We start from the raw sequence: 70,140 nt of genomic DNA, 5'->3' as shown, positions 1-70,140 counted from the left end.
AATTTTCATTAGCGAGGGAGAGTCGACCCGCGCGACATAAGGATCGCTCTCCACTACTAACCGCGAAACACCGATAGGTCGAGTCTCGCTTGCCATCGATCTGTCTCGCTCGCTCTCGGTGTATCCCGTTCGCTCTCCTTGTCGGGCGATACATGCGTGACTCGGTCTCGGTCCGAGGTAAAGGAGGTCGATGCCTGGAAAAATAACTCGCCACCTTCCCCGGATGTATGGAAACGAGCGGAACCGATTCGGGTACGTAGAAACGGGAGTTAGTGTGTTTAGAGGACGAAAAAATGATGAAAAAAAAGAAAAAGGACAGAAAGATGGAATTATCGATGTAAGAAGAAAGGTGTAGGAAGACAGGAAGGAAGGTTTTCTAGCTCGTCAGGTTCATGGATATCGACTTCGAGTCGGGGATAGGGGTAGCGGTTATTAATAACGCCGCGATAAACCTGGGGTTAAGCCCCGCGGGTATGATGGCCTTTGGCAAAAAGCGAAGAGTGCTCTCCTCCTTTTTCCTTCCATCTCGTCTCTCTTTACCTCTCGCCTCACCCTCTTCCACTCGTTTCCTCCTTTTCCTATTTCTGCGGTTCCACACTTATCCGAGCTCAGAGAGGCCGAGAGAAAGAGAGAAATAGAAAGAGAGAGAAAGAAAGGGGGAGAGAGAGAAAGAGAGAGAGAGAGACAAAGGGCTGGCTTCAAGCCGAGTTTGCAAGACACAGATCGAAATATTTATCAAAGATCGTATATCAATGAAAAAGGAGAACAGAGGGATGGAAGAATTTTCTCGAAATCTAATATCTCGAAATCTAAATCGATTAAAAAACAAGGCCAAGGAGGATTGCCATTCGTTCGAGAAATCCGTAACATTATTCGATTCGACGAATCTAAAATCCTCTCTGAAAAATATTCGCAAATCGATGGGAAGATATCGGATTTTCGTTATCCGTCTGGTCGCGAATTTTCGCGTCTCGCGTTCCCACGCAACGATGAAACGCGAAAGAGAGGGAACCGACGGAAATGTCAGACTCGGAAGGAAAAAAACTTAATATAAAAGTTCCATGCAAACAAGTCGAAAGAAAGGTTTCCCCATCGTTGGTCATTTCCGTGAAACGTAGCGTAGCGGCAAAAATATGAAGACGATCGACGGGCTAGGCGTCTCGTCTCGTCTCATCTCGTCTCGTCTCGTCTCGTCTCGTCTCGTCTCGTCTCGTCTCGTCTGGTCGCGTCGCGTCGCATCTCGTTGCGTCGCGTCGCGTTGTCGTGACGGAGAAACGGCGCGATCGAATTAAAATAAGTTCGATACGAACGGAAACGCAAGAATACAACGACGGGGGGATCGCACGCGTCGGAAGCGTCTAACGAGAATCGAGCGGCTCGAGTTGGCAGAGTGGTGGAGCAGAGCTGACCAACTAGATAGCCAACCGGCACGATGAAATAGGTCTGCGCGCACGTTCGCTCCCGCTATATTACAGGCGGAACAGCCAGGTACCCCGAGTACGTGTACGTGCCTAGGGGCCACTCGGCTCTGAAACTCGCCGCCTCCTCTTACCTCTCCGGTGGCATCGTTGCGAGGGCGTCGCGTTTACGGCGTCGACGTTCCCCGCTAGCCCGGCTTACCACGACACGGACGTAGCTGTCGCGGCCAACACAGACGATACCAGCACACGAGACCGAGACCGAGCCCGAGCTCCGAGCCCGAGGCCGCGATCGGTGTGCCACGAACTTGGCTGAGAAGAACAGGATGCGAAAGAGGCAAAGAGAAGTGGAGAGGGAGGGAAGAATTCGCAGGGCGTAATGCCGGGTCGATGGCGTGGCATCCAGAGCTACCGATGTGTGGTGGTAGTGGCATAGCACGGTCAACGCGATAGCGCGGCGTGGCGTGACGCGTGGCGGGAGGGGTGGAGGGATGAGGTAGCGAGCCTGGCGCGGCTCGCCTCGACGCGGTGCAGCGTGGTGCGGCTCGCCACCGTGCCACGGCACGGCGTGGCGTGGCGTACCGTGGCGTGGCGCGAGACGATGCGGTGCGGCGCGGCGCGGCGCGGCACGAGTCGGCGTGGTGAGGCGCGGCGTGGTGCGGCACGGCACGGCACGGCACGGCACGGCACGGCGCGGCGCGGCGCGGCACGGTACGGCGCGGCGCGGCGCGACAGCGCAGTACTACTCGACGCACGAGGGTAAACGGGGTACGGAGGTGGTAGGTAATCACCCGGCGGCTCGCGTTATAGCGTCGTTACGCCGCAGCGCCGCTATCGTACTCGTCTCCCTCCTCCTGCCAACACCCGCCGCGTTCTCTCCCGATCCCTCGTAACGTTTTCCACCCGTCTGTCCCTCCCGTCCTTCGCCCGCCCTTCGCCGCTCTCCCCCCCTCTCTATCTTTCACCGATTTAATGCTCGCCTAGCTGTCTTCTCTCCTCTTTCCTTCGCGTTCTCTCCGTCTTTCGACCGTTTCGACTCTTTCGCGTCTCAAGCCTTCACCTAAGCGGCCGAGGTGGCTTCCTTTCGCGCACTGCTACCACCGCGCGGAATATATATTTATGGATGGTGCCCCCTCTTTCACTGTCGCGATTTCTACGACCGATGGATAGGATCGAACGACGTCACCCGTTAATATCGATGCGTATTAATTTCCACGGTATCGCGTTAAGGTATCCCGGGGATATCGAAATAAATTCGGCGCCAGGGAAATGCACTTGTAGTCATTTTTCGCGGCACCGATGCGACTCGAACATTTGAGTGTCATCGGGACCGAGCACGTGACAACGATATAGACGATTTGTCATCGAAATTATCGATCGTACGAATAAACTTCGGAGAAATCTTCATCCGGATGATCGTTCGAATATTTTTAATTGTTTTTCACACCGGGCACGTTTGAACGTTTCATTTTATCATTTTTGCGAATCATTTTCTACGAATTCTTTCTCTCGATCGGAGCCGGTATCGTTATCGATATTTAAAAGACAAAGTCGACTCAACAACGGGAGAAATGATTTTTTCGAACAACCGTCGTAATCGTCGAAGACGAAATATAATACGATAGCTCGCAATACGATACCAGGAGGAATATTTTAAAAAGTATCAAATTATTTTTATTTAAAAATCGTTATTTCGGTACAAGTGTTATCGTCACCGTTGTATTCGATATTCTTGATTCTTTCGATTAAACTTGGAAGCTTGGCCACGATCGACCGTGGGAAATTCCTCAAATTCTAACTTTAAAACGTTATTTGTTATATCGATTGATCGTCGAACGTTGCCGTTGCTTTTTTCTCTCTCGATGGTATCGAAACGCGGCTCATCCCGTGACTATTGCTTTTCTAACTGTCGCATAGTTCTATCCCCACCGCGTCCTAGAACTGGTCGCACGAAACGAGCTTCCACGTTATCTATAACCGACGATCGACGATCGTTTAACTGCTAATAAATAGCATTTAACTGTGTCCCATTCGCTCTCGGTGTTTCTCACTCCCGTATTCGACGCATTCGGAACAGAGTCGAAGATGTGCCAGTAATTATGACAGCAACCCCTTAATAGAAAATTTAAGTAATGGATTTCTATCGATGATTTTATGCGCAAAAGACACGGCAGCAGAATCTTTCGTTACGATAAATCAACGATAAAATTTTCTTTCGCGTAAACTATACTTCGTCGCGACGCAATAGGTCGTTGATGTAAACCTTTTTTTTCGCCAATGATACGGTGACTATAAAATTATATCTTTGTCCGATACGGATAACATCGGTCAATTTCTGGGAACCACCTATCTGGCTAGCTGCGACAGTTAGAGAGGCAACATACTGTGCACACGTATACCCCTAAAATACGTATCTCTTCTTAGTGCTATTCAGATTGTGCGTTCTCGTAGAAAACAGTCCGATTCCCATCGTTCTCGTTATTAATGCGCGTTTTAATTGTTTTATAAGAACCAACGGCACACACCGTCTACCTAAAACGGTCTTCTACCCTTATAATTGGATTTTATCATTTACGTCCTCCGCGTTCGAAATCTCTGTAACGTCGTCTTCCGGCGGATACGGTTCTCGGCGCGACCCATGTCGCGTGTCTACTTGTACATTCAGGTGGACAGTCGAAGAAAAGTGCCACCATTCGGGAAATCGATGAAATTTTTCGATAATTTCGTCGACCGACTACTGCCCCCGCTTCTTTAAGGAATATTTTGTCCGGTGTGTTCCATAATTCTCTCGAACGTAAGAATCCGTTCTTTGCCTAAATTGAATCGCAAACGTGCCCCGATCGCGTCGAATAACAAATTACTAATTATCCACGCGGAATACGGTAACAGGGAACGGAACGTAGGATCGTCGAGAACTAAAAACTGGGAGAAATTGACCAGCGTGCCGACTGGGATGCATTAAAGAGGAAAGATCGATACGTCGCGAGACGCGTGAAGTACGAAGTCGCCGATAGAAGTCGATTAAAGTTTTTCGATTCGAAATGCTGTATTTGCAGATCGCGACCAACGTACCGGGGTAGCGGTACGAACGGATCGCAAGAATCCCGCTAATAAACGAACGCGATGCAACGCGTTCGGAAACGGTGAACGGTTAAACGACGTTTCGGAAACGCGTCACCATTTTGTTCGCGACGTATCCCGACCGAAGAGATTTCAAATTACAGGCAAAAAAAATTTACAAAATTTACCGACTGGCCACTTCGTCGCGAACAATGGATATTGGTTTACGAGACGAACGAATGGAAATTTTCAAGACGAATACGGGCGAACGTTATTAGTTTTTAGTTTGAATTTTTGTTAGGTCTTCTTATTCAATGGTACACGCGTGTCCGCTGAGATTTCCACTCGTACTCGCTATTGTACGCAAGCGTATATCTACCCGTACAGATGGGTATGGGTAGAAGGAGGCTGTCTAAATATCACCTTTGTTTTCGAAAACGTGAGAAACGTTTACAATTCGAATAACTTCGATAGAGAAATATCGCGCGGGGAAAGTTTTTTTCTCCAACGTTACCTCGATTCCGTTCGCGGTTCTTTCGAGATCTCTGATACGTTTTACCAGAAGAACGCGTATTTCTTTTCTACGAAAGGCCTCCATCGGCCGAGAACGCTCCGCGTACACGTATACACGCGGTTTAAGTATATTATATACATATGAACGTATATTCCGTTTGATTTATCGGCAAAGTTTGGATGGAAGATCGAACGCAGTCGAGTCGACGGAACGATCAGCGCGGCGCGACGCGATACGAGAGTCGCGCCGTTCCGTGGAGTGACGTTTAACAGCCTCGTAACTGGCTGGAATGATTACCTCGCCAACACGGACGCTTCTCCACCTACTGACTGGAAGGCTGACTGTGCGTTCCTTCTCGGCGTCGCGACACTCGTAAACAGACGCCCCACGGTGTGGTGCTCGACTTAAACCGTCGTCTGAATCTTCCTATTTCTTTCGCGAGTTCTCTCGCAAAAATATTCCCCGGAATAGAGGCGAATCTTTGCGTCTTTTTGCGTTACAGGGGGAAAAGAGACGAAGAGGAAGAAGAAGCAGAGGGAATAGAAAAAGAAGAAGAAGGAGAAGAACGAAAAAAAAAAAAAAATGAACGCGCAATCTCCTCTCGACCTTCGACCGTTCCAGCGTCACGCGGACGTCTCGTTATCGTCGCGACGGAAAGAAGGAAGAAAAAAGTGAAACGCTTCGTAACGCGAGTATAATGTAAATCGTACGGATCGTTCGAATCCCGATACGCGCGCGTACAGACCGTGGTGTACTTTATCGCGCAAACGTACCGCGCGTCGTGACGACTAACCGGCGCGCGTACGGTTTCTCGCGCGCCGTTTGGAAAATTGATGGTTCTCGCGGGTGGGCGCGAGACATAGACGGTGTCCGTGTCACGCACCGTGGAAAAAGTGCAGATCGGAACGAAAACGACGGAGGAAGACGACGATGACGGCGTAGTCTAGGAGGAAACTTGACAAACGAACGCGAAACGAGGCAAGAGGACGAAGCAGAAGCAGGCGGCAACAACGACGTAGGCGACGACTACGAGGACGGTGGCGGTGGCGGTGGCGGTGGCGGTGGCGGTGGTGGCGGTGGCGGTGGTGGTGGCGGTGGTGGCCGGGGGTTTCCGTCGAAAGAATACAGTGAACGAGCAAGGTCGGTGGAGTCCAAAGAGGAAAGACGCGGAGGTTTGTGGATGGCGCCGGGGCTAGGGAGAAAGATAGAGAGGTTTTACACGTCGCGGTGAAGCGAGCGAGCCACCCTTCCAGGTGTTCGTCTATAGAGGGTACCCTTCGACTCTCCGTGCCCTCGTAGATAGTACCACTGGCGGTTTCAGTCACGCGCGCGTGCGGCCGCGCGCGCACAGTCACAAAACTCCGTTCGTGGGGAGGCATACATACGGAGCCATAGTCACCCTCCTGCATCCCCGCGTTCACCGCCTCGCAGCTCGGCAACCCTCGCTCGACCGACGTGTTCCCGCCCTCTTCGTGTTTCCGCGGCCCGTTCCAACCACCCCGTTCCATGCCGTGTCCCGCAGGGCATGTCCCTATACACCACCGACTTACTATTGTCCGCCCCGTCGTTCGTGCCCGCGATTAATCCGACCGGTCGAACGGCCGTAAAAAAAATCGGTTTCTCTGATTCGTTCGCGAACGTAACGACCGACCGCGATAACGTACGCCCGGTACCCCGATCAACGTGCGCGACTTTTTTAACATATTTTACGTCGAATCGGTCGCGACAATAATTTCCCAGTCTGTGGAAAATTCTCATCCCCTTTGGTGGCACGCTCCGCGGCACGCCCGACCGTCTCTGTTATACTGCCGGCAGCGACCCAACTCCCCCCAACCCCCTACCTCCCCCTCCCCTTCTCCCGGCTCTTCGCTCGCCCATCCCGATGCTGTCTCGCTCTACCACGGTCTCCTGCTACCGCTTCTACCACTGCCACTGTTCCCGCTCACACACACCGTACACATACAACCGCACACAGACTCGCTCTCTCCTACTTTTTCTTCCTCTCGCTCTCACCACCTATCTATCCATCCATCCATCTATCTGTCTCACCCTCGACCTCCATCAACCCACCTACGACTTCGTGCGAGCTTTCCAACCCACCTTCTCTCTTCCCTTTCCTATCCATCTCTTTACCCTCCGTCGCGGCACTCTGCGAGCCGCTCGTTAACCTGCTAGCGCCCCTATAACCGCCGTTGCACGGCCGCTACCACCATCGACGCTACCGGAGCTGCTATATTTACATATCAATATTCCATGGTCGCGTAGCACCCAGGTACGCTGCTAAGCAGGCTGCACGCTTTTCCGCTTCCGATGGATGTATCGTGTTTCCGCGCGTGTTCCTCGCTTTCCCATCGGTCTGTTTAGGGCTACCCCGATAGCGATGCTGGTGGTGGTGGTGGTGGCGATACTGGTGGTGGTAGCGGTGTCGGTGCCGCCTCCTTCTGTTCGACGGTTTCGTAAAAGACCCCCTCACCCACCTCACCCCCTCACCCTCAACCTCACCCTACTCCACCTTCTCCACCTCCTCCTTCTCACCCTCTCCCACCCTGGAGAATTAAGCCGTTCCCTCATCTAAACGACGCGACCGCGACAGCGATCGGGAGAAATTTATCGCCCGACGCGGTGTCTGCACGTGGAACCTTTAAGGCCGTTCTCCCACCTAAAGCGACGCGACCAGCGACGCGGTCAAGAAGAATGTCGCGAATGAAAATAGCCCGGAGACCTGGCGATTCTCGCTTCTTCTTTTTTCTTTCCGTTTTTCTTTTCTTTTCTTTTGCTTTTTTCGCCCCCTCGTTTCTCTTTCTTTTTGAAATTTTAAACCAGTCGCCGAGAAAACGTGTCGCGAGACGAAGATGGCGGATCGACAGCGTTCGAACGGCGATACACGTATTCGCGACCGAGAAAAAGAGAAACGAGAAGAGAGCGAGACGACGCGACGGATCCTTTTATCGAGAACAACGAACAGCGAAATACAGTGTCCGTGGCCGATAACGAGCTGTTAAGAGACGACGAAAAAGATCGATGCATCTTGTTTGCAGGAAAACGGAGAAAAAACGGGGCCACGAAAGTACGAGGAAACGCCTAACGTTAACGAACGAGTATTCGCGCGCAACGCCGGAGTAAAATTTCATATTTTTTAATCATCGAGAACAACGTTTACGAATTTTTCACCGTTCAACTTGTGGACGATCGTTCGCGACCACCGTTGCCCGTTCTCTTCGGTGTTCACCTAGCGAACGATCGTCGGGGAATTTTTCCGATCGCCGCGTAGCTCGGGGTTGCGATCGAGCCGGTGGACCGTCCGAGGGAAATCTATGGGAGGAACGGTGTCGTGCTCGAGGGTAGCGCGTACCAACGTTCGCATCGCGTGGTCATTTCTCCCATAGTACGCGGTTGCAACTCGACGACCTTCGAGCGACTGATCGGTCGTCGATTGCTCGTGCCTCGTGTCAGTTGCTCCGTGGCGGTCGCTCGCGTACGCCGGCCACCTTTCATTTTTATCTCGGCTCGTAGTCGAGTTCGTGCCGCGGAACGACCTTAAAGCGTAGAGATATTGCCCCTTGACTCTCTCCCGTTCCGCGAATATTTAAGACGCGTGGTTGGAAACCACGAACCGGGGAACGGGAGACGCCCGGGGGCGGTCGACCGAGTCACCGCGTTACGCTCCATCGTCGAACGAACGAACGAACCAACGAACGAACGAAAAATGTCGCCGTTTTCGAAATCTGGTCACCTCGTTGCGTGCCGCGTACGAATCGATGCGCGTGCGCATACAATGTACCGCTGGATACTAATTTTAAACGTTTCCTTAACCTGTCTATTTATAGACGTCCGACTCTCGAGACTCTTTAAAACGTCTCACTGGTCCATTTGTCGCTCGAAAGCGCCACGAATAATTTAACGGCTCACTTTCAAACCGGGCCGCGCACGCCTGCACGCCCACACGACCGCACGACCGCACGCTCGCACGCCCCCGCGTTTCCACACCCGCCTACGCCGAGAGAATCCTTGTTCCTGAAAATGCCACCGAATTACGAATTCCCATACCGCCCGCGAAAGCTTACAGTTCTTCCTACGTCTTTTCCCGCTCGCCTGGGGGGAACGAGCGTTCCCGGTATTTCGAACTCCGCTTCCCCTGTCGCGTCGTTCCGTTCCTTCGTTCGTTCGTTTCTATAATTTCGTCGAAACTTCGCCACTTCGGTTCTCGCTATCGACCGAACTACCACGAACCTCGCGTATTGCGTTCCAACCGTCCCTCTACGGCTTGGAACGACGGGTCGTTCGTGACCCGTCTTGGAAACGCCTCTCGCCAAGAAGCCGTGTGTTTACATCGTGGTTCGAGCCACGGTACCACTCTTCCCCCACTTTCCCAGTACTCGTACGTTTAAAACGATCGGTGTACGTTTGCTGCGTCGAAGAAATCAAAGTTGGCTGTTTGTATCGAGACGAGCCGTGATGCAAATTCCTGTGCGAATTTTCCTAAGTAAGACTAAGAAGATTCTCCGATTTTTCAAAATCGGTGATACAGAATTCGAATATCGAATTTTAACGCGCACTGTATTTGTTGCGAATTCGATCGAATTTGTAAGCTAGATACCGCGGAGAACGAAAATAACGATCCCGAATCACGGGGAATGCGGTAGCACGAATAAGTAGAATATGGACAGTTTCGTAGAGTTTCTTCTCCGTCGTCGGACCTAAGGAAGTCTGACCAGAACGTCTGATCCAATACGAGTCGTAATTCCCTTAGGAACTGATCTTCCTCTCATCGATAATCGTTCGTAAATTACGAGTTGCATGATAGATTGACGGTGCAAAAGTTGCGTTGTTTCGAGAGCGGAATTACACGGCATACGTACCTTTTTCGTAGATCAAGTTGTTTAGGAGATTCGAAGGTCAATTTCATTTATCCAAATGGAACCTTCATTCGTGCAACGAAGCTTGGTCGGAGTATTATCCCATGTTCCTTAAATATCGACATAAAATTCGTTGAAACTTTTAGATTCTCTATATTTAATATATTTTCTAGTAAGATCGAGATTCGGAGATTCCAAAGGCCGTGTTACAAACTTCTCATACCTTACGTGTTTGAAAATTCTTTCATTCCGCGAGTGTAAAATCATTGGGGACTTGTGTAATCCAGTTGTCCTGCATTTGATAATTCGTAACCGAAGACAGAATCGTACTTAACGTACTTATGCACACATTGATCCATAATTCGATATATCGTACGAATAGGTTCATCATCTTCTACGTTCCTTCTCAAACTGGACCTCTCGCTAGATTTCTCACTTATGTTTCATCTTTGTACATATTCGTGCATATACTTCCATGAGTACGCTCCGAAAACAGTTAACAATAATGAATAAAAAATAATTCGAAGAATTTCGTGTCCGGATTTATTTTCATCCAGAGGATCTCGCCATTCCATTGACAGTACGTTCTCGCAAAGATACAACGACAGTTGTAAAGTTTTCAATTTTCATTAATGAACGAAATCTCTCGTCGCGGATCGACGCTCGTGCGGAGAAATAACATAAACGGTACTGGTGTTCCATAGTTCCATTTTATCCAGCGAAGGAAAAAATGGTTTCGGGGAAACCGAGAACTAGCGTATTTTTCCTTGTACCGAAACGGTGTCCGCTTGGCAAATAAACAAACGAATACCGATGCCTGTCAGAATCTAGACGTCTGGCCAAACGTCTGCGTCGATACGCGATCGTGTGTATACGTGTACACGTGCACGATGTAATTGTTCGGATGTACCGTTGACCAGTCGACTGACCGTCGAGCGAGCCACCTACTGTAATGAATCGTGGGCAGGCCGATGATTGTTAGGAAAATTACCTCGGTCGATCTAATCTCTGCGAGGAGAATTGAACCACGAGTACACGGATAAATAAGATCGGAAAGTGTTCAAGGATAGGTGTGCAACGTAAAATTAAAAATCTAGAAACGATAGGAAGACGATGATAGAGTGTGGATTAAAGAGTGCACTGTAACGAATCGTGGGCAGGTCGATAATTGTTAGGAAATTTCTAACTAAGATTCGACGTCGGTCGATCCGATCTATGCTACGAGAATTGAACCGCGAGTACACGGATAAATAAGATCGAAAAGTGTCCGAGGGTTGGTGTGTAACGTAAAACGAAAGATATAGAAACGATGGGAAGACGATGATAGAGGGGGAGGGGACAGGTAGGTCTGGATTAAGAAGTGTGGTGAAAAGCGACTCGAAGGTAATAGAGCGGTGCAACGAGTAGACACCTCGCAATTTGGCTAATGGCTTCCCACCGGTATCGCAGCGGCTCGGGACACACGGATACGCGACACGCGCTAGCTACTTTTCCCCTCCTATTCCCCGACTACGTACTCCCTTTTCATAGTTTGATATATCTCCCCTGGCGTCCGTCTGTTATATCTATTCTTTCGACGCGATCGAGAAACGTAAACGTCTCACCGCGAACACGCGGACCAAGTAGTCGGTCTCGTCTTGCGAACACTTTTCATCGCGCCATTTTCGAAGTTGGACCGCGTCGAGGATAACGATCGAATCTTGAGATCGTTCGATCGGAATCGAAACGCGCACTGCAACTTGGTACGCATCGATTATTTTCTACTTCGATTTGTACAAGATGAACGAGAACGGTACGAACGGACACGGTTCGCGATTTCTCGTATTACGACCGTAAATTGAGAACGTGGAACGAAATTAAGCGATGGGAGTCTTCGTTTTCGAGAAAATCGATTTTGGAAATTCCTCGGATGCGCTCGCGATTGAGTACAATTGAGCTGTCGTTATTTCTACTTGTGTCGATGTTACTAAAAAACAGTTGGTAGAGCGGTATTATCTATTTTAAAATCGCTTTAATTTTGTTTCGAAGAGTTTCCATTTTTATCGAGCAAGAAACAACATTCACGAATTGCGAACACAATTTGTATACTCCGTGTTTTTTATCGATGTAAAATACAATTTTTCGTATGGTATTTATAGATTTTTGCAAATGTTTCATTCGTAGTTTATTTTAATGTCTTTAATAATTAACGTCGGTGTAATTTAAGTCCAAGTATCTTGTCAATATGTAGATTGTTACCGCATGCGAAAAATGAAAGAAACTAGAGATATATTTTACCTAACCGATCGGTATCTACGAATAATAATTTATTGCTCTAAATACTAATCTGAAATTGCACGACCCATTCATCGATTGTAACACATTTCTCAAACAAATTTCCCATTCTTTTTGCACCCACGGGAGGTAAAATGGTCGGTTAATTTGATCGTGCGATCTCCTTTTGGTTCTCTACTTTTTTCTCTACCGCTGTTCGTTACAAACGCGCACGTGCCTATATTTTGTCACGTATGGCGTGATGTTCCTTTCGTAAAAAAAATTCTGAGAAACTATCGAACCGGATAAAATTTCAGTTCGAATTTCGAATCACCCTGGAAACCGTACCACGATAGGAAACTCGTCCTGGAGCAAAGAAACGAAGAATACGAAGAAATGGAATATAGAACAACGCGAAACGAAACGAACGCGAAGATATCGTCCGCGTGTCTAATCGATAGGATTCTCGTTCGATCGTTGAAATGTGGGACGTTTAAGAAAATTTTCGGAAAATATGAACGCGACACTTTTTACCGAATTGCAGGCTGCGAGTCAGCCAACGTGAACGTCGTCCACGTCCAATTCTCCGGAGAATTCTTTCCGTTGGTAGTTCGCGTAAGGGACGAAGTTAAAATCCGAAGGATCTCTAGAACGGAGGGTCGATGTGGCTTGAGAAGAACCGGGGGTGAAGCAGGAGGGTGGATGACGAGATCGTGGACGCCGGATTGCGGATTCCCGAGGGGACCCGACGGAAGAGTAGAACGGTTACTCGTTCGTTCCCTTGCCCTCTTTCTCCCTCGCTGTCTGTCTTTGTGCACGTACACGCGCTCGTTGCCCGTGCACGGTGCAAAGAGTGAAAAGCGAAGAAACTGAAGCAAAGAAAACAGAGAGGCATAGAGATTGAAGCCGGAGAGAAGGAAAGAGCAGAAGTAGAAGCAGAGGCAGCCTGTCTGGGGGTGTGGCGAATGGCGATTACGGCTAGCCTAGCCTAGGAACAGCTATCTTCCATCTCGAGTCTAGACTTTAGAACGTATAGCTAACGCGCTCGAGCGTCCCAACCCTTCCTCGTTACTTGGCATCCAGGGCAACTCTACCGTACGTTCCAAAAAGCATTTTCTCTTCTTGAAATTCTACATACGTTTCGTATATACGAAAAGAGAAAGAAAGAAACGAACAATTCAACCGAAAGAACCGTCATCGACGCTTTGAACGCAATCGTGCGCTTCCAGTACGACGATAATCTTCCGACTACCACCGAGTCGTGCCTTGTAGTATTATTAGTATTATTTGAAAAAGTTTTTGTCGCGCGTGTGCGCAAGTACGTACGATGTAACGGTATCTATGTAGAAACGTGTGTTTTTGAAAGTGCGTTCACTTTTTGGAGCCCAAAAAATGGATTCTTGCATTGCCACGTTTCCTGAACGTTCGGGATTTTTAGAATCTGTCCCCGATGTATCGAGTCTGTATTCCGGTCTGGATGGTCACTTTCCAAGGTAACCGGTTGCGAGTTAAAAGATACATTTGAATTTCGATAAGTTTCGCGCAGACATTTGCTTGTACGTAATCCGATGGTTAAAAAAATGGTTAAATAATTATATTCGGTATTCTACGAGCTGGAGAGGTAATTGGAAAAATTGATCGGGGCCTTCTTAGTTATCCGAATCAACCGATTGGAGTGTGTATTTCATTAATACGAGTGTGCCTTTCGTCTGAATCGTGACAAATAAAACGGGACAACGCTTAACGAAACGGTAGCCTTTGAAAACGTAAAATTCGATTTTCGGCATCGAATTTGCAAGTTTCGCGAGCCACGAAACAAAAGTATCGCCTCTGTCGGCATAACCGTGGTTCACACATTAAGCGCAAGTCCATCGGACCCGTAGTTTTCGGGGTATCGATGTCACCAATTCGAAAAGCATCGTTTCGAGAAGAACGAGTTTTTTATGCAGTTACAAGGGTAGATAACGACCACCGATGTATGACACTTACCCTTAATCTGGTACACTCGATCCACGAGCATTTGCCCGCCGAAACGAATATCTTTTTCACACGTTTTGCTAACAAGCGCGTTCGATGGCTGAGAAAACAAAAAATAAAGCGAAGAACGAACCTCCGTAAATACCGTACAACTAAAAATTCATCGATCCGAAATCTATTTCGCAAATTTAACCCCGAAAAGGGATATTTTCGATCATGCCCGCACCCGACGATAATCAATTTCAAATCACCCGGTGAACAATTTTAATCGATCGCCCGTTTCGAAACGGAGAAAATTATTCCCCGTTACAAAACGTGTGCAACTGTACACGCGTTTCCGCACGAACGTGGAATACAATGCGTAATCCTTTATTAAGAACACGGATTTTTAATCCTCTAATGCACGTTACGCGTTTCCCCGGTGTACACGTGTCGCCTTGGGTGCGCGTTGAAAATCGTGGCCTCTGGTTCCGACGCGAAACGACTAGGGGCGGGTGTTCCTACGAGGCAAGTGCGTTCGTAATTTGGATAAACATTTGAGTATTTAATGAAACGAAAATACACGAGAAAATAACGCACGGTGGAATTTTTGGCCCGGTGGGGTAAGAATTTCGAATCGAGTCGAGGAAAAATAAGGCTGAAACGTCGTCATGGCGTCGGTGTAGTGCTCTTCTAGTGCCGCTATAGCGACTGGATAGCGCCGGTATGCGTCTCCGTGGTCGTTGGCACGGGTAACAGGGTTGAACGGTGGAGCAGAGGGCGGTAGGTGAGTTGGTCGGGGGTTGCTAGGCCGGTGGTGGCGGTAACGCGATAAACGGATTAACGGCGAACTCGAACCCGAGGCCGTAGTTTGGTGGTCGGGCATCGCGGCTCGAGGGATCAACCTTCAGCGAGGAGACGCCCTAGCAGGACGTATGGCTGAACGACTGCGAGGACATCGGGAGAGGGTAAGGGGAGAGGAACGGCACCGCGGCAAAGATTTAAAAGGAGATTGGAAGAGAGATTGAACCCGAAACTGGAACTGGAACTAGAAATGGAATTAATGTCGGGTGCTGTAGGCGTGTTCGCGGAACACCGGGGTCGGATTCGAGGGTATATACGAATCTGTTCTGTTAACGGGTGTCACGATGTTGCGTCATTGTCCAATCGACCATCGATTCGACGATGATTGGAGGGAACTCCTCTTCTGTAAGATCGGTACCATTTCGAAGTATCGTTGTAGAGGGGAAAAGTGTTGGAAGGGTATCTTTGGCGTCGTGCATCTATGGGTCACCGATGACCCGTTAGAACCGTTCGATTTTAAAACGATACGTTCAGAATGTACGGACCAAACGAATCCACCGGGGACATTTCAATTCGTGGATCAATATTATATTAATTGTTCAGTCCGAAGATATTTCACCTAGATTCTCACAATGTCTATGTTGTGGCAAAAAATGATTTCAATGAAATCGTTTACGCGCCCAAAATCTGCGTTTGAAGTTCTAAGTAACAATGGTTTTGCACAAGGAGAAAGTATGTCATTGTGCAGCCTTACGGTTCGGAAAGAGCTCAAACTTTATAGAAATTTTGTAGGCGATTGTTAAACTGAACTGACGAAAATTACTTACCGCTCGAGCAAAGGTAGGTCTTATCGAAAAGTTAATTAAAATATAGTACGGAGATAAAAATATTAAAGATGCGTGTTGAAGATAAGGGGTGGTGTTCGTGCCGCGTACCGCGCAAAAATTTATTAAAAATATCGATTAATAAATTCGCGAATCTTTAGAAAATTATTATTATTAAGAGAGTATATTTAAAAGTAAATTAAATTATAATAATTCTAAAACTTTTAATGTGATTTTCCTCGTGCGAATGATGTCCATTCTTTTACGCGTTACTTTTTTAAAATTATCACAAATTATCGCGCAGCGAAAAGGCTTAATTTGCTGTGTAAAATTAGATTTAGCAAACTACAAATACCAGAGAAAATCGAATCATTTTTGAGGGAAATCTGCAGATTTCTTAAAAGATATTTACTTTATATTCCTTTTAAGAAATGTTCGTATTGTTTGAAATTCTAACGTAAATGGAATTTTATTTAAAATTCGGCCACGTGTACCAATCAAATCATTTCGCGTGCCACCTTGAATACGCGTGCCATAATTTCGCCACCCCTGTCCGAGACTAATAAGAAACATGCCTAATCGCATAAAATATTTAATTAAAGCTAATGGCAAGCGTACAGGATATTAATTATACGTAGATTTATCAACGTGAATATCTTCACTTTCGAACATTACGTACAAGTGAAAATTTTAAAAAATTTTTTCAAGTAGAAAATTTTAATTATTTAGAATTGTAATAACGTTAATATAGAAAACTCGTAAAACTTTTTTTCGAGTAGAAATAAAAATAATTTTGCTGTAGGCCACATTTAACTCGTCCGAGAACTAAAGCTCGATTCTCGTTAACGCTCAAGGGACGCTCGAGTGACAATCACGTCACGCTCACGTTGACAGGACATGTAAGCACGCTCAACTGTTTAGCGAGAAGATCGCATACGATTCGATCAGAAGCTGAGTTCGTTCGGTTCGTTGCATCCTGGTTTCATATTTAACCCTTGCGTGACTGTGGCTTGGTCATTGGAGACCCGAGAGTCGACTGTCTAGCGGTAACGCGAAGACGTGTTTGACGAGTAAAAATAAATAAACATTAATTCTTATAAAAGTACAATTTTCTTGTTATTTCCATACACAACAATCTATGAGCAGCCAACGAACGATAAGTTTGCTTTCGATCGACTTCTGAATTATGAAAACACGCATAACAATAATATTTATTATTGCACGCGTAATGATAATAATATCGACGAAACAGAAAGTACGTATAGGTGCTATAAAAACCACAGAAAGAAATATGATAAAATCGGTATAAAATTTAGAAAAATCGAAACGTTCCAGATACTACATACGTGTCGACAACGACAAAGAATGCAGCACTAAATTGTCAGACATATTTTTAACATTCATTTTATTCAGGAGATTACATTTTCGTGTAAGAAATGTAATGATTTGTACTTTGCAAATACGTACTACTTTCATCTCCCAGATTGCATATATCCCAATATTTATTCGGAGAAAAATTTACACGTATATATATCAAATTTCCTTAATTACTAAAATTAACGCGAATTGCAACATCAATAAGACTATAGCACAAATATACATATATATATATATCCCTTTGAAAAATTGTATTCAAGACGATCGCAGACGACAGCGATAAAATAGACGCGCAATTTTGCGAGGAATAAAATACACTTATTTTTTTCTTATTTTTTTACAACTTGGATTTATAATTCTTTTATTTAACGCAGCAGTAGCTCGTGATCGATAACAACAACCCGACCACGAGAAACGTGCAAGAAGAGACGAGAGAAAGAAAAATCAGTTCTGGGAAGGAATTGCGAGTCGTATTGGGTCAGACGTTTTAGTCAGCCTACGTAAGGCCTACGACTGAACAAAAATTTCTCGACACTGTCCACATTCTCCTTGCTCGTTGTGCCTCATTTCCCTTAAGGGGTTTTACTCTGGAACACTGAAAGGAAACGTTTCTTCCTGAATTTTGTACTCAAATACTATTGAATGTAACTTTTTCTAGAAAATAAGTATTTTTAAATATTCCTTGTTCTTCTTCGTTAGTCTTCGCACATAGTTTAAAGCTTCGACGATTTAATATTTTTCTCGCATATTCAACACCGAGTTTGAAAGAAAGGTCCAAATGTAAATGTACGAAAAATTCGAATATTACTCGAACAATGGCGACACCTTGAGCAACAATTACGTTTAAAAATTACAAAATCGCGAGTAGAGAATTCTGTGAAACCAATCGTTCGTTTTCTTTCCTTTTTTTTTTTTTAATTTTCGAGAAAAGATACCGATTTTGTCAATTCGGAAGAAAATTTCGTCTCGTTCCCAATACACGTTTAAAATTTCGTTTCATATTTCTATATTCGGAAATAGAATATCGCGCAATGTACGGTAATGCTTGAAATCGTTCAACCAAAACGCAGTTTTCGTTAATATACGAAACAGTGTTTTCTCCGACAAAAAATCTAATCAGTTTGAAAAACGGTGAACGAGTCGACGCACGGTCGTGGATCCAGCCATTCGGCATCCAACGATCGGTGTACCGTTGCGAGTAAAGTTTGGTGGATCCCGTTTTCGCAGAATTTTTGGGGGGGCCTCGTTTGGATGCGTTTAACTACAGATCTCATCGGAGAAAATCATAAATATCCGCTAGGCGACTAGTTGTGCGGAGCCGAACGAAGTCGAGTTGACGGGATATCACGTCGAGCCACGCCACGATCGCTCCTGTTGAGCTGAAACGACGTCGGAGCCCGCTAATGAGGACGTCCTTTCTTGCATACCGGATAACGTTTCGCCGCCGGGCGACGCCGGGCGTCTCGAATTTCTCGTGTACGCCTCTTCTTCGTTTCGCTCGCCTCCTTCTCTCCTTCTGGGAACGATCAATGCTGAAGCCACCGGGCAAACTCGCTCTTTCCCTCCCCTGTCTTCGTCCCGCCCTTCTCTTCGTCTATCCTGCACCTTATCGCGAAAAGTACGTGGCACGTTGAGTTTGCCGTCGATCGATCGAGTGGTGCCCGATGGAGACGACAGTTCCAAAGAGTGGCGATGGAAGCCTCGGGGCGAGTCTTCGGGAAAACGATCTCGAGCCAATTAAACCTCTGTGTCGCCTTCGAATTCGATACTTTTATCGCGCACACGCGTCTCGTTAATACGATCGGGAGTAGAGGATAGTTCGGTGCGTTACGATTCGCGGCTACGTAACCGATCGAAATTGCACCGAGAGCGAGAGTACCTCGAAAAATCGAGAACAAACGAAACGAGAAGCATTCGCGTTCGTGCTCTCGACTGGTACAACGATCGAGAGAAGAAAAAATAAAATCGCGAGGCGGGAATCGCGTACCGATCGATCGTCGCGAAGCAACTGAGCACGATCGATCCGAGTGGTGTATATACACGCTGGAAAGGTTCGTCGCGCGGACTGCCGTCGAACGGTAATTATTTCTAATCACGGTCGTTTAACCGGGAGAACGGCTTAAAGGTTCCGTCGGTACACACCGACTTGGAGAAAACTTGCTCACGCTACCTATTAATGTCCCGGCTAATCGTCGCCCGTCGGCCGTTGGCGCGTTCAGCCGCGTTCCGAAACCGATCGGAAGCCGAAGACCGCGCGCATTTGTAATACCACGGGCGCATTTTCTCGCCAGGAGTGCGCACGAGCGATCGTTGTCGTCGAGCGGTGCATATTTTTCGATCGCCTCGTGGTTCGCGTGGGAAAACAGCATTATCGAGCGCGCTTCCTTCGATCGTATCGTCGGAAATATTCGTTGTTACGTGGAACGCGGTCGGTTCGGTTGGCGAAAACACTAGGCGAGAAGATGCGGGCAAGAAAAAAAAGGCAAGGAAGGGACGAGAGAGAGCAGAGCGGTGTTAATGAGCCCCGTTTGTTCTTCTACCGAGTAACGTCTCCCACCTGCCGCGATTCCTCGACGGTTTGCGTTCTAGCGCGCGGGTACCGCCGAGTCCGTATACGTTGCCCGCGCTCGTCTTCCTTTTTCTTTTTTCTTTCTCTTTTTTTTCTTTATTCTTTCCTTCTCTTTTTTTATTTTCGTCCATTCTTCGGGACGCGCCTACGAGCACGTGGCGGGTGGGCAACGTATCGTCAACGATACCGTGCTCTCGAACGCACGACGCGTCGCGCGGGAACAGAGAACGAGAACGAGAGACGAAGAGGGAGAGTGAGGCAACAGCGAGAGCACGAGAGAGAGAAAGAGAGAGAGAGAGACACGGTTCGCGTCGCCAAGCGCGCGCGCTACGTCCTTGTCGGTTCTACCTAGCCGCGTCTAGGAACCGAAACGAAACGAAGCGTTTTAACAAAAAGAAAAAGGGAAGGGGGAGTAGCGCTCGATGCAGAGTGTACTGTGACGCGGCGCGAAGCGGCACGCCGTGGCGTGGAGTGGCACAGAACGGCGGGATAACGGCGTGGTAACAGCACGGCAATGGCGTGGCCATGGCATGGTCACAGCGCGATACACCGCAACCGCGAAAAAGCTTCGCGATTCCTTTTTTTGCACGGTGCGTTCTAGGTTTCGCGACTGCTTCCTCGCTATTTCACTACTTTCCTCCTCTATCCCGAGCACAACGAGTATTCTGGCGCGCGTCTTCGCCGCAAGAGAAAATAGTCCGTCGCCTCTCGTTCCCTTTTTGCCCTCCCTGCCGCTTCCCACCACCCCCACCCGTTCCCCCTCCCACTTCCACCCCATCCTACCACCACCACCACCACCCCAACCACCCCACCCCACCTCCAACCCGCTCACCGCCCATTGTTCTCCCTTTTGCCTTTACCGTTCCCGCTATTCCGTTTTAGAGTTCGGTTTCGCGTTCTCGTCGCACCTCCCACCGGCTGCCGTTTCTTTTTCCGTTCCCGACCGCCGCGCGTTCTTCTTCTTCTTCTTCTCTCGATGCTCCACGGACTCGGATCTGCCCCCGACCGTATCGTCTACGATCCTGCCCAAACTCGCGTGCACAAAATCGCGCGTCTAATCCACGAGTCGATTCGTAACTTACACCAGACTGTTCCCGAATTAAGCAATCAACCTCGTGCCGCGATGGGTTTCCGCGAGCGGAAAGAAAGAACGAACCGCGAATAATCGAAAAGTTGTAACGAGAAGACGAGATACGATATTCTCGATCGACGAGACTGAATTCGCGGTTTTGAAATAGAGTATCAATGGTGAACGATTAATAGGAACTCGATTACTCTCGATGTTTTGAAGCAGCATGCACGATTCGAATGAAAAATTTCGATAAATACCGTGTGGAATTATTTTCGCATCGCGCCCTAGGTAAGGCGTTTTCTTCGTTTCTAAACGTTCTCTTCGCAAATTTTGAATACAACGTTTTTGGATTCGAATTTCTGCACGCGGAATGTACTAACACAGTTTGATCTGTATAGATTCGAAACGGGTATCTTTAGAGTTCGCCCGATACGAATGTCGCAACCATTGCGAGAACAGCAAACGCCACGATTTACCGGAATAGATATTTTCTCGGGACGATTACGATTTTTCGATACCGAGCGATCGAATGCAAAATAGTTACGAAAAAAAGAGTAACGAGAAAGTAAAATGATGGTTAACTTCGGTTCGTTACCGTGTAGAATCTCAAACGAAATACATACGGCGACTCGTGCTCACGCGTAAAATATCATACCGTGTGGTTTTTTATAATCAACGTTAGAATACTTCGTTTACATCGTTACTCGTTTCAATTAAAGGATTAATGTACGTAATCCCATGTAGGAGAAGTGGCTCGTAGCTAAAAGCCGTCTATCTATCAAATTTGCGGATACCCTAATCGTATTGACTCATTTTCGTTGCATTATTTCATTGCACTCCGTATTTTAAACGTTTGTAGAAAACTGAAAGACGAAAAGAAACAAACTGCGATGAAACTTCTTTTCGTTATAATCGAGAGAAATCTTAAGGTGAATTTACAAAAATTGTATCTAATCGAAAGTATACGGCACGAAACAAAAATCAATATTTAAAATTGTCGTATTATTTTTACGATATTTTTAATATTTTGCAAACGTACGAACAACTCCTATATCGAAATAATACTGTGTTATATAAAGACGAGGTACAATCGAGACTGCTTTTAAACCTAACCTCGGTCCTGCGAACGAAGGACAATTAAAATAAATGTTGCAGAATGAGTAGGAACGTTCGGTGCTTGTATAAAAAATATCGATCAAATTGATTAACGATAAATTTGGAATAGTGGAAGAAATTAAAGGAAATTCTATAAAACGTTACCCAAGATACGTCTTTGCGAAATTCGCGTTCGAGTTTCCAAAATAGGAGTAGACGAATGATTTCCATTATCGAATACTTTTTCTTAAAATATTGCATTTCGCGTTAAATCCTGTGATTGTAATCGTACAAATAGACTCTGCGTCACAAACGAACATTAATTACCTGCATTAATTAATTAATTGCAAACGTGTTTTATCGAATTGCGTATAACGTAATATGCGGAGACCGACACGTAAGCGAGATTAGCGGACGATTTTCAATTCGAGCGACCGTATTTGCAATATCGTATACGCGTACGACCTTAGGTATATACGAGTCGCAAAAATAATACACGGATCCGAACTCCGACGCACGAATCCCAGTATTTCAACCGTTTCTTAATCGCGAAGGTTCCCGCCCGACGTATCGTCGAACGTCGAAAAGCGATCGATTTTTTTACACGCGCCACGCGAAAGATACGGAGAATTCGAAAAAAATGGAGCAGAAGTTGCGCGGAAGAATCGCCGCCGCGATCGTTTCTCCGATACGGTTTAATTTCCGTAAAAACGTCGAGTCCGAAGTCGGTCGATCGTCGTCGAAATACACGTATAAAATCGCGAATCGCGAGTTTTACGTTGGTTCCTTTGACATCGTAACCGTTTCAACCGCGGAGATCAATTTCGAGACACGAAACGGCGGAACGATTGACCACCCCTGTCATTGAACAGGCGCGTGCAGCGCGACGTCAGTTTGTCGCGCTCACGAACACAGAGCTATATACGTAGGCAGAGGAAACGGCACGCTGACACGCCGCGGCGGCCGACCGACCGACAGCCCGGCACGCTGGCACGCAGAGGCAGGCAGGCGGCCTGACACGCACGCTCTCACGTACAAGCTCGTTCACACGTACGTCGGTACGTTTGCGTGGGTAGAGCGGTTCGCGCCGCGCGTGCCGACGGCCACCTCCTCCGACCCCGCCTTCGTCGCCTTACCGGCTCACACGCTTCCTCGCTCTCCAACTCTCTCGTTTCTTCTTTGCCTCCCGCTTCTCTCGTTTCCCCTCGAGCGCCGTCGCCTCATCGCTCTTCAACACACTCGCCGCACGCCTCACGGTCGGTCTCTACGGTCCATCCGTTCGACCGTTTCGCTCTTTCTCTGTCCCTATCAACCATGAAGCGGCCGCCGCCCGTCTCGCCGCACGCCGCACGCCTCTCTCGCCTCTCGTCTCCCTTGCCACCCTTTCCCTCTCGCCTCTCGCCTCTCTTGCCTGCTGCCCGCCGCCAGTCGCCCACCACCCGTCACCCGCCACCCGCCACCCGCCTCGAGGGCTCATCGCCTCGGCGAGCCGAACAGCACGGATCGAGCTTGCCCTGTGACGGTACTTGCTCCGCTCCCTCGACCACCGCGCGCTACGTCGAGCCGAGCCGAGTCGATTCGGGCCACGCCGGGCCGCCTCGCCTCGCCTCGCCTCGCCTCACCTCGCCTCGCCTCGCCTCACCTCGTCTCGCCTCGCCTCGCCTCGCCTCGCCGCGCCGCGCCGTGCCTCGCCTAGCTTCACCTCGCATCGCGCCACGCCGCGCACCGTGCCACGTCGTCGAGCGTCGCATCGCGCCACGCCACTTCAGGACCACGCCGTCGCTGCCGCTGCCGCCGCCGCCGCCGCCGCCCGTGCTCGCTCGTGCCGTGCCGGTACCGACAACGAGCCATCAGCCGCCCCCACCTCTCTCTCCCACCTTTCTTCGGCAAGTCGTCGTAATTCCCTGCGCCGCGGCGTTATCCTCGTCCATATCCAGTCGCACGCACACGACCTGCCGCCGTTGCCATCGCCGCCTTTTCGTTCGTGGCGTGAGACGCCGAGCCAGAAAGAACGGGCGAACGAGTGAACAAGAAAACAGTAATACAGAAAGAGAAAGAAGAGGGACAGAGAGAAACGGGCACACCGTCAGTCAGGGACAGGCAGACAGGCAGACAGGCAGACAGACAGACAGACAGACAGACAGACAGACAGACAGAGGGGGATTAAAGGACGTCGTGGACAGTAACGATGCTCATCGTTTGATGCGTGTAATACGGAATCTTCGTTTCCGCGATTTTCGAGAAACGTTCGTTCCATTCGCAAACGCGCGCGCGAATAGACAACTCTCCGTACAGTCGTTTTTCGCGGTATCTTTTCTTTTTCAATTTTTTAATGTTTCATTTTTCTTCGTTCCACGATCGTTCGACCGTTACGAAAAGAGGACTTCTTTCGTCGCGTACAAAGGGAAAGAGAGAGAGAGAAAGATTCCCTCGGAGTTCCGAGCTTCGAAATTTTTAATTTCACCGCCCAGGCTACCGTTCGCTCTCCAGCGAAGCCGCGTTCGTTTTTATTCACGTACGATCGTGCGTTTGACGCTCGACGAACATCTCGATTCACCCGTAAATCCGATTGTTTCGACGCGCAACGATTAGATTTTCGGTAAAAACGAAACGAGATATTCGCGTTTCGAGTCAGCGCATATAACGCGCGGACCGGTCCTCGAGACACCGGGAACCTTTCTACCAATGAAACGAGCGTTTAATAATAAAATGTTGCTTCGAGAAGAGAGAAGGGGGAGGTGGCAGTGTGAGAGGGATGGGGGGAGGGGAGGGGGGGATTTAGAGGCGATTCAAATTGGTTCCCGTTTCGGCGACACATCGCGTAGTTAGGCGATAAAGCGGCACTGAGAAAGAGAGAAAAAAGAGATCAAGGTAGGTCGCGTACAACTAGCAATTCCCTAGGAACGAGAGAAACGTGGAGCCGATGGGAGAGAGACGGGAGGAGCACACGTAGCCGCAGGCAAGGGCGCGCGTGAGCGGGCAAGCGAACCTCATCCTCTCTCTCGGCCCCTTGACGGCAGCAGCTCTGGCAAGCAGCCACCAACCGACCCCCGCCTCACGCACGACCAACCGCGGCGCGATCCTCCGCGCGGCCCCCGGCTTCTCGCCTACACTCACACACTCGCGAATCTCGGCGAAGAGCCGCCAGCTACCGCTCGTCGACTCACAGTCCGTCACCGTCGCTCGTCGAGCGAGGACAGGGGGCGATATTTGCGAAGCGGGAAACGATAGAAACGGGAAAATCGCACCGAGGAGAGGAACAGTCGAAGACTAATTATTCGATATCGCTCGCTCGCTTGCGTTCGTTCGTTCGTTCGTTCATTCGTTCGTTCGTTCGTTCGTTCGTTCGTTCGTTCGTTCGTTCGTTCGTTCGTTTATTCTCGTCCCCCGTACAGGGCGAGCACAACCAGGAGAAAAAGATACATTACAATTCGTAGAATTCCTTACGCGCGACAATTTGGAACGTTTCGCGCGGATGCGACGGTAATACCCGCGATCGAAAGGGACATTTTTTTTTCCGTTTCTCGTATCGCCCAGATACGCATTCTACGCGACGGGGCGCACGAGTGTGTATCGTTCGCGACGAATGAGACACTTTTTGCGCGGAAAAACGAGTTTCGAGAATAGCGAAATTCGCGCACCTCCCCCCGTCCTCGCGGCCCCCCTCCACTATCATCACCACTACTACTACCACCACTACTACCACCACCACCACCACCACCGCCACCACCACCACCACCACCACCACCAACCCCAGCCACTTTTTAAATGCAACGCAGGAGAGCGAACATCTCTTCGGGGAACTCGACCACCGAGCTGCCGCGAGTCGCGAATTCGATTCCCGGACGACGACGACGACGGTCGTTTACGTACAACGTGTGAATGAAATATGAGTGCTGTGAAGGAAACAATGAATCAAACGGCGTATTCGTCGTGCGCGGTCACGAACGGCACGAAGTAAAATTTCTGTGATTGTGAGTGTAACGCGCGACCTGGTGCCACGTGGTATCGGTGGTGGTTTCGCGGGCCGGATGTGCTTCTACCCGAGATCGGGGGAAAACTTTGAAACTTTCCGTTTGGAAGTTCGGTGATCGAGTCGCGTGCATAGAGACCGCGTGGAAAGCGCGCGCCTCCATCTAGGGGCTGTTGTTACACAGAGTGGGGCGGGACGTGTTTGCGCTTCGAGTGGAATAAGAAGCGACGGGGGAGTCCAGCTGACAGAACACGTGTACTATCGTTTTCGAGCGTAACGATGCTTGTGCAGTGATAACCGAGCGGCCGGTTTACCCGCGGCGTTCGTACGTCGTTATCGCGAATACGAGTACTCGCACCGAGGAGAAACCGAACAAGGAGGATAATAATCGCGTGTCGGTTCCGCGAGTGCGTGATATTTGAAATCAAACCAGCGTAGCGCCACGTAGCTTCCTCGGACGCGAAATGCTGAGTGTCTTAGCCGTGTTAGGCCGATTACTTTGGGCATTGAGATCCACTTTGCCACCTCCACCGTCTTTACCACCGACGCCGCCGCCGCCGCCGCCGTCGTCGTCGCCGTCGCGGTCGTCGTCGCCGTCGTCGCCGCCGCCGCCGTCGTTGTCGTCGGTGTCGTCGCCGCCGTCGCCGCCGTCGCCGTCGTCGGTGTCGTCGTCGGTGTCGTCGTCGGTGTCGTCGGTATCGTCGTCGTCGTCGTCGTCGTCGTCGTCGTCATCGTCGTCGTCGTCGTCGTCGTCGCCGCCGTCGCCGTCGCCGCCGTCGTCGCCGCCGCCGCCACCGCCGCCGCTGACGCTGCTGCCATTGTTGTTGTTGTTATTGTCCTCGTTATCGTCACCATTTCCATCGCTGCCGCCACAGCCAAGGGCCCACGCGGCCTACTAAGATGACCGCTCGTCTTCACTCGTTGAGGCATCAGGAGAAGAAATCGGCCGGCAACAGTCATAGACAACATCACCATCATCATCATCAACAGAGCGTGCATCAGGGGCCCAGTCCGGCAGCCAGTCCTAGTCCCAGTCTGAGCCCGAGCCCTAAACACTCGGACGGTCGTCGAGTAAGTGAAACGCATCTTTTTCGTGCGGTCGTTTCCGATTCGGTACGCTCTCTCTCTCTCTCTCTCTCTCTCTCTCTCTCTCTCTCTCTCTCTCTCTCTCTCTCTCTCTCTCTCTGTCTCTCTCAGTTCTGGCGAATTTGTAACAATTCGTCGTATCGTATACGAGTTTCCGCTCTTTCCGTTTCCGTAATTCTTCGACGCGCTACGATCGTTTCGCTTCGATTCACAAATAAATAAAAAAGCGCGGGAATGTTAACGCGTACGTGTAGTAGGCGTTCACCGCGATAAAAACTTTGATTCCGAATGAAACGATTCCGAGGGAAGGATTAAGGTAACGTTAAAGGAGAAAGAAACGATCGACGCGCTTCGAAGACGTTTCAAAGCGATGCTCGCGACCGTCGCTCTTTTATTAATATGCCACGAAACGCTTGGAAACTTTTCGATGAATCGTGTATGGTTACGCGTGGCCCTCGTTGGCGCCTCGTTTTAACATCGTCTTGTTTCGAACGCGACCGAAGTATCAACGTCGTTCGTGAGAAACGAAAAATCGAGTACCCCAGTCCGTCGTCGATTGTACCGCGCGCGACAAAACTGCGCGCATCGATGCGAAAATTTATCGACGACGATCGAAGTAGCGGTAATCGTTCGTTTCTGGAAATCGTAGGATCGTTACCACGATAAATCGGGTTTCTTTCTTTTTTTACCGGTTCTCCCACCTTCGTCGTTGTAATTCTCGATCGAGATTTCGCTGGTCGTAAAACTCGTGGATTTGTTTACATCGTATTCTACGTTTCTCGTATTCCATCGAACGATCGAAAAAGGAAACGGGTTTCTATAGGTGCCAAAATTCTCGACGAGCCTTACAGGAAATCTATATACTATGCACTCTGTACTATATACTATATACTATGTATTATGTATTATACACTATATATTATATACTACATACAATATGCTATATACTATATTCTATATCCTATATACTGTATCCCATATCCCATATCCCATGCCCCACATCCCATATCCTATATTCTATATACTATATACTAGATACTAGATACTATATATATATATATATATATATAAATACATATTTTATGCGTTATATTTGACAATCGCGACATCGTGAGTTTAATTTACGCATTGTAAAAGAATCGTTACCTTTTAGGCTAACAAACCACTAATGGAAAAACGACGGCGAGCGAGGATCAATCAGTCGCTGGCGGCGCTGAAGGCGCTTATCCTTGACAGCGCCCGACTGGAGAACACGAAACACAGCAAGCTCGAGAAAGCTGACATTTTAGAATTAACGGTTCGGCATTTACAAAGGCAGAGATCTCTTGCACAGCCCGGCTTATCGAGGTATAAGGCCGGCTACCAAGATTGCTCCAGAGAGGTGAGTTTCGTTCGACGCGCTGTCCAGTTACCGGAACAACGTTATCAGCTTTTCGAGAGTCCCGGCGTCGACCTACGTTAGAAAGATCGAACCGTTTCAAACGATCGATAAGACTCGCGCGGAACCGACGCGGGGGTTGCGACAATTTTCGTACAACGACCGAGGACGAACAAATTTTCTCGATAACGGAGGAGGAAGACGACGAGTGCGAATTACATTTTCCCTATTCAGCAACGAACCTCGTCGATTTCAAAACTATCGTTGTTTCCTTACCGTGCCACTTCGCTTCTTCGGTAGCTACCGCGTAAATTCACTTTTCGAAGATTTTCCTCAAAAATTGTTCACCTTCGAAGAGAATCGATCGGTGTACGCGACACCCTTTCGCATCCAGCGCGTTTTCACCGGCCGATGATCCCCGAGTTAAAAGAAACGCGTAAACGAACGATCGAAAAGTAACGAGGATCTTGAAGCCCGTTGAACGAATACGGTAAAGTTCGTTGGTAAAGTTCGGTTGGTAAAATTCGGAGGCGCGTCGTTCGTCGAAAGATCGATTCGACGGTTGCGAAGCATTCTGGTTCGCGAGGCGGGATGATCGGTATTGGTACGCGTCCGATTCGACTACGATGTTTCCAGGTAAGTCGATACCTCGATGCCCCGGACATAATCACCGGGAACACAACGCCGATGGACCCGGCGGTGAAACAGAGGTTATTACGACACTTGGACAGTTGCGTGTCGGAATTGGACCTGGATCTGGGTTCGAGGCCGGATAGCGGATTAGGCAGCAGTCCCGGAAGCGTGACGGATCGAGTGACGGGCGCGGGTAGTCCCGGTCCGTTGGAGCATCACGTGCCACCGACCGCGCACTGCAGTACAACACTGAATCCGGCGGCCGGCTTGATAAAAGCCGAGATCCCGGACATCGAGCCAGCCAGACCGGACAGCAGTACTACGGCCGGCGACGAAAATAACAATAACAGCAGCAGCAGTAGCAGTGGCAACAGCCGGCCTACGTCCGCCTTCGGTCAGCTAAATCCCGGTAGCCTTGATTCTCACCACCACCCACCCCCACCTCCCCCGCCGCCCGGTATACCGGTGATCGATCAGGCAGCGTCCGGTTCCCAACAAAATCCGAACATGTTGTCGGTCGTCCAGGTGATACCCTCGAGGTTGCCCGACGGTCAGGTCGTTTTTCTGCTTCCTAGTCATTACGTTCAATTAGCGGCCGCAGCCGCCGCGAATGGCATCAGCATCGGTCCGAACCCGCCCACGGCCATTTGGGCCGCCACTAATATGTCTCTCCTGAAGGCGACGGACAAACTCGCGAAACGGCCCCACGAGGATATACAAGAGTGGCAGGATGCGGCCTCTGTTGCCGCTAATGCTGCTGTTGCCGCCGCCGCCGCCGCCGCCGCAGCCGCCGCCACGTCCGCCAACGCTTCCGTCTCCGCTTCCGTTTCCGCATCTGTCCCCGCATCTACCTTCGCTACCAGCGCCGTGTCCGGTCCAAAGCCTAGCAAAAGTCCGAGGCTCGAGCAGCCGGAGCAACCGCTCGATTTCACCACTACCTCGAAGAAACTGAAAACCAGTACGAGAACCTCGATACCGGTCGTTATCAATAACGTCGAGCATAACGTTCAACAACAGTCGCAGCCGCAGCACCAGCACCAGCAACAGCAGCAGCAGCAGCACCAGCAGCACCAGCAGCACCAGCAGCAGCAGCAGCAGCAGCAACAACAACAACAACAACAACAACAGCAACAGTTTACGGCTCGTTTGGACGGGTCAATCGCGCACGAGGATAGACCGTCCAGTCACGCGAGCGGTGAATTCGTAACAGGAATTCGTTCACCGTCCCCTCTACCCCAGCAACCCGTGAGGGACGAAGAGGGAATGTGGAGGCCTTGGTAAAAGCCGCGATCGGTTAACGATGGACGAACCCGGCCAACGTCGTGGTCCCGTTCGTATCGGTGACGAAACCAGGCTCTCGTGGGACACGGTGCGTGTGTGTACGCGTGTGTCGTTATCGGACGATGATACACGGATAGGACGTGTAACTCTACGTGTACGTGTCTTCTTCTCTGGACACAGCGACGGATCGGTAATCGACGGACAATGTTTACTCGGACCGAAAACGCAAAACTCTCGCGTGAGCGTCGGGGTAAGGGAGAATTTTCTCTCGATCGACGAGAGATCGAGTGAAAAATCGTGGAACCGTGTTCGAACCGATAACGAACCGCGATACGGATACCTCGATCGTTGTGCTGTGCGCGCACCGTTTCAAAGACCGGGTGGATCGTAAACCCGAGCCAATTGGTAGCTTTCGCGAATAATGATCGATCGTTCGACGCGCGGTAATTTCGATTCGCAGATTCAACGTCTCGAAATCAATTTCTTCGGGTTCGCTGCTCGAATCGTTGCGCGACCGCTTCGTCTCGGACGCCATCTCTCTCTCGTCTTCGAAAACAGGGACCGAGCGACGGTTAGAGTTCGTCGATCGGGACGGAAATCGGGTTAGCAGCGAACATTTCCGAGCCGTGACGATCGTTGGACGATCGTGTTCGTAAACGTCGAGGGACAACGAGTCACCGTACATGTATATGAGAGAAGCATCTCTAGCACGTTGTAGAACGCTGGCGGGCAAACCAACGAGTGTGTCGCGCATAGTACTACTTTATTCCGCCGTCGTGTACATAGCCCCGATCGGAATTATAAGCGATGCCGAGTATAGATTTATTTTGATGTTAACTAGGTGTATACGCGTACAAAATAGCGTAGAAAGAGAATGAAAGGAGAACGACCGAATCTATAAAGCGAATGTGTTTGCAATGTGCGACGGTTTCACGGTTCTAGATGAAATCGCGACGGTTACGAACCAACCGATCTGCGTAATTGCTAATGTTGAGACTCGAATTCATAATTCAATGTACTTAGACATCGGTCAATATAAACGTATGTACATACCGACTCGTGGTGAGCCACTGTATCCGTGTCTCCAACACCTATCAATTTTTCGACGATCTTCGCGAATCGTCTCCTTGCCTCCTGTTCTCGCGCAATTACTCAACGAACGAACATCTTTTCAGCGTGCAACCGTTGTAGCAACGATTACGGAGATTGGAAAAACAACGGCGATAAGTACTCGGTTTGTAAGACGATCGAAGCCGGGATTGTTATTTACGGAAGAAGAAGAAGAAGAAGAAGAAGAAGAAGAACAAGAAGAAGAAGGAGGAGGAGACGAAGAAGAAAAAGAAGAAGAGGAAGAAGAAGTAGTAGAAGAAGAAGATGAACAACGAATACGAAGAACGTAAGATTCCGTTAATCGTTATTTTTGTTAGGTTGCAGGGTGCACGGGGTCGTTGCGTGGCAAGTACCGACGAACGTTTGTTATGAACATATGAAGAAGAAAAAAAAAAAAAAAAGAAAAAAAAGAAAAAAGAAAGAGAATTGAATGAAAAGAACAACAAGTATCCTTGATATTCCTTGTTTCGAGTTTTACCTTGTCGTAGAGTTTCACGCTCGAATTAGAATCCGTTCCCCGTTGACGGATACCGACCGACTAATTTACGAGATACGTGCGATTCGAGTGGCAAAGAAAAGTACGGAAATAGAGTGGCGACGCTTGCACTTTCACTCGACAGCAAAGTCTGACCTTCTCAGCCCCTATAGATGTTTTACAGCAGTTTAACCACCTGTTACGTCTCGACTCGCGCCGAACTTCCGCGCTTTTCTTTTTCGCGAAACACGCGAGTACTCCCCGCGCCACTTTAGCCCCTGACGCACAGACTCTATTCCCACCCTTATTCTACCCTATCCCCCGACCTGTCCTTCTTTACTCCGCGTCCCATTACCAATTACTTGTTACGCCACCGCATACGTTCCGACGGTAACTCGCCACTGGCTCGAATTTACCTAGATTTACAGAAATTGATGCCGATCCGCCAACGAACAGTTCGCGCGAACCGATGTACAGCGGATACGTAATAACACGTACTTAGACCGTAATCGCGCGCGGAACGAAGAGTCGGAACAGCGAGTACAAATTTATAAGTTGCGCTTGCACGTTTTACTACTCGATAACGCGGTTGAAGAACTTTCCGATTTTAATTAGTCATCGAAATAGATAAAATCGTATTGTATCAAATCGCAGCAAATACAGATAGCAACGAAACAACAAGAACGAAGCCTTGTTTTCTAAACGAGAACCGAACAATAGATTTTGCTCTCTTCGTCGGTGATCGATACGTTACCAACGCAACATTTCTGAATGCCGATACACTTCTCCCGATATAGATTCGTATGCCTTAAATTATAACACGGCATAACGTCCGAACGGAAATTAGTAGAATCCACGAAACATTAAAGAATGTTCACTGCACGGTAGAATTTCCATTATCACCGTGCGCGATGTACCATGGGAACCACAAGTAACATCCTCTTTCTTCGCAAGTGACCAAAAATGTAGAAATGACGCATTCGATCGATATTACAGCGTTCGACTTACCTATTCGGTTATTATCCCGAAACAAGATATAGAATAGATGTTTTATCTTTCGGAAGTTGGTTTCGCACGATCTGAAATACCGACCTGGTAAAGTATCGATAGTTTTGAAGCGACCTCTTCGTTTGAAAACAACGATTTTCGGAACTATATTCGACTAAACTACCGGAGTCGATAAAGGTAGTAAACGTAGGAAATTCGTCCCTATGTATCGCTCGTCGTTCCCTCGAATCTATCGATCTCGAAAAATATCCCAATAAAAAGATCCATTTCTTGGCACAACTCGATACGACTACAGATGGAACTTGAAACATTTCAGCACCTTGAAACCAAAAATATTTTGCAAATCACAGCCATCTTAACAATTTACCGAACAAAATCTTTTTCATATTCCAGGTATCCTCGAACCCTATTACTCTGTAATATCTTATATTCTACAGAAGGATTGATCGCACAACTTCCAATTTCAATGTATCTTTCTTTGCTTCGTAATCTATGATTGCACAAATGGAAGAAAAAAAGTTAAGAAATAAAGAAAACTGTTCGCGATATTAGAAATGAATTTATAAAATACTTCAGATTTACATTCATAATCTTTCGTTTCGTTAAAATATTTAGTTCCACAAATTCTTACGCGTTACAAAAAATTTTTTTTCGATATCATATTTATTCTTATCTCTTAAAAAAATACTTTTTATTCCTTTTAATGTAAATAGTCTACATTTAATTTATTTCTCTTCTAAGCTAAAAAGTCATTGTCAAAAGACAATTTGTATCGATTGACGATCCAACATTTTATTCTAACATTTGAAACGACTTTTTATTACAATTGTAACATCGATTATTCAATCGATTGTGAAGTCTTCTCGCATTTCGATCATCGACGAACTATGCGTCGGACCTATGATACGCTCCTGATCAAAGACAGCAAACCAATAGAAATCTGTCATGAGTTGCACGATCGAATATACATGTGTGTGTATATATATATATATATAAATAATAATATTGTGGTGACTTTTAAATGCTACATGTACAATAATGTTTTAATGGAACCTACGTCGTCAATTTTTCAATTATTTGCAATGATTTTCGTATTTCGATACTCGCTGCACATATCCTAATATTGTTAACACCTGAGATGAATACCACTGTGTCGTCAGTGGGAACATTAATTTTTACATGTGAAAAAAATCACTAACTTCAACACCAATCAAGATGCCTGCAGAAAGTTACTAGCTCCAGTAACAACCAAGACCTCTTCTTATTAGGGTAGGCGATTTAGTTGATGCCAGAACTGATGACTTTCTTCTTACGAAAGAATTAATGAACGGTAAAAATACAAGGATATTCATCTCAGGCGCCAAAGGCAGTCTTTCTGCGTTTAAATTCTAATAAAGTTAATAAAAAACAAGCTTTTTTGCACGAGTATATAGCGCAAAATTCTATAAAATATTTTAAGATATTATTGTAGGAAAGATTCTTCTAATTTTGCTACAGTACGCTTTCATTTTTCTTTTAAGAACTTGCGAACCTCCAGAGACCTGTGAACCGCGATTTGAGAAACATCACAGACAGGGCTGCACATGAGTATGGGTTATTCTTGTACAAACTTTCATAAAACTACCTTTTACTAAAAAGTGTTTAAAAAGGAATAAAAATATAAATAATCGTATATTTACTACACTAATGGTACAGTACAATGAGTACAACTTTTTCCAAAAAGAAGAATAAAAGATAACTAGATAGCAAAATAATTTTGAAATATTACAAGATTGATTTCATAAGTAAATATCAGTTTGTATAATAGAGTTTAATCACGACGAATCATAATTTTCGTCCTTCGGATTTTTCCTATCACAAAATTTTCAATTAATTCACCGATTTTCGAATTATACATAGTATATATTTCTCTACGCTAAATCGTAAATGATTTTTAATTAGTTTGAGCCTCAGAGAACTTTTTAAATTAAAAAATTTTAACATTAAAAACAAAATTACAACTTTCAACTAATTTAATTGCTTGCCGCCCTGTTCGTTAACCATACTCGTGCAGTGAACAACTTGCACGAGACGGCCCTGGTTACAGATGTATGGACATAAACCGAGATATGTGGAACTGTCTGTCAGTTTGGTATAAATATTTTCTTCAATTTTAATTACTGCAGAGAAAGTAATTTATAAATAACAATTATACATTTTGTCACTAAAATCGTACGAGGAACAGTGAGTATTCTATTTTCAATTAAATAGGTGTACGTTTAATATAAATTGATTATTCTGAACACAATTTTTTATATAAATATTGTATATACATATAGATAAATATTCACATTTTAGTAAAATTTAAAATGCAAAGAGAAGAAAAGCAATTGGATTCTGCTTTGGAGGCTATTATTATGAGAATAAACGACTTAAAAACAGCTATAGCTGCAATGATATTCAAATTGGAACATGAATATGAAACATTAAATTGGCCTAATTTTCTTGATAACTTTGCACTTATTTCAGGACATGTAAGTAATATTGCTTAAAATATTTCAAAATTTAATTTTCTATTCCAATTAGATCAATTTTAATTAAAATTCTGATCAAATATAGAAGAACCAAAATTGAATCAAATCATTATTAAACATTCAAATTGAATAAAACCTAATTATTACTATATAATAAGCATTGAGATTAATACCTATTTTGTCAAATGTGTTTTGCTTAATTACTTTAAATATTTCTTCATTCTTAAACTTATTGCATAATTGTATAACTAAATTTATTGGATAAATATTTGTTTAAATCGTTATAACTAATTTCACTCAAAATAAAACTTTATAGTTAACTAGCCTCTCAAAAATCCTTGGACATGATAAAGCACCCAACTTAAGAAATCTAACGGTTCTACCATTACGATTATGTCCTGAAAAAGATGAAGAACTGCTACGATTAACCGAAGGTAGAATTTCCACATTTGCTCATGATTTAGTACCAGATTACCTACGAACTAAAGTGGAGCCTCAAGCTGAACAAAAAATGATACAGCTTGAAGCAAAAGCTGCAAATTTAAATTATGAAACTTCACATGTAAGATAACATATTTCTTATTTATTTCCTACATACTTACAGAATTTATTTATGAGATACATTTTATAAATCCCATTTTTCTCAAATAATAATATATTTAAACACACAAATTTCATTAAATTCACTTTTAAGAATATTGTAAGACACAGATACAATCGTATGTCTCTATTGTGTAATTGTAGAAGCTTAAGGATAACTTAAGATGTTCTATTTCTCTGTTAATGTGCTAACTAAACAACATCTAGGACTGCAATGTAAGCTACTATCAGCTAGCTTTCAGCTTCTATTAGTTCCATTCGCTTTGGACTGAAATTGAAATGACTAGTTTCAAATTGCAAATAGAATAATTTTGACATTTTAACAATATTCCATAAAGATATGTTTTATGTTCTACAGTTATACATTTGAAATATGTACATTTTATCTTAAAGTATATTGTCTTTGGTATTATTATAAATTATGATTTATTTTGAAAATTTACTTATAGTTACCCGAGTATAATATTTTGCAGTATATATTTTACCAATTAAAATTAAGCTGTTAGAGGAATGATAGCTATATATTTTAATTCTGGAGTTTTATTAAAATCTATACTAATACCTGAAAATTATTTGGAAAAAAAACTTGATGTACAACTATATAAAACACATTTGAACATATTTATACATATAGATTTTCAAACGATTTGTAGTTATTATTGATTAAAAATCATTTTCCTCCAACAGTTTTCGGTATTACACGAGCGAAATTTTGTAATCGGTCCATTTAGCGAGTGGAACGCACAATGTCTTGTTTCCTAAAATATCTATAAATTTTATACTTTTCAGAAACAAGTGGCACAATACACAAAAGTCATTAGTCATATATGGGAAACAGCAAATAAAGCACGTGAAGAATGGGAAAGTGAAGCTGGATCTAGAGCAACTCAAGCTCAAACTAGTAGTACAGCAGATACTCATGCTCTTGTAGCAGCTGTGGGTATGGGTAAAGGTTTAAAGGTAAATTTCACGATGTATTTATTTAATTAAGCGCATACATCTTATACTAACCATTTTTGTTTATTATAGTCTGATTCTATACAAATGGTTCAGTCTGGAGTGAATTCTGTACCTAGCGGAATGATGGTAGGTAGACCTGGAAATCAACAACAAACTTCTGGGCAAGGATCACTGGGCAATCCTTCTCGTAAGATCTCTATTACAATTTACCTAATTTTATGTTAATATTGATATAATTCTATAACTAGAATTTATATTTATTGTGTACGGGGTATGTTTTAATTCAATGTTACTATGGCAAATGCAAGAAACACATATTTATCCAAAATAAAGTAATAACATTTAAACCAATGAGTGTTGGTCTTTTTCGGATGTACATAAAATCTTAATCAAATTTTTCAAAAATTAAATTTATTTCTTTTTTTGAATTTTATATACTTGAAGAGGACTAAAATCCATCGATCAAAGTATTGTCATTTTAGTTTGAATTAAAGTGTACTTCTTGCAGTTGCTCTAACAAGCAAAATTAAAGTAGACCTCTCGTTTGTTTATCAATTGATACATAAAGACAAAAGAAAGTTTCACTTATCTTTCTTATTATTTATATTTGTAATCGTAATAAACATATTTTGTATATTTATAGTGGGACAAATGAGTAAAGCTCCAAGTGCAATCAAAACTAACATTAAAGCAGCATCACAAATTCATCCATACAGATAAAGTATACGAATTCGCTATCTCAAAAAGATGTTCTGCATTCTAGTAAAATATCTTCGAGTTCGTAAAAAATAGTGTCATTTTAACTAATTTCTTTTTATGCGTGTATGTTACCGCTAAACTAAAAGTATTACTTACATCACACTTTTAATTTTTAAATTTATAACAATTTAATAGAAATACTCGTTGCAAAAATATTCTTTTATAAATGTTTATTATCTTTTCCAAGATACAATTGCATATGATCGTGGAGACAACTGTTTGTTCATAACTGAAATAATTGTAGCATCTAAACCCTGTTCTTGCAACCAACACAATCGATCTTCAAGAATAAGTGACTCTGCAGGTGCTTGTAACATTAACTGTAAAGCGGTATAAATTTCTACTTCATTTAGTTTGTTACAATGACTTTTCCACAGTTCTATTATATTTTTCTCGTGTATATCAAGATTGGATTGTACACCTGAAAAATATTAATTTAATAACTTAATGTTATGTTCTATTATTTTGTAATTGAATGTTAAAGTTACTTATATTGTATATAGTGTATATATTTAAAAACTTTAATACTATGTAAATTAATAGAATACATTTGTAAACATATTAGAAGAAAATATTTAATTGAAATACACAATAGCACCTTCTTCTTTAATTTCTTGGCCTTTTAATGGTTGTAAAATATATCTATTTAATGAATCTTTAATGTAAGTTTCAAAATTTGAACACTGTGATTTTCTTGTTCCTTTGCGAGTGCGTTTCTTGAGAAAAAAATCGTCTGAAACATTTCTTTATTTTATAGATCAATGTTAAATAAAGACTACTAATCAAAGAAATAGATACTCACTCTCAGTTGCATATAATTGAAGAACTGCCCTTGCAAGAACATAAAAAGAGTGTTGATTGTGAGTTTCAACGGACATATTAATCCATCTATCTGTTGGTTCTTGGCACGCTAATCGTAAAAACGGTTGCCTTAAGAAGAAACCAATGTCAAAATTAGAGTTAAAAATTACAGATTTAAAACAATCAGATAATGGGAAGTTGTTAAAGTATTGTTTTTCAGTTGATGCATTTATTTTTGTCCTTTTTGATATTGATAGTTTATGGTAACAACAAGATATCATAATCAAAATTCGTGCTACTTTCATATTAAGAAATATTTTTGATGCATGTATGCTAAGATCTCCGCAAGCATGTAAACCAATTAAACAAACATCTGAATTTTCTTGGAATTCAGTATTTAAAATAGCCTCTATTACTTCAACAGAATTACATGTCAAATCACAACAATTGTATTTAACATATGCTAGTGAATCAGGATACATTTTTACTTGTCTACTTTTAGCTTCATTTACTTTTGCTTGACTTTTCTCTAATCCAAGAACTTGATAACCATACAAATGGTATAATAATTGACAAACATACCCCTGTAATAAAAATGTATCTATACATACAAATTCAAAGGGAAATATGTAATGTACATAAATATATATTACTCACTAAACCTGCACCAAAATCAACAATAACTTTAATTTTATGTAGTGCACATTGCTTATGCACTAAATGTGCCAAATGCATTATTTCATGTTGTTTTTTTTTACTTAGTCCTACTTGAAAATTTGTTGGTAATGTTGTTAACAATATAGTATTTGTAAGTGGTAATTGATCAATATATTTACATTTTTCAACAAAAATCTTTAAAGACTCTGACCACAATGGCTAAAAATAAAATAATATTTTGTATATTGTTAAAATAGATTTACATTGCAAATAATTATATTTATTTTCCAACCTTTGTTGTTTTTCTCACAACAATATTGTTAAATTCTTGGTTTTCTAAAATTTGCAAATCATTCAACCAGTCTTTTGGAAATAAATCAAGCAATCCTCTGGTTAATAAATCTGTGACTGGCGAGTTATAAAGCCACTGTGTTTCGACAAATAAATTCAATGCATCCAAAAAATATTTATTTTGTACAGATTCATTTATACACGCCATCTAATATAAAAGAAAACAACTATATTTTAATATTCACTTTTACTCTATAACTACAAAAATGGTTTATTCAGGTAATATATATATATATATATATATATATATATATATATGTATAACTCGCAATGTTGTAATTCTTATAAAATTTATTTTTTGTAAATTACATATATTATTTATATATAAACCTTAATATGTATACAATTAATGTAGTATATATATATACTAAAAATTTGCACAAATAATTTCACAGATTTTTAACTTAACAAAACATTTATTCAACCGCCCTTGCTTGTGTTTTTTCTTCTTGATTCTGAATTATCCAGTTTTCTGAGTGTCTATTTAATAAATCATGATTAACTGGCCCTATCAACGCACGCCCTACTCTAATGTCATTTTGTCCAGGTTGTAAATATTTTGTAGCAACATTCATAAGTTGATCCTTAGTTACAGATTTTAATTGTTCTCTTTGTTCTTGAATATCATCATCTGTTAAATTATATTTAAATCTAATCATACCACGATTACATGGAGGAACTGGGGCATCAATACGTTGAAATATTCTCAATTTTGCTTCATTGATATCACTTTCTGGTATTGAATAATTTAACAAAAAATCATATGTTTTTTCAAACAAATCTAAAGTACGAATAGAATTAGGATCTCTATAAGAATAAAATATAAAGATTCCATCTGACGATAACTTTGCACCACCACCATAAGCTCCACCTTTTTCACGAATTTCTGGATGTAAATAAACTGATGAGATCAACTGAGATAGTACTTGTAAAGGTGCATAATCTGAATCTCCAAATGGAACTGTAAAAATTGCTTTTGCTAAATAATTGACTGTATATGGCAATACATAATGGATAGCACTCTCTCCCACTTCCATATTTTGATTATCTATGAAAATATTTGAATCTTTAAATGTGCCCTTTAATGATTTGTAAAATTCATGTACATTATCTAATATATTCATTTCATTGGTTTTGGATAAATTTATTGCTGATCGCAGATATTGTTTATTCAGAACATGTTCACATATCTCTTGCATTTGATTTAATATAGAATTTAAATCTTGCATTTGTGCTATTTTTTTCATTCTTGACACAAATTCCAAGCCCGATAAAGTTTCTTTATACTTGGTAATTGGTGAAACTAAACTGGCTGCGCTACTCATTGCATACATATGTCCTGAATCTGCAATTCCATTTATCAAATCTGCTGCATTTGTTTTAACAAGTGTTTCAAATCTCTGAAGATCAGACAATTCAACATTATTAAACACTTCCGACCAAAGTTGAAACATATCAGTTATATTAGGCTCTAAACAATATGATTCTATTAGTATTCCTTCTTCATATTGTAATAAATTACTTTTATGTTCAGCAACATGACTCATAAAATTTAAGCCTCCAGTTTTTAATCGTATCATCTGATCAAAATTTCTGTAATCGTAACTTTTTGTACCCATTTTTGTAATGATATTGTTAAAAAGTGGTAATAAACTTTTTAATTCTGTACATAGACTATGGGTATTGAGAATTCCTCGATAGTAACAAACATTATTTGTTGGTTCAATAGATATTTGTAATGGAACATCAACTAATTTTACATGTGTAAGTTTATATCGTTCTACATTTGGTTTTATATCTTCTATTTTCAAAGTAGGAAGAACACTTAAATCTTCCTTTTTTTGTTGTTCTTGAAGTAAAATTTGTCCATCAACATAAATTTGATCTAATTCTGCTGCAGAAAGTTGTTTTAATTTCAAGTCTAACAATTTACGTTCAGCAACCATTTTATCATAATCATAATGTTCATACGGTAACATTGTTAATACTAATTTGTGATTATTATTCATTAAGTAAGTCTGCACTAATTTTTGGAGGTACCTATTATCTTTTACCATTTTTTGGATAAGTTTTTTAATTGATTCATTAATTCTCATTGACCGTATAAGATTTCCTCCGTGATTCCATAATGGTGATAAATTGAAAAGTAATTGTAATCCAAAATTAGAAGTCTGATGTTTTACTTGCAATTCAATACTATGCAAAACTGCATCAATATGATCTTTTTCAAAACCTTTATCAATAATTCTTTCTACAGTTTCATTAAAGATTTGTTCTACCTTTATGAAATTTTCTTCCTTAACACCAAGTAGACTTACAACAAACATTGTATCTTTACAATGATCATCAAAACCTGTCATTGGACCAAAAGCAATTCCCAAATCTGATTCCACCAAAGATTTATAAAATGCTGAATTTGGACCGTTTAAAAGAAGTTGAGATAAAACATGCATTTCAAAAGTCTTTTGTATATCAAGTATGTCATTGCATAAATGACCTATAGCTATAGTACCCTGTCGATTAGGATCTGCAGCCATAGGATCCGGTCTACACGTAATATGTTTCTTTCTTGGTTTATCCCAACGTTTCTCTGCAGGAACTACTGACATAGATGTATCAATTTTATCTACTAGAAATAAGTATTGATCATTAATAAATTTTAAATGATCTTCTAAAGGAAAGTTACCATATGAATAGAATCTAGAATTAGAAGGGTGATAATAAGTTTTATGAAAATTGACCAGATCTATATGTTTCAAATTGGGGATAACAAGTGGATCTCCTCCAGAAATTACTGCATACGTATGACTAGGTAAAATGTTATTTAGTAATTGTTCAGCTAATATGGCCTGATTTTCATTGAAAACACCTTTCATTTCATTAAAAACTACTCCCTTGAAAACAATGGGGGAATTTTTATCATTAACATCTTCGTGCTCTAATCTCCAACCCTCTTGTTTAAAATCAAGTTCTCGCAGATTTGGTTTAAACACTGAATCCATATATACGGATTGTAAATTTCGATAATCTTTCAAATTTTGTGTAGAAAATGGATATATAGTGTAATCAGGTCCTGTCATGGCATTCATAAAGGTAGCTAATGATCTTCTTAACATTCGAAAGAATGGATCTCTACATGGATACTTTTCACTACCACAAAGAGTAATGTGTTCCAAAATATGTGGTAAACCTGTGGAATCTTTAGGAGTTGTGCGAAATCCAACCGAAAAGACATTATTGCTATCATCTCTAGCTAAATGCAAATATTGTGCACCACTACCCAAATGAGTTAATTGCACTGCAGTCAAATGTAATTCATCTACTTTTGCAATTGTATCCACTACGAAACCATGAATAACTTCTCCTCTTTGAAATTTTTTAAATTCACCTTGAGACAAATTTATTTCATTTTGTGTAGCATTAAATGTTGTATTTTTTTGCAAATGAAATTTGCAATGCTTCAAATATTGCTGCAATCCACGTGGATACAAATATAATTTCTGAGATAAATTCAATATCCTCAACATTGTTCTTTAGTATTTCAATATCTGAAAAATACCAAAGACAAATAATCTAACCCCTATATTACCAATTAAATAATGTGCAATGAAAGATTTTTGGGAACAGTAAATCTTTTTACACTAAATATCACTCACCAAAGACAAATGTCGAATATGTAAAAATGTAGATAATTGTTTATGTTGTATACTTCACGAAACAAGCACTCGTGAATTATTCACTTTTTGAATTTAAAATAAAAGAAACTATGGTATGTGGCTTTTTATTACACTGAATACCATAACATTCATTAAGACATTATTCACCAACAACTATTGCAGTGCACTAGGTTATTGAATTGAGTAATAAACGTGGTAATAGCTATGCCGAAAAATTCACGAAATAATGAATGATATTTGAAATCAATGATATTTATTATTATATTTCGGTTATTATACTCTGAATACAATTTTTTATATTCAATTATGAAATATCAAATATAATATGAAATAGATACAAGGATAAGTATTTATCGGATAAATTAATAATTCTCAAATCTAAACTTTATTTTAATTTATTAACACTTACCTTTTAATACTTTTATACAGTATGTAAATTTTAATTATCCTCAATAGCAATTTATTTTGAAAAATTCGACATTTTAAAAATTTTTTTTATAAATTAATTTTTGTAAATTATTTGTACCGGTTCCCCCTCTTTGTTTTCAATGTGTATACTACCCTGCAATTGACAGACAGAGAATGAGGGTAGCAAATGATGTCGATAAACATGAAAGCGAATGCTCGGGTCGTTGAAGTCAAACGAGCTCAAGAAATGCAATCGTTTCTACAAATTGAGAATCGCATAAGTACTTTTCTGTAACTGACACTGAACGGTCTTAAAATATCGTTCACGCAGCAAGTAATTCAATAGGTGAAACATTATTTAACCATTGCTAATGTAAAATACAAAATATCACTAGAATACTATAGTTAATAATAAAAAATTTGAAACAATATTTTTTACTTAAAAATTATTTACAGTTTTAATCTAAAATAGTTAAATTTATATTTTATTCTATACGTCGTTTACATTACATAAGAAAATGCTCTTCCCTATAATGGAATATCAACCAATAATATTACTTCATATAATATATCATAAATCATATTCAATGAATAAACCAATAATTATAGGCATTTCATCAGAAATATCCAATAAGAAATACGAAATGGAGGAAATAAAATGGGCAAAATTACAATGAACGAAACTTGTACTTTTTACAATTATGTTGGAAATTGTTGTTACTATTTAGTACAATTTAATTACAAATTCAACAATGTTGTTATTTATTTTAGAATATATAAAACATTTATATTTATTTTACAATTTCAAAATATATATAATTAAGGAACATAAAAGAAAATCTCCAATGATTATCGACATTTTCGAAGGAACTATGGATTTAATGAAAACGCGACCATGACACGTCAGAGAAAGCGATACGAAGCGGTTCCCATAAGACGAAACGCAAGATCTATGACGATCGAAGAACGCGCAAACTTCTCGGATTTTCGTGCCTAGTAGACCGTCCACTAATCCTGGCTTTCAAGTTCGTCATGGATCGTGCATAAGTGCATTTCGCCAAATCTAACTATGCCAAAAGGCGCAAGTAAAACGTTGCGCGCGAAATCGGTATGACGGATTCGCGGTTATTCTTATATTGTATGCGCTTCGGCAACTTGTCGGTCCGCGCGAGTGGAGGGTCTCGAATGGCGCTCATGTATAATCACCGGGAGTGCAATGCTAACAAGTAGTCCAGCTGACTCTGACAAAATGGTAGGGTACTCGCATCCTACGGGAGGTGATAAATTTTTACACACGTAATTGAGACGCCTCCGGTGACGGGGTACGATGAGTACTGATAACCATGATCAAACGAAGCCCTGCGTCAGCAAACCAAGAATCGAGCTTAATGCCGACGAAAGCGCATTCGACGGCAGGCGAATCAAGAAGGAACGAACTGACGTTTCCCTCGAAAATGGTGATGGCAGTATTAATGCCGGCATTAACGATAATAACAAGCAAATGCAACCGAGCCAGCGACCGGCTGCCGGCAGATTTTCGAACGGCTTCCACGACGGCGACCTACTTCAAGATATCATCGCGGCCAAGTTCACGGCCCTGGCGAACCATGGCACAGCTGCCAAGCACGATAAAATTCGGCTCATGATCGAAGATAGCATCAGGTTAATTCAGCTCTTTCTCTCACTCTCTTACCCTCTTGCTTACTCACTCCCTCACTCACTCCCTCACTCACTCCTTCACTCACTCACTCACTCACTCACTCACTCACTCACTCACTCACTCACTCACTCACTCACTCACTCACTCACTCACTCACATACACACACTTACTCACTCACTCACTTATTCACTCACTTACTTACTCACTAACTCACTCACTCACTCACTCACTCATTCACTCACTTACTCTTGTGTATATACATACACACAAAGTACAATTTTGTAATTAAAAATCCAATTTTTCTCCTAAAAAAAGCTTAATGCAACGAAATTTATTTTTCATGTCACCTACATTAGTTTAGGAAATTAAACTGTTTGAATAAATAATGTTTGATACTGATCAGTACAAATTTTTACTTTAAATGTTTACCACTGTATGATAACTAAAAATTTAACTAGAGGATACAAAGAATTGGAGTATATTTTTCTTAAAATGATATACTGAATATTGAATAAAAGTTGAATTTCCGTTTTCACTTATTGGAAATATACATAGCTGTAAGCTCAAATTTTCCACATTTTAGAAAAATCTTTTAATATACAAAATGCCCTACCTAACGCCATTTAAAATGTTTCATCTATTTTTAGAATTGTAACAAAATTTTCTACAAAAAGTATATGGGTTCATGGAAGCAAAGTATAATAAAACATTTGTTTTAAATGAAGACATTAAAGAAATATTAGAATCATCTTCATGCTTTTAAATAGAATATTATATTTTATGTGTCATCATCTCATAATAGTACTTAAAATGAATTTAACAATGGTGCTTCAAGGTTTCTATTTCACTTTTTGAAAAGGCATTAAATAATTTACTATTGATTTCGATATATATGTTTTAAAATTAATCATTTAAACCTGCATAATCTTTGAAGATTTTATAGTACATAAAAAAGAAATTTTAATATTTATCAATTATCATTATAATAGAAAAGAAAGCAAATATAAAATAACATTTATATGATTCTTATAATTAAATTGAGATAGAATAAATAATGTGAAAAATAATGTGATGTTTGAGTACATGAAATAGTTCTTTTTAACAATAATTTTTAAACAGATAATTTTGACCTACATTGACCTTGAGTGCATTTGAATTACAAAATGTTAAATTTTTCATAAATGTTGCTATTAACTATCGATAAAAAAAGTATTTTGTGTAAAAAATTAAAAATAGTAATGAAGATTATCTCATCTGAAGAAAAAATGTTTCCATCATACTACTTTCTACAAAATCATATAAATTTTGTAGAAAACAGTTTTTTATCATTTTAAAAGTAGAGGAGATATATCAGATAATATTAGGTAAGGCACTTCGTATGTGCAAGAAAATTCCATTGTTCATTGCATGTTTAAATTATTGCAATATTAAAGTATTAATGTATTATATTGTTTTTAATATTTTCAAAGTTAAAAAAAAATTATTCATACTTTTCAATTTCTTAAACTTTGAATATCCTTTCTATTTAATAGATGTTTTAAATATTATTTATGCTAATCTTATATTAATTTTTATACCTAGTGAAGAATCGAAAACACACATTCAGGATATCTTTTCACAAATTGAACAACTCAAAATAGAAGAAAAATTGTTATTGTACCTGAAACTTCCATTATCATTGACTAATACTGGGGGAACTGTTGATCCTTTGAGACAACCATTAAATCCATTAGGAAATCGCTATGAAATTCATCAAACTATCATGTGGATTAAGACACATTTGGAAGAAGATCCTGATGTCTCTTTACCAAAACAAGAAGTGTATGATGAATATAAGTAAGAGTTTTAAATCTTGCATGTCTTAAAAATTATTGTATAAATTTATAATAATATTGTACTTATTTACAAAACAATTTGTCATATAAATTTATAACCAAGTACAAATTTAGTATGATCACAGTATATTGTAAAATAACAAATTTCGTTCTAAAATTACTTTGTATCTTCGACTACAAATTATATCATGAAATATATTGTAATTTGTCATTTTATTTTTGTTGTTTTAATTTATTTACAGTATGTACTGTATGCGGAATTCTATGAAACCCTTATCAACTGCTGACTTTGGAAAAGTAATGAAGCAGGTGTATCCACGAGTTCGACCACGCAGACTAGGCACGCGAGGCAATTCACGTTATTGTTATGCTGGAATGCGCAAGAGAGTTAAATTGGATCCTCCAACATTGCCTAATATAACTGGAACACAAACTGTGAGATATAAGATTAAATTTGAAATGTTTTAGACTGCTCTTGTAATAAATGATTTGTGTTAGTTTTGTATATTGGGAAACATCTATTCAGTTATGTTTACAAATATATTTTACATTAGAATTGAATGTGATATTGTCTGAAAATAATGTAACTTAAAATTAGTTTCTTTAGTAATAATAAGTGTTTTTATTTTAAACATTCAATCCTTTAGAGCGATGATGTAGATGAAAATATTACCGAAGAAATGTTGGGAGCTGCATCTACATTGATCAGAGAATGGGCAGAAAGTCTGTTGGGCTTGAAATTTCCAACTTTGAGTGCCTTAGCACGTCATCTTGTTGATAATCTTTGTGTTGATACTCGATCTCTGGCTGCTATATGCATATTGTGTGCTTCAGGAGATTCTAATACATCAACAAATAAAGGTTTGTTAATTTGTGTACATTTTAGAAATAATTCTATTAAAAATAGGCTACAAGTAACGTTGTGTATTTAGAGTCAACTACAGATTTGCGTGTAACACCTCTCACTGGAAAATCTGGGAAACTCAGAGAAGCACAATTACAGTTGCAACGAAAATTACAGCAGCGAGAACATATAAGGGATCAAAAGCATCGTCATCTTGATACTGTTATGCAGGTACAAGATATTTTAATAAAGCAACATAATAAAGTTTAGTTAATCAGTAAAAATTATATACCAGATGTTTCTGTACACGGAACAATTTTTATACATGCAATGATAAAAAATGAAATATTCGTACAAAAATAATACTAGCTATATTATTTTAAAGTTATTAAATTTACGATAAGTACAACAATCTTCTTAAAGGTTTTCTGTAAATTACTTTTATCTAAATATAATTTGCAATTAATAGAGTAACAGGAAGTACTAGAAAATTAATATATTATTTATAAGCAATATTTCTAAAAATGATTCATAGCATAGAAAGCACTTCATGTAAGTAAGATATGCTGTTCGAAATATATTGTGTGTTAATTACAAACATCATAATATGTAAAAAATGTTTCAGAATCAGAACAAAGAGAAGACTGTTGATAATAAAACTGGGGCAAACAAGGGAAATAAGAAAACTAAGTCCAATCAGTCATCTCAAGGTACAAATGTATCAAGTGGGCAGAACACTTTAACTAAGTTCAGTCTATCTGCTGTAGTAACCAATCGGCAGAAGAAAGTTCTTAAAGCTAGTAGTCAGCCATGTAACATCTCCCTGGAATCCAACTGTGATAATATAGTGGTACAATCGATTGAAGACGTACAGAATAATAGCAACCCTAGTGTAGTGATGACCAACTGCGTAAATACACAGCGAGATGTCAAACCCAAAAATTCCAGAAAGCGTGCCAATCCAATTGTATTGAATCAGCCATCAGATACCAGCCCTGAAAAACAAACGAAACTTACAGAACAGCAAATAGAAGAGAATGTAGAGCATTCCAATGTGTTGTTGCCTAAACTTACATCTATACAACCTCCCGAGAAAATTTCGGTGATACTAGCTGGTAATTTGAAGCCTACCAAGTGCAAAGTAAACGAGGCTGTTAGTAATCAGCCTCCTAAAAACTGTGATATTGAAACATCAGCATGTTCCAAAATTTGCGTTAAAGTAAATGGTTGTCCTAACAGTTTTGATCCTAGTGCGAACACAACAGAAGAATCTACAATCTTAACTAAAGATCAGATTCGGTTATTGCAAGAAAATTCAAATCTCATAGGTAAAACTGAAAAGTGTCCAATCGATTCAGACGCTTTAGATGATTATTTAAATGGAGGTAACAATTCCCAAGAGCAAGAGGAGGAATTATTACAGTATTTTCAACAAAGTAGCTCATCAAGTTCAGACATGGAAGCTAATGCTATTGCTATTGATGAACAAATATCGAGATCTGATAAAGTATCGCAATTAAGACTAATATTGCAACAAAATTTAAAAGCAGGAATTATGCATGCACCCGTTGATATACTACCCGCTGCTATTATCAGACAGAACATTGAAAAACGTGAAATTACTCAGAAACATAACTTGATATTACCAACATTACTAAATCATTCAAATCAAAGTAATACCAGACGAAGGGTCAGTTTTGAAACAAACGTTGTGGAACATGTACAAGATGCAAATGTCATTGCTAACACAGTACCACAAAGTCCAAATACACGTCGTAGAATATTTAATTTTACACCGATATCGCCAGGCCCACATTCGCCCATTAATGGCCGCGCTTCCAAATCTAATTCTGCAAATGCTAGTCCATTTGTTTCACCGCGAAATACGCCTGTTCCACGCTCAAGAAGTAATTTGCAAGCATCTAGTTCCAGAGCACGTGCTCACAAGTCGTTATCACGTTCAATATCCTGCAGCATGCCTTACACAAGTAAAAACGATACTTTTGTCGTCCCCACAAGTGGTCCAGAATTAGTTAGACAAACATCTACACCTCAGTTACCATTGATTTCTACCAAATCATCAGAAGTACAGGTTGGTAGCAGTACAACACAAATTTCTGTTACTTCGAAGAGAGAGGGACAAGGACCGCAGTGTGCCGCATTTTTATCTTCCGATTTAGCACCACAGAAACAATTGCTTATTAACTATCCAAGCCAGGAAAATTTGCAAGAAATTAAAAATGTCTACCAAAAAAACCAACCTGATCAAGAAATTAGTGAATTGTTTCATGGCAATAAACAATTCACGAATGAACTATATAGATCACAATCAGTTCCATTACATAGAATGGTCAATCCTGCATTAATGTCACCTATTTCGACGCAACATTGCTTATCAACATTTCAAAGTCAGAGTTTTAATCCGTCTACGAGCAGTTCTATAGCGCCTACACCAGTACCTAGTGAATTCAATGATTTTGGGTCGATTGGTCAATCAGAGGGAACATCAACATATTTACTCGATGATGTTGGTCCAAATTTCATGTCAGATGAGCAACATTTCTTAATGAGTGATAAAGAAATAACATCTGAAAATATAACAAATATATTAAATATTTTGGATGAAGAAGGTACACAGAGCTTACAAATTTTACCAGAGCAACCTGCAGAAGAAAGTTTAATAGAAAGCAACGCAATAGTATTGGATGCTTTACCAAATTCTAATTTAAACTTATCAGAAGAGGATATGTTGGACCCGTCAAATGTACTTGATATTCCAGTAGGTGGAGCCTTACAAAAAATAATACAATCACGCTCCTATCCAAATACACCACTACCTGTGCCAGTATCTACATATACACCATCTTATGCTGAAGATAGTAATGGATCAAGATCATATCCTTCAACACCACTGCATACAGTTCAATCACAAGAAACCTATCAGGAGACTAATGAACCAATGCTTTCAAGTCCTACTTTAAATTCTTTAAACTTACATAATGAAACTGGAAACGAGTCTGCTTCTGGCAGTTTGTGTAGGAATGTTGTGGATTTACTTGAAGCTAATTTTCTAGGAGAAACTGATACAGAAACAAATGATTTGGACCCACTTGGTAATTTTGATGGATTGCAAGATGTTGATTCATTAACACCTTTGTTTAATGAAGTGACAGAGCCTAATCGTTGAAAACATACACAGAAGTAATTCGTGGATCTTAAAATTTTTCATAGTGATCTACCAAAGGTTGGACAAATAATTCAAGTTGTATGTTCGTATGACTTCTTTCAACAATGATAATACTTTGTATAAGTATTTTACTTTAATATGCAAAGCATTATAGTGGCAGTATGAAACAATGATAAACAAGTCTTAGTTCCTTGTGCTAATATCAAATAATTAATCTCACAGTGATCAAATAATGATATATCAATTTGAGCTTCTTTTATAACAGATATCTATTTTATATTCACTAGAATTATAATGGCAAAACTTTACTTTTTTCCTTTCACAGTTTTATCATGATTTATGAGATTTAGTAAATTTTAACAAATACTTGAAATATTAAAGATTTTACTGCCTGGATAATATATAATAAGAGAAATATTATCAATTGGAACTAATGTTATCAATTATCTTCTTAATTGCAGTACCATAAAAAAGTAATGATGAGAGCAGCTCATGATGGAAAATCAGATACAAAAGAAAATATTTAAAAATTTGACCAGTAAATTAAGAATAACTTTGAAGCAGTTATAAGTGTACAATTCAATTTAATCTATAAAGAGCAGAAAACAAAGTGAGTAACTGCCAATTATATTCACCTTAGACTTGTGTCGCTTATTTTTTAAAGTAAGTAAAGGAAAAAACACTGTGATGCAAATGTAAATCTCTGAAGATTGTATATTTCTTAAATTTGCCACTAGTGAAACTAAAAGTGTAAATGTCTCCAGTGGAGTCTGAGGTGTCTTTGGTGGAACATTGAGTTTGCAAGTGTGAAAAATGACGAAGAAGTTGCTCAAATGGAGCGATCGTCGCTGTGAAGCATTTGAGATTCGAATAAGTGGAAGTTGATTTTATATAAATACTTTATATTCATCGTTTCGAAACGTTTGTTTCTAAGTCATTTAAGAACGCGTTATTGCGACTTTGTTATTCAAGCGTTTCTAAGAAATATTTACGATCACCTGCTGGACATTGGTGAGCTTCTTTTTACATAATAATCGGTATTGAACCCAGTACATAACACTCTTTTAGACCAAGAAAAGTCAAAGAGTGGGTATATAAATTTGTAAAAGTTTTACTTTACTTAACATAAAATTGCGTAAAATTTGTTTTTAGTTGACAAAGCATCATATTTTAAATCAGAAGTATTCAAATTTTATAAATTCAATGTTTTTACTCCAAATTTTTAATTGACTTTTTTCTTCTGCTTTTAATATCTTAAATTTACTGTTCATATAGCTGTCATATTTAGGATTGTTATAAGCTCTTTTTATTAGATCTGGATTTCATATATTTATTGGAACTCTTAAAAATCATATAAATTATGGTTATTGAATTAAAAGTTTGAAAACTTCTGTTTTAAATAAAAAAGGTATGTTTCTGAAGATGTAAAATCGTATATTTAAATTTCGTACTGGATTCTGCATCGATAATAATGCGAAATAATTATTGCTATGGCGGGTCTTCCTGGTATGTCGTTTTGTTCATCAAAGAATTTCGAATTACCATAAGTACACCGCCAATTTATATTTTTCTATAGCGTTCTCGATCGAGAATTTTATGAATTGGATAGTTTAATCGATTTTTATTCCCACACGTCGTGGTTACTTAGCTTTCAAAGCAGAAAAGTTAGATCTTTTATAGAAAATCCGCGTGACGGACTTATCGTTCGTTAATAAATTTCATCATTTAAAATTATTTTTCACGTCGAAGTCTTGAAGATGCGCTTCACATCGTAAAGTATTAGATTTTTATAAAATACGGGGTAAACGTAATTTACTCGCAAATGATCATAAACACACGACATTTGCAAAAATTCTGTATTATCATTCTGTAAAGGATTATATGGCGTTACAAAGTTAACACCATGTAAAATGTTATATAGTATGATTTTTGTGAAATCTTGTTCTTTAAAAGTTACTATTGACATACAAATAACATGAACCAAATTTTCTGTTCTTGTATCAATTAACTTGTTAATAATCAAATAAGAGATTATTATGACAATAAAGACTAAATAATTTGATAATTACAGTTTTGTACAAATAAAATTAATTTTTATACATTTATTTCCGTACATTTAATTAACTAAAATATTTTAAAAACATTATTTGGTTCATGCTATTGCTCTATAAGGCACTACATTACTAATACCAGTTTTTAATCGCCATTTCACATACCGTAACTAAAGGAATAATCATATGTGGGAATCCGAAAAATTTCGAATCCTGTGAATCTAAACAACGCTAAGCATGTATTATGATTTTAAATTTGTAATATGTATGTTTGTATTAACCTTTTGAAGCATGCATTGAATAAATATAGCAATTTAAATGTTCAAAATATATTTTTTAAATTTGGAAAGAAATTCATTTTGATTGAAAATTTCATCATGGAGCATATCATGAAGTCATGGCATGAATAGAAAGATTTGAAAAACATTAAACATCAAAAGTATGAAGTATTATAAAAAGTGTGATTAAAGTATATTTTTCTATGACTATCTTGATTCGACATCATTAAAAATAAAATTAATCAAGAAGGAAAAGAAAACCGAATGATATATTAATACTTCAAAGGGTTAATAAGCATTTTTAGTAACTGTATCACACATTTATATAACTAAAACAAAGTTGGCTTCCCACACAGCCCGAAATACATTGAACACATTCTTTTTGTGAAATGAGTTAAGCATAGTTCAAATATTTTAAAATATTGAACGACCATAAGACGGTAATCTTATTGTAAGGCGAGTTGTGAATTGTACAAACACAAACATCCAATGAACCAAGTAGTGATTTGGATCTAGTGATTAATTAATCAATGAAAAAAGAGAACCCCGACCTTTTAGGTTGTGAAAAAGAAAATGAAGAAAAAAAGAATATAATCAAGCAAGTATAGAAAGTTATTAGACAAAATAAGTAACTTTCATTAACTTGACCAAATGATCGAAGATCTTGGAAATTTCTATAATAGTACAGATATTTGTAACTCGTAAGTAAAAACATGTATTACGATATTACTTGTTGTTATACGCACAAAAGATTTTAGATAGGAATTATTCAATATTATCGTATAATCAGAGTTTGTCTGTGCTGTTCGATTAATAATTTAAATTTATCTAGATACAGATATCGATACATTTAGTTTGTGGGAAATGAAGCATCTTCATGCGACTAGTGCAATAACTATATTTTTCTTTGTTTGCTTAAAAGACTATTCCCACTAATAGATATTTACAATATATTACTATAAATATCGAATGTTGCTCATGCAATTAAGAACACGAGAATGAAAGCAAATCGTCAAAATTGATACTGATATCTAGACATATAATGTAACAGCACTGATTTATAAAAAAATACAGAAACAAATTATATTGAAACATATATACATTCATATTTACACGAACAGTCAATAGATATAGCTATATTTAAACAAAATAATAACAATGACGATCTTGTCTATATAAAAAAACACATCATACAATGTAATTTGAAGAAAAATGAAGGTATTCTGATGAGACAAGATTGTTTGAATGGGCATAGTATAACTAAATTACAATACAATCTAACTTTGCACTGTATTTTTTGCCTCCATCGGAAGTTCGTCCATCTATGGGTTACCTGTTATATTTCATTGATACGTTTCTGTTTCCTACCATATCAATACTTAATTTCATAATATGATATAATATTTCTGTATGACACTACTTTCAGTTGAAGTATTATTTATGTTTTTATAATACAAATTTCGAAGGAGAAAAAAATGGGGTACAAATGGATCATTACTTGGATATTAATAATATTGCATGGGTAGGACAATTTTATAGAACAGTAAAATATATGTCGTAATTGTAGTATGCAATAATTTATCAATTGTCACTGTTAGGAGTATGTAGAATGAAATAATTTTCATAAAACAAGATCCATCGATCATCCTTTTAAGAATGTTGTTAAAACTCTATTCATTTGATTTATTAAACTTTTATTTGTCTGTATCATTATATTTAAAGTATATTCTACACATCAATTAATAACAAATATACAGACATTTGCAGGAACATGAAACAAGTACAATGCTTGCAAGTTACTTTTATAATAGTTATTAAACAAGAAACTCGCCTTGCTTATTTTCCGTCAAATATTAATGATATAAATAATCTTGCTACACTTAAACGATCTGCGTTTTGTTTCTTGTCAATGATATGTATTACTTTCAACACAAGAAAGGTGGACCTGGCGATATTATATGGCTACCGCTGCTCCAGAGGCTTATTGATCTTCGAAGGATCGTTTTTTTGGATTCTTCAAGATCCTTTTGCTTCATTAATAAAAATTCCTCTACCCATTTTGTATGGTCGAATGTCAGGTGGACTATGTTAAGCAATAGGAAAGCGGTATTTCTATTGCATGTGCTAGTGTCACTGGCAATTTATTTTGCTTTGTAAATAAAAGTTCTTTTTTAGAAAAAGATTGTTGCAACGAAATATGAAAAAGTGATTCCCTTTTTATCCTTTATAAAATAATGATAAATTCTCATGACTATCTTCTCATACCCATTGTTTAGTATTTTGAAATTTTGTATGATATAGTAGACTATATGTTCTTAAATTACTATTAAATTACTATTGATATCCGTTTTTTAGCCATTTACAAATTTAGATAAAACTCTATGTTCTAAATAAACCATGAAATATTTGTTCCAAGTAGAAATGGAAAATTTTTGTTCCAAGTAGAAATGGAAAATTTTTGTTCCAATTGAAGTGAACAATTTTTATACATTTTTAATTTTGTTTATTTAGTATTGTATAAGAATAGTTTCAAGTTTATAAAGAAATAATCTTTTTTAATATGTAAACTGGCATACAGATTTTTCTGAAACGACTTCTAGCATCACTATTATCTTGTACCTAACTTTCATAAAGTAAGTGTATTAATCTCAATATACACATATGCATGTATACTTCTTCATCTGTCATTTTTGACATTGAAAACGATCAATAGTATATGTAGAATATGAGACCACCATCAACAATACCTTTCATGATACCAAAGACTTTAGCACCTATGGTAAATATGATCAGTGGTCTTCATACGTTGGTATGGAATTCAATGTATTATTATTTGGAGCTCTTTATAATTCAATTGTTCACAACAGAATACAATGCAAATTTATTACTTATAAAATATTTGTTATTATTTATATGTAGTGAACATAATATAAAATCATTTTTTTATTATCTTATATGAAATCGAAAAATGTTTATATATATGTATGTGTGTATATATATATCATTTTTAGTTAATTTTTCACATTAAAATACATTCTTCAATCAAATATTTTCTTAATAAAAATCTTTGTCTAAATTATTGATCTTCTCTAAAGTTTACAATACATTATATGAAAACAATGCAGTGTTTTGAGTTTATACACAAATGCTAGAAAGTATACACGATGTATATGTTCAAATATACTTGATGCATACTACACTAGTATACATAAAAACATGTGACACCTGGACAGACTCACACATATATGTAGGTGCGTATTCAGTTAAAATATATAACGATCAACGTGTTAAGTAGTTCGATACTTCCATTCTGTAAATTCAATGTGTATTTATAATGGAATTTTTATAGTAATTTTTTAATAGAAAATGTCTATAATGTTAACTGTTTTAATTCTTAATTATTTAAATTTTATCTTACACGAAAAAATCTGTTTTACATAGATTTTAAACTGCAAATACATCCATCCAAGTGTAGGCAGCTTACTACACAAATTCAATTATTATTTGATTAGTTCTTTTATTAGTAAAAAATTACATTTTTTCCACGAATGGCATTTCATTGATTTAATACTTCATATATTACATCATATTCATAATTAAACTCTATAATTTTGAAATATAATTAATCAAGTACCGTCAATTAATTATTTAAAGAATTTGAAGTGATGATTCTTCAGTGAGTTAGAAAATTATATTTGTTTGAATTCTACAGATACATTACCCAATTAACAATTTTCAATTTTAATAAAACATGGCATATAAATAAAGCATTGAAAAATTAACTAATATTTATGTTAAAGATGCAAAAACTACCCCTAAAGTTATGGATGAAAGTATTTTATTTTTATTTAGTTAAATATTTTGAAAAGTAATAGAAATAGAACAAAATGTTACATATGAAAAATGTTTGATTTTTTTATGGGTAATCATATATTGTAAATAAAGATTTTACCAATACGTAGATGTTGTCATTGCAGCCAATCAGATCGTTCTCTTATAAATATTTCTTATAAAATGTGTTTTTGCTGGATGAAAATTGATCAATTTAAATAATAGGTGAAACCAAAAAACACCCTTTTTTTTCCCAATTTTTCAATATGCTTTGGAATTCTCTATGTGTATATGTATGAGGTATCACTATTAGATCACTAGAAAGAGAGAGAAATAATGTTCATAATTGTTTCCAAACAAATAGCAAAATTTTTGATAGTTCTTCTAAAAACATTTATTTGAAATATTTATTTCCTATCACACATGACTTGAAAAATAAGTTCCATGTAAACCATGTATCATACAAAGTAATTCTTGTTTTGTTACATCTTTTCTACAGAGATTAAAAAGAATATAAAACCAAAGAACATCTTTATGCTTACATATTTATTTTTGTGTTAAAAATAATAAAGATATATTAGTTTCTAGTTCTATGTAACTCATTCTGTACAATTATTCCTAATGTAAAAGAATTTAAATCTAATTTTTAAAAATATTCTACATTCATACTTTTTCTTCTGTATCCTGTTTTGTTTTCATTGAATTTTAGTAAAAGAATTGCTGCCTGTGTCAAAAGTAATTTCATATGAATTATTACAGAAAGCACAGTATATGAGGGGCTCTGTGGAAACATAGCACAAGTGCATTTTTTTTCTAAAAATAAAAAAGGTAGAGATAAATATGTAAGATTCATATTTATCTAGCATCAAAATTAAATTAATGTAATAAAATTTTAGATACATGTTGTGAAATTTTTAAAAACTGGTTACATATGAAATATGATAATAATTTTACGTATACATTTTCATTCTATCTGATTGAACAAATGTTACTAAAGAAATATATATGAAATTTACCATTGAGGAGATGAAAACGAGATTTCTTTAGTTTTGCTCATTTGTAAGGAACATTTGTTAATCTAAAACAAGATTAAAAAAAAATCTTAGACTTTATGAAATTAACTGATTTAAATAAACTAAGTTATCACTTGAACCTTTATATGATTACATCATCAAAAATAGAGTATTTGAAATTAAAAAAACCTACAGGAAATTTGAAATGAGGAAATGAAGGAAAACAATGAGGAATATCTTGATGAATACAAAACTTGTACCTAGAAAGCAGAAGGTATTAATGAGTAATATGTATTATAAAATTTATTATCAATATATTATTTTAAAACATTTTTAATAAAAAAATATATAAAATGTACTTGTATCAGTTTTCCTCTTAGCAATCTTAATTGTAAAAATGGTACAAGTGTGAAAGTTCCATTAGAAAACAAATAAAGAAAAGCGTCTAAGAGTACTTTTTAAGGAATTTTGAAGTCTTATAACTCCATATAGTAATATATTTTAATGTTTGGAAGCATACAAACTTTTGTATTAAAATTTAATCTTACCTATCATCTTCATAAAATATAAACTTTATATTTGTACCATTTTGTATTTGTACCATTGTACCATTTTTCTTTCAAGCCCCTCATGAATGTAATAAGTAATTAAATAAAAAGATTAAACTTATGCATTTCAAAGACTTAAATTGAAAAATTCTACATGCATGTAAAATTGTAAAATATAATTAGTATAGTAAAGAAATACATAGTATGAATGTAAAATTTGATAATATACTAAATAATTTATTTTAATTTCTAGTTTAAATTGTATTTCAATATACTAATTACAATACATGCTTAGATGGATCTATAATTGGTGGTTGATTGTTTAAAGTTTCAACTCGAGTTTTTTTTCCATTCACTATATTTTTTATATCTTCAGCATCTAATGTTTCATATTTAAGTAAGGCCTCTGCCAATACCCTATGTTCCTTTGCATGTGTCTTTAGTATTGTTTTTGCACGTTCATATGATTCCTGAAAAACAGAACATATTTAGTACTTAAATTTTTTAAATAATGTGTACAATTAACATTGTATAATTAAAACATTTACTTCTAAAAGACGTTTCACTTCACTATCAATAAGTTCAGTTGTGTTGGGACTATACTCTTCTTTGCTTGCATGAATTTCTGGGTTTTCTGGAGATGAATATACTCTAAAACCAACTTTTTCAGACATACCGTAACTTTTTACCATGTGTTCAGCGATGGAAGTTGCTCTCTAAAAATATATGATTATTAATACTATTGTCTATACATTATAGAAGTATGTAAACTGATTTATATTTTAGTGCTACTTAAAACATGATACAGTAACTTTAAAATACATGACAAACTTTTTTGTACTAAATTTTAACAAAAACATTAATTCGTTTTTGTTAAAACTAAGTTAATGTATCAGTTATAATAACAAGTTGTTGATATAAACAAAATATGTTGATTACTTTGAAATCACTCAATGCTCCTGTTGTTACTTTATTAGTTCCAAAAATCAATTCTTCTGCAGCACGACCACCCATTAGTGAATCCATATTAGCTAATAACTGTGCTTTTGTAGAAAGAAGTACATCTTTATCTTCCAAAAATGATGTCTAAAACGTATATGAATTATTCATAAAAGAAAATGTGAATCAAGCATATAAGAAAATACTTCAATTAAAAAATGTTTAAAAATGTAAAATTAATTTACTTTTTATTATGATTTTATAACAATAAGAATGAAGGAATATATTTTAATATTTAATACTTACAAATCCTAAAGAAGGTCCACGAGGTATAATAGTAACTTTATGTAATGGCACACTATCTTTTGTGTAATATGAAACTAATGCATGTCCTGCTTCATGAAACGCTGTAATACAATTGACTTCTTCATTAATCCCTCTTAGTCTTCTTTCTGGTCCCATTAGTACTTTATCTCTAGCATACTCCAAATGTTTCATGGTTACATAATCTGCATTATTTATTGCTGCTCGTAAAGCTGCTTGATTTACCTTTAAGAATTGAACAGATAAAAAATAAGAATGGTCTATTTTAAAAGTATTATTCTACTTATACATATAAAGTAATGTAAAACGAGTGTACCATATTTTCTATATCAGCGCCAGTAAATCCAGCAGTGCACTTAGCTAAATGATCTATATCAATATCTTGAGTTAATATTCTTGATAAGTACAAATCTAAAATTTCTTTTCGACCAATCAAATCTGGTACATTTATATAAATTTCAATATCAAACCGACCAGGTCGGATTAATGCCTTGTCCAAATCATTTCGTCTATTTGTTGCACCTAGTACTATAATACCTTCATTTTGAAGGAATCTACAATTAAATAAAAGAGATTAAATATTCAATAGATATCTAGTACATAAAAATATAACATGCAATAATTATAATTAACAGTAACATTTAATAAACTGGAATGAGGCATATTTTCTAAATGAAAATAAAAAATATCAATAGAGAAAAAAATAGAATTACTTAATGATGGTTATTTTACTTCAGCATTATTTTTGTTTGAAATACAATTTTTTTTTTTTGTACAGTAAATGTACTTTTTTCATTAAACAGTAATTGCATGTACTATACATTGTTAAACTTGAGAAAGAAATCATAGTTTAAGAAAATATTTCTCACTTGTTATAACTTATTTTCTCTATCTTCACTTATACAGAAAACAGAATTAGAATAAAATTTCTATAACTATCCTCTAAATAGCAAAAAAAAAAAAAGGATAAAATGTTTACTTTACCCATCCATTTCTGAAAGCAACTGATTAATAGTTTGATTTGCATGTGGATGAAGAACTGAATTTGTGCGTTTTGCACCAACAGAATCAATTTCATCTATAAATATCACAGCAGGTGCTTTTTCTTTTGCTGCTTCTAAAAAAATTAATTAAATGTCGATAAATTAATAAAACCTTTTATATAGTTTTATTACAAAATAATATAAAAATATGTATTCCAAATTGTCAAATAAAATATTACACAGACAATATATACTCTGGCTCAGTACTTAGAATAGTATTTAAAATGATCAAATACTTATTATGATTTATACATGACTGAAAATAATATTTTCCTTTTAAAGATAGAAATATATATAGCTATAATGTATAGACAGACATCTACATATACAAGGAAAAGTGAACTGATACTTCACATTAAAGTCTTAAGTAAAAGAATAACTTACTAAATAAATCTCTCACTCTACGTGCACCTTGTCCTACTAGAATCTCATCAAATTCTGGTCCAGCTGCATGGAAAAATGGTACACCAGCTTCACCAGCTACTGCTCGAGCTAATAGTGTTTTTCCTGTTCCTGGTGATCCTACTAATAATACACCCTTAGGTAATTTTCCACCAAGTGCAGAAAATTTTTCTGGGTTTTTCAAAAACTCAACTATATCTCTTAACTCTTGCTTAGCTTCGTCAACCTAATCATATATAGGTAAAAAATATATACTATTTTCTGAAAGGCACACCAATATTAATATTTTAATTTTATTTATAATAATACTTACTCCTTTTGCATCATCAAAAGTTACATTAATTGTTTCTGGATTAATCTCAGTTCTTTGACCCATTGAAAACCGAAATACCAATCCTGTATTGTAAGCTATAATATAAAAAATATATAAAGAATTGTACTATTAGCACTTTTGACATTTTTTAAATATTATTTTACAAGTTTTTTAAACTATTATAAAGATACAACATAAATATATACTTTTTGGTTGTTTTTGTACTGTTCAAAATGTATGGTATTTGTTAAATAATTATTTATTTTTAAAACATAATCATTTTACACAGAATATTGCAGAACAAATGTTAGAAAACTAACAGATGTGTGCTACATCTCAAAAGTAAGAAAAAAATCTTGATAGACATAGGTCTGCAAACCTTTTGTTTTTGAGATACAGTTACTTTAACTTTTAATGCCAGTATATGAGATAATCAGTAATTTAATTAAAAGTATTAAAAAGGAATAATTCGTAATGTAGAATTTAATTTAATTCAGATGAGTAAGTATCTTGCACTCGTTAGTACCTAACAATAAACTATCTATTGTTGTATACTAATAAGAATGCATTAATAGTTTCACATAATTTAAAAGAAATTTCTTAACATTTAAAGAAACTTTTTTTTAAGAATTTAAATCATTTTCTTTGTAAATGATAACTTGAATACACAATTAAAATTATTTTGCTTTTAACAAATAGATTATACAATATAACAATGCAAAAATTAGTATTTTTCAAAATTGTAAAAATGAGTAGAAAATAAATTATTTGATACTTGATAAATTTGGATAATAAAATTTTAAAAGAATTAAAAAAATATTTTAATATTTTAGAAAAAATATACTATGGTACTATTATTATTTAGAATTATATAAGAATGAGGTATTTTTTCTACAGGAAGTCTTTCCAAAGTATTATATCTACATACCTAGAAAACATATTACAGACGTTAGAAAGAAGAGAAGAGTACGAATCATTGCATTTTGCCACATAGGACGTTTATTTACTCGACGTTCAAGTCCTGCCTCATATCCTTCTATAAAAGCTGTTTTGATTTTGTTCTGTTCTTCTGTTGATGTTTCAGTATTTTTCAATATATGTTTAATTTTATTAAAATCTGATTCTCGATAATTATATAATTTCTGCGCAACAAAAAAATGATTTATATTTATACAATTTAATGTATAATTAAACTATAAATTATATTTTGTAAACTAATAAAAAAATGTTAAATATTATATTCATAAATACAAATGAAATAATATATTATCTCATTACTTCTGAAAAATGAGGAAACCATTTTTTGAACTTGCTTAGACGGGATGGCTGTCTTTCCGATTCCACAGTTATATTACGCTTTGTTTTAAAATTGCGAATTTGTACATGATAATTAAATTGATTTTTAGTACAAAACATACATAATGTTTTATGGTACTGTCTTGACGATAAATATATAACAGGTAAAATAATCGGTTCTGTAAGGTGTGCACAAGGAAATCTTTGTTTGTTTTCTGTAAAATTTGATCCTGACACATAAGATACTTTCCACTTATTATTTTCTTCTACATTTTTCCTAAAAATTCTTGTGGAAAGTTGGTCTAATATTAGCCAAATATTCTTTTTTGTATGGAGCATTGTAACTACATCATACATATTTAATTTACTTAGTGGCATTTCCATGTAACTTTTTGTTATCTAAAATAAAATATAAATTTAATAAATTAGTATTATAATCTTATAAAATAAAGTACATAATTTGGTACAATATCTTACTTCTGCTCTGTTGTATGAGATGTCATCCACAGTTGTTTTAAACTCATTTTGCCTTTTAACTTTGACTGGAAATGGTATAAATTTTGGATTAACTGCTGAAGTTAACTGTGTCAGATGATATAACACCTAAAAATGTAATATTAATAAAACATTATAATAAAAATATTGTAATATAAATAGCTACTTTTTGGTACTTATTATGTACAATTTATAAATATAGAGACTATGGCTTGCATTAAATTCTAAAAAATTAATTTCTACCATATTGTCAAATTAAATATAAAACAGTGATATAAATGTCATCAGCTCATATAAATATAATGAAATAAGGTTATGAAATAGAAAATAGTAAATAGATTTAAATAAAAGGTATTTAATATAGAGTTACTGAATAAAAAACAAAATATTATGAAGTAAATTGTTTACTAAACTTAGAAAAAAACTTTTACACGATTATATTTATATTTAATACTGACATACGAACCTGATTATGAGATTGGAAAGAAAACATTGAAATCCAATCCCTTTTAACAAATATAACGAATTAAATAGAATTATCACTTTCTAATAATAATAAATTCAATTCCTTGTAGTTTTCTCGTAATATATCCAAAATGCATAGATTACACGACATCAATATCTCTGGCAAGAAACATAGTTTTGCTGCTGTAAAGCAACGGAAATGAGTGCTTTGTATGTAAACTTCCGAATATTTAAAATCAGTTGAGGCAGGACCTAAAATTGGGTACAATATCGTTTTGAAATTTCTTCGTAAAACACATTCTTCTTTTAAACTCAAGATTTTATTATAAACAGAAAAACAGATTATATTTTATAGTTGAATTCTTAAGATAACAGCCGCATTTCAAAACAACTGGTTTATGACTTCTATGCATATGTCATTTATTTTGGAGTAGAGAATAATTACATAACATTTATAGTCACATTTAAAGTCACATTAAAACAATTCATTTTATATATGTATTAATGATTTAATATATTTAGCCTGACATTCATTTTTATTTTTTTTTTCACGGACCTGAAGGACGATACATACTATTACTAGGTTGTGACACAGACGAAAGGGAAATCAACCTTCAAAAGTCCTTCATCTTCTGATCAACCAGTGGCGCTACTATCACGAAGTTGTGACGCTGATGGAAGGGAAATCAACCCTCATTTCCCTTCATCTTCTGATCAACCAGTGGCGCTACTTATGATAACAATCAAATGCATAACTTCACCTAGATTAATAAAGTAGTGTTCAATTGGTGTTATAGTGATAGTTAGCATTAACGCTTGTCATTAATTAATGTTTAGAAAGCACTTTTAAAATAAAATTATCTTATTTAATTACTATTAAACTGTTATACTTTGCCTTTATTATCTAATATTACTAAATATCAATTTTTATACACAATATTATGTACAATTTTTATAGAATGACTACTTTTTATGGTAGTTCCATAACATGGGAATGAAAATAAATACTTAAATTTTGCTGCATTTCAAGCAAATGGCCGAATTATAATATAGTGTACAAGAGGAAGATGGCTAAAAGTTATCCTAGAGCTCATTGTTCCCGAAATTTGGGTTTCTCTCCCCTTGCCAATATTACTATTTTTTGCACTGTCCTTCAGATTTACGTTTCTTCCCACAAATTAACATGTCTGAACCTATTTTAAGATATCCACATATACATTAAAATAAATTCAATAGTGTCTATAGTGCATATAAAATGTTTATTCCTTTTATTTACTTAAAAAAGAAATTTCTTTCCTTAACTATATTCTGTAATATTTTCATTGCTAATGAAATATTTATTATTATTTTACAACTGCAATGTGGAGACTACAATTTATAATTTTGTCATATTCATCTACTTACGATTAATATTTTTTTTTTGTATTTGTGTTTTACCAACCGTATAACCTATGATAATTCGAAGTAAGAAATAAAATTCACCCCCATTTTTTAAAGAAACGTCATAAAATTGTCCACAATTAAAGAATTAAAATCAATAGGTTAAAAATAAGAATAGCGTGTACGATAAAAAATATTTTGGAAAACATTTTATTTCACATTTGTATTACATTATAATAATGATATAAGCATAAACAAATTTAATAGATGATTAATATTTTGCTATAATATGTTTAAATATATTGTAGAATATTATGAGTTTGTACAAAAGATTACAAGTATTTGAATTAAATTAAATGTACGTTGATATATAAATACGTTTACTACAATAAAAATATTTATATATATTATATGCATATTTTTTAACCTATTAACAAATCAGTGCACTATTACTAACTATTATTCTTTTTAGTATATATACATGTGGTATATCTAAAATTTAATATATGTGACACTAAATTCTTAAACAAAAGAAATAAAAAGAAGTTTATACAATGAAGAGAATAAAAGAAATAATTACAAACTGGTTATGATATCATTACTAAAAAACAGAAAAATCTAAATGTTGAATCATCAAAATAGTATCAAAATAAAATTATTATAACATAAGAGCACTCCATAAAATACTTACATTTTTATGTACATATTTGTATTTCATTTTAATCAGTAACCATTTATTTATTTAAATAATTTGTGATCACTTACTATGCAATTTTTCAATACAAACACTGAGCTGTTGAAGGCGTTGCAATAAATGACGCATATTAGTGCTTGAATGTCGAAGACCAGATTGTTCTCCACCTATTTCTTGTTTTTGTCCTAATTCAAAATGAAGTCTAGCTAGTCGTTCCTGTTGTTCTCGTATTTCTGTCATTTGTTCCATACTGCAGTCTTTCCCTAAATTGAAATCATACTATTTACTTTAAAATTTCATTATTTTTAAAATATAGATTTATATTTTGCATATATATATATATATGTATTTAACATACCAAATGCTCGTAAATTGCCACTATGAAAATCTTCTAAAAGTTGTAATAATGCTTGCTCCATGCGTCGAACATCAGGAACCTCTGATAAAAAGCAATGATGTTTGCATGGCGCCATACCTTTATTTTATAATACCAAAAGGCAACCAAAAAACGGATGTAATGAGAATATATAAACTTAAAAAGAAAGTATACATGAAAAATTATAAGTGTAATGTAAAAAAATATAGTGACAAAAATGATAAGGATATTATGCAATAATATGAAACTATAGACATAATTTAAACAACCTGAATTAAAATAAAATTAAAATAAATATATTTATTTATTTAGTAAAAAAAAAGGTATATAGTAAATATACTTTCTAAATGTAGGGTATAATTAAAATTGGGAGCCTATTTTTAGGTGCATATTCTACAGGTCTTAAGAACAGAAAAATGTCATATGTGTCTAAAATTCTCTCCTTCTGAGAAAAAAATTCTTTTTATTTAGAATATAGTTTAATAAAAATTGTTACTATGTTTTTGAGTTAAAAGCAAACAATAATAGTACTTATGATTGGATGATTTGAATTAATATTAAGATCAATTTATATCATAGTAAATATGAAAATTTTCTATAAGTGTTTAATAGATAGTGTATATCAAGATGGCAGTTCATTTTATCAAGTAGAGAGATATTCATTACATATATGCATAATCTTTTCTCAAAAATAATGTTCTGTCAAAAGCAAATTTGTTTCAATCTATTGTTAACTAAAAAGAAACTGAATCATTCTTATTAAATACAAACTGTTGATGAAGCAGATTCCAGGAATTTTTTAATGTGCTTAACTAAGTATGAGACCTCAATATGAGGCATACATTATTAAGGTTGGAAATAATTTCCAGTAATTTCTTTAATGAAGTAAGATTTATACATTACAAAAAAATAAGTTCCTAAAGTTTGGTCACTTATTTTAATTATATTCTATATAATAATAATATATAATTGGAGATGAAGTAATGAACAAATATTTTAATTTTATGCATGATTTTCTATTTATTCTGAAAATTATTTCAAAGTAGGAATCAAAAGTGTTAATTTCTTTTTTTGCTTAAAGCTAAAAAGGTCATATATTTTATTATAAATACAAAGACACCATTTATATTATAATTTTCATTTTATGTTCAATATTTATAAACATTATGTGTAAAAAAAAATAGTTTAAAACATTTTAACAATTTTAAATTAAATCTTTAAAGTATTTTTATAAATTTTAGAATTACCTTTATGTTGACGGTTAATTCTTGAAGGTTCTGATCGATTTGGCCTTTGTTTTTCCTTTTCATTCATATAACTTAAACGTGATTGATTACCATAATTTGAAAGATTAACAGCTCTGCCAGAAACCATAGACCCTTGACTTGTTGCTTGACCAGAACTTCCTTTACTAACAATTGGCGATATTTGTGTATTACTTTCCCATAATATTTGTTGCTAAAACAAAGAGCTTTTTAGTTGTCTTATTATTTTATATAAAAAACATTTTTATATACATTTGTAATTATTAACAATTAAAATTTTATTTAATTTTTACAACTTTAAATCAAATTACAAATTATTTATATTCTGATAAAGAATTGATTAAACAAATATAAACTTCATACCGATACATGAGAACTATGTGTATCATTTTTACTTGGATGCTTAGACCTTGCTGGTGTTGAAGGTGGTGTAACTTCTCCACCATGACTTAATGGTTCTTCACATTCTTCTTCCTGAACTAATTGTTGTAGTTCACCACATCCAGATTCTTCAGCCATTCTGATACTTTATACTTTTAACAAAATTTTTATAATTTCTGCTACTGCAAGGTTGAATACGTTTTCCTACAAATTTTTATTTGTGTGTGTATTTCTTCTTTTATTTCTTATTCATATTCTCCAAAAAAATTGTAAACACTTAGAAAAGATTTCTGAGAAAATGCAACTTCATAAATTTCATCTGATACCTGTACAATCTATTCTACATCAAACATCAAATTTCATATTTTTATTTTTTTAAATTTAAAGCATTTGGAAGTACACTTAAGAAACTAATATTTGTAAAATATAAATATCGTGCACCAAATGGTTTTAAAGGAATTAAATGTTATATTGTGAAATCATTTTGTCAGATTCTTTAAAGCATTTAATATCTTGAAAACATTGAGATAAGAGGTTGAACTTTTGTAGGAATTTATTTTTCTATATAAATTGAAGAGAAATATAAGAGGAAACTGATCTGTAGAGATTTTTAATGTAAAAAGAAATAGAATCATTGTTCTCTCACTGTAAGGACTTTTTTTCAAGTGTTAAAATATACAAAACAGTCATAAAACAGATACAATTATAAATTTACCATAAAATCATTGTATTCATATTAAATTGAACAAATGTTAAAGCAATATTGAACATCATGATTTTTATTACATAAAAATATTATGATTTAAATACATTAGGGTATCCTTATATATTTAGTAATATCATTTTTTATAGATTCTTACATGTTCGGAAATATTATGTTTTATTCTATAATTTTTTGTTTTACTCAAAACAAACACGTGAAAATTAAACGAAATATGTGATAAATATGATCAATTTATAATTGAAAATAATTGTAACAAAATCATAGATAAAGGGTAACTATCATAGATAGGTATCTCGTCAATGGTAATATATTTTGCAGCGCTAGAAGAAACACGTTCTAGAACTAAATGCGGCCTAGTTGGATACACTAGACTTATACTACAATTACAATAAATTGTACTGTATTTTAACTCAAGTCTTTCTTGTAAATAATTACTATTAAACGATAAAACTATTGTAGTAATTTTTATTATTACCAAAATAATTAATACTCGTTATGTTTAGTTTTAATTGGTACACCTTATAACGTTAAAATTTTAAGTCTGAAAGTCTTAATCAGTCTAAATCAATAACGTTAAAAATGATAGAAATGGTAAAGATGCTTGTGCACGGTTAATCCATGCAACACAAAAAAGTATAAAGTATAAGATTTCGGTGGTTAAGTTAAATATAGTTTTTAGAATTACCATTCTTGAACAATGATGTCACCCGCAAATCACTGATATTTAACAAGATCGGTATTTTAAATCATGTATTTCCAACTCTCACAAAGTGAAATGTCTATCTTTTATTTTGCTGTGATTATGGTACCATGGTAACAGAACAGAGTGGAAAAAAGTCCCTAAGTTCCGAAGCTTAGTTGGGACATGCCTGACATAAACAAATCATGTGATTATCTGCAATTTCGATTATGTGACATTTATGTATTATACATTAAAAAATGTAAATTGACCGTGTAATTTCTTAGGAAAAATTGATAAATATATTTTAATGGTAATTTTGTACATGGTATAATTCTAAACAATAACTGTTTCAGTTATTACATTTGGCTCAACAGTTGGCATAAACATATTTCTATAATTTGTATATATCTGATTTTCACTTTCATATGCATACAATTGATAGAATTTAAAATGAATTAAAATTAACGTTATCTATTAACAAATTTTTCACACTGAAGGTAAATATATATTACTCATAATATGTTAATGATAATGTAATATAAGATTAAGTATTTTAATTTATGATTTAATTAGTAATTAAAAAAGAAGTACTAAATTTTTATATTATAAGTATATTTAATGTTTTCATGGATGTAAGGACAAATG

General features: G+C 37.6%; 8 protein-coding genes and 1 long non-coding RNA gene across 21 annotated transcripts in view; 4 read left to right on the top strand and 5 right to left on the bottom strand.

The window, feature by feature from the left end:
- The first annotated feature begins 26,538 nt into the window (after positions 1-26,538).
- Sidpn (bHLH protein similar to Deadpan) lies at positions 26,539-30,152 on the top strand. The gene is made up of 3 exons (XM_076311240.1): positions 26,539-26,842; positions 28,011-28,238; positions 28,872-30,152. The coding sequence occupies exons 1-3, from the start codon at positions 26,672-26,674 to the stop codon at positions 30,147-30,149; spliced, it is 1,677 nt and encodes a 558-aa protein (XP_076167355.1). The 5' UTR covers positions 26,539-26,671; the 3' UTR covers positions 30,150-30,152.
- A 3,951-nt stretch (positions 30,153-34,103) lies between these two features.
- On the top strand, positions 34,104-38,128 carry Med8 (mediator complex subunit 8). Of its 2 annotated transcripts, none has more exons than XM_076311243.1 (7): positions 34,104-34,329; positions 34,796-34,965; positions 35,080-35,255; positions 35,572-35,817; positions 36,645-36,815; positions 36,885-37,002; positions 37,459-38,126. In XM_076311243.1, the coding sequence occupies exons 3-7, from the start codon at positions 35,091-35,093 to the stop codon at positions 37,533-37,535; spliced, it is 777 nt and encodes a 258-aa protein (XP_076167358.1). In that variant the 5' UTR covers positions 34,104-34,329; positions 34,796-34,965; positions 35,080-35,090; the 3' UTR covers positions 37,536-38,126. The 2 variants fall into 2 exon arrangements, with proteins under 2 accessions (XP_076167358.1, XP_076167359.1); XM_076311244.1 differs by having other exon boundaries at positions 34,263-34,329; positions 35,061-35,255; positions 37,459-38,128.
- On the bottom strand, positions 37,734-42,904 carry LOC143146708 (methyltransferase-like protein 25B). Its single transcript, XM_076311241.1, has 6 exons — positions 42,772-42,904; positions 39,325-39,531; positions 39,033-39,251; positions 38,377-38,959; positions 38,173-38,307; positions 37,734-37,995 (listed from the first exon to the last, which is right to left on the bottom strand). The coding sequence occupies exons 2-6, from the start codon at positions 39,529-39,531 to the stop codon at positions 37,748-37,750; spliced, it is 1,392 nt and encodes a 463-aa protein (XP_076167356.1). The 5' UTR covers positions 42,772-42,904; the 3' UTR covers positions 37,734-37,747.
- On the bottom strand, positions 39,665-43,804 carry LOC143146705 (presequence protease, mitochondrial). 2 transcript variants are annotated; one of them, XM_076311239.1, is made up of 3 exons: positions 43,470-43,804; positions 43,040-43,262; positions 39,665-42,931 (listed from the first exon to the last, which is right to left on the bottom strand). In XM_076311239.1, the coding sequence occupies exon 3, from the start codon at positions 42,908-42,910 to the stop codon at positions 39,800-39,802; it is 3,111 nt and encodes a 1,036-aa protein (XP_076167354.1). In that variant the 5' UTR covers positions 42,911-42,931; positions 43,040-43,262; positions 43,470-43,804; the 3' UTR covers positions 39,665-39,799. The 2 variants fall into 2 exon arrangements, with proteins under 2 accessions (XP_076167354.1, XP_076167353.1); XM_076311238.1 differs by lacking the exon at positions 43,040-43,262.
- A 592-nt stretch (positions 43,805-44,396) lies between these two features.
- Positions 44,397-52,838, top strand: LOC143147077 (uncharacterized). 5 transcript variants are annotated; one of them, XR_012992163.1, is made up of 7 exons: positions 44,397-45,130; positions 46,711-46,965; positions 47,207-47,399; positions 47,612-47,825; positions 47,897-48,039; positions 48,434-51,052; positions 51,457-52,838. XR_012992163.1 is itself a non-coding variant. In XM_076311950.1 (6 exons), exons 1-6 carry the CDS (start codon positions 44,796-44,798, stop codon positions 50,993-50,995), a joined length of 3,702 nt encoding a protein of 1,233 aa, XP_076168065.1. In that variant the 5' UTR covers positions 44,397-44,795; the 3' UTR covers positions 50,996-51,221. The 5 variants fall into 5 exon arrangements, 3 of the variants coding, with proteins under 3 accessions (XP_076168065.1, XP_076168066.1, XP_076168067.1); XR_012992162.1 differs by having other exon boundaries at positions 48,434-51,077; XM_076311950.1 differs by lacking the exon at positions 51,457-52,838 and having other exon boundaries at positions 48,434-51,221.
- A 6,094-nt stretch (positions 52,839-58,932) lies between these two features.
- On the bottom strand, positions 58,933-64,163 carry Yme1l (ATP-dependent zinc metalloprotease YME1L). The gene is made up of 12 exons (XM_076312251.1): positions 63,995-64,163; positions 63,511-63,636; positions 63,016-63,432; positions 62,666-62,879; positions 61,738-61,832; positions 61,407-61,650; positions 60,964-61,096; positions 60,296-60,533; positions 59,962-60,204; positions 59,656-59,802; positions 59,265-59,432; positions 58,933-59,186 (listed from the first exon to the last, which is right to left on the bottom strand). Exons 1-12 carry the CDS (start codon positions 64,019-64,021, stop codon positions 58,995-58,997), a joined length of 2,244 nt encoding a protein of 747 aa, XP_076168366.1. The 5' UTR covers positions 64,022-64,163; the 3' UTR covers positions 58,933-58,994.
- LOC143147198 (uncharacterized) lies at positions 64,055-65,139 on the bottom strand. Of its 2 annotated transcripts, none has more exons than XR_012992192.1 (3): positions 64,889-65,139; positions 64,439-64,754; positions 64,055-64,245 (listed from the first exon to the last, which is right to left on the bottom strand). It is a non-coding gene; the product is annotated as an uncharacterized LOC143147198 (long non-coding RNA). The 2 variants fall into 2 exon arrangements; XR_012992191.1 differs by having other exon boundaries at positions 64,550-64,754.
- Positions 65,140-65,845: 706 nt separating this feature from the next.
- On the bottom strand, positions 65,846-69,602 carry LOC143146790 (coiled-coil domain-containing protein 28B). 4 transcript variants are annotated; one of them, XM_076311426.1, is made up of 5 exons: positions 69,499-69,602; positions 68,072-68,293; positions 67,691-67,901; positions 66,426-66,542; positions 65,851-66,330 (listed from the first exon to the last, which is right to left on the bottom strand). In XM_076311426.1, the coding sequence occupies exons 2-5, from the start codon at positions 68,225-68,227 to the stop codon at positions 66,131-66,133; spliced, it is 684 nt and encodes a 227-aa protein (XP_076167541.1). In that variant the 5' UTR covers positions 68,228-68,293; positions 69,499-69,602; the 3' UTR covers positions 65,851-66,130. The 4 variants fall into 4 exon arrangements, with proteins under 4 accessions (XP_076167543.1, XP_076167541.1, XP_076167540.1 ...); XM_076311425.1 differs by lacking the exon at positions 69,499-69,602 and adding an exon at positions 68,950-69,079; XM_076311427.1 differs by lacking the exon at positions 69,499-69,602 and adding an exon at positions 68,950-69,079 and having other exon boundaries at positions 66,426-66,506.
- Positions 69,537-70,140, top strand: part of Kpc2 (Kip1 ubiquitination-promoting complex subunit 2) — a 3,359-nt gene continuing 2,755 nt past the window's right edge. The window contains exons 1-3 of one of the 3 annotated variants that reach the window (XM_076311420.1): positions 69,553-69,754; positions 69,849-69,992; positions 70,133-70,140. The exon at positions 70,133-70,140 is cut by the window's right edge and continues 130 nt beyond it. The gene's annotated coding sequence lies outside the window, so the exon portion shown is untranslated. Of the gene's footprint in view, positions 69,993-70,132 lie in introns of all 3 variants that reach the window. The other 2 variants (XM_076311421.1, XM_076311419.1) reach the window with 2 other exon arrangements.

The sequence above is a fragment of the Ptiloglossa arizonensis genome, chromosome 5, assembly GCF_051014685.1.
Source record: "Ptiloglossa arizonensis isolate GNS036 chromosome 5, iyPtiAriz1_principal, whole genome shotgun sequence".
Taxonomy (NCBI): Eukaryota; Metazoa; Arthropoda; class Insecta; order Hymenoptera; family Colletidae; genus Ptiloglossa; species Ptiloglossa arizonensis.
The sequence above is the reverse complement of the archived record's forward strand: the minus strand, read 5'-3'. Positions and strand labels throughout refer to the sequence as shown.

Excerpts from the sequence above, each read along its gene's own strand:
- Sidpn (XM_076311240.1), top strand. The coding sequence starts at position 26,672 with ATGACCGCTCGTCTTCACTCGTTGAGGCATCAGGAGAAGAAATCGGCC. Across the intron at positions 26,843-28,010 it reads AACACTCGGACGGTCGTCGA|GCTAACAAACCACTAATGGA; the intron begins GTAAGTGAAACG and ends GTTACCTTTTAG. Across the intron at positions 28,239-28,871 it reads ACCAAGATTGCTCCAGAGAG|GTAAGTCGATACCTCGATGC; the intron begins GTGAGTTTCGTT and ends CGATGTTTCCAG.
- Med8 (XM_076311244.1), top strand. The coding sequence starts at position 35,091 with ATGCAAAGAGAAGAAAAGCAATTGGATTCTGCTTTGGAGGCTATTATT. Across the intron at positions 36,816-36,884 it reads GTATGGGTAAAGGTTTAAAG|TCTGATTCTATACAAATGGT; the intron begins GTAAATTTCACG and ends TGTTTATTATAG. Across the intron at positions 37,003-37,458 it reads ATCACTGGGCAATCCTTCTC|TGGGACAAATGAGTAAAGCT; the intron begins GTAAGATCTCTA and ends GTATATTTATAG.
- LOC143146708 (XM_076311241.1), bottom strand. The coding sequence starts at position 39,531 with ATGGCGTGTATAAATGAATCTGTACAAAATAAATATTTTTTGGATGCA. Across the intron at positions 38,960-39,032 it reads TTGATTTTGGTGCAGGTTTA|GGGTATGTTTGTCAATTATT; the intron begins GTGAGTAATATA and ends TTTTTATTACAG. Across the intron at positions 37,996-38,172 it reads CCAAGAAATTAAAGAAGAAG|GTGTACAATCCAATCTTGAT; the intron begins GTGCTATTGTGT and ends AATATTTTTCAG.
- LOC143146705 (XM_076311239.1), bottom strand. The coding sequence starts at position 42,910 with ATGTTGAGGATATTGAATTTATCTCAGAAATTATATTTGTATCCACGT.
- LOC143147077 (XM_076311950.1), top strand. The coding sequence starts at position 44,796 with ATGAGTACTGATAACCATGATCAAACGAAGCCCTGCGTCAGCAAACCA. Across the intron at positions 47,400-47,611 it reads ATATAACTGGAACACAAACT|AGCGATGATGTAGATGAAAA; the intron begins GTGAGATATAAG and ends TCAATCCTTTAG. Across the intron at positions 47,826-47,896 it reads TAATACATCAACAAATAAAG|AGTCAACTACAGATTTGCGT; the intron begins GTTTGTTAATTT and ends TTGTGTATTTAG.
- Yme1l (XM_076312251.1), bottom strand. The coding sequence starts at position 64,021 with ATGTTTTCTTTCCAATCTCATAATCAG. Across the intron at positions 62,880-63,015 it reads GGTTTCCTCATTTTTCAGAA|AAATTATATAATTATCGAGA; the intron begins GTAATGAGATAA and ends TTTGTTGCGCAG. Across the intron at positions 60,534-60,963 it reads TTGCTTTCAGAAATGGATGG|ATTCCTTCAAAATGAAGGTA; the intron begins GTAAAGTAAACA and ends ATTTAATTGTAG.
- LOC143146790 (XM_076311426.1), bottom strand. The coding sequence starts at position 68,227 with ATGGCTGAAGAATCTGGATGTGGTGAACTACAACAATTAGTTCAGGAA. Across the intron at positions 66,543-67,690 it reads AATTAACCGTCAACATAAAG|GTATGGCGCCATGCAAACAT; the intron begins GTAATTCTAAAA and ends TATAAAATAAAG. Across the intron at positions 66,331-66,425 it reads TGGCAATTTACGAGCATTTG|GGAAAGACTGCAGTATGGAA; the intron begins GTATGTTAAATA and ends ATTTCAATTTAG.